The following is a 55,705-nucleotide window of genomic DNA, read 5'->3' as shown; positions in this document are numbered from 1 at the left end:
TCAGGGAGATCAAGCCCCACATCGGCTCTGTGCTTAGTGCAGAGTCTGTTTGGGACTCTCTCTTCCTTTCCCTCTGTGCCTCCCCTCCTCAAATAAAAAATAAATACATACATTAAAAAAAAGAAACTATTCTATTTAGTTGCTCACATGCTGCAGTTTGGAGCAGTGACAACTGGTCTCTGTGTGGCAATCACCTGAGGCAGCTTGACCAGTCCTGAATGATCTACTTCCAAGATGGCCTTACTCAAATGGGGGGCAAGTGGGACTCAGCTGGGATATTGGCGAGAGTCCTAGGTTCTTCTCCACATGGTATCTCCATGAGGGGTACGGTGGGTTTGTCACAGTATGTGTGTCTCAAGATAATTGGACCTTTACATGATGACTGGTTTCCTCTAAAGAGCAAATTTGGAAGCTGCCAGCCCTTCTAAGGTTTAGATCTGGAACCAACAGTGTCATTTCCACCATGTTATGTTGGTGAAAGCAGGTCACCGGCCACCAGGTTCAAGGGGAAGGAACTAATAATGATGTGAGTACAGATATATGGTTTACTGGAAGTCACTAAAATAATAATCTATCAGTCTTCCCTCTGTCTCCTAATGTTTCACGTCTTCCCCATGCAAAACAGACTCACCACCCCTTTAGACCACCCCCCCACCACAAGAAATCTCACCTCATAGCTCTACCAGTATTGGAGGTTTGAGGTCCATAATTTCATGATCTGAATCAAATCTAGGTATGAATGAGATTTCTCAAGTGATCCTCCTCTGTTTCTGACAACCTTTGAGACTAAAGAGACAAGTTATCTGCTCCCCATAGGAAAACCCCTAAATATATTCCTCTTTAAAAAAGGAGGAACTGGAGATGCCTGGGAGGCTCAGTCAGTTAAGCGGCTGCCTTCAGCTCAGGTCATGATCCTAGCGTCCCGGGATGGAGTCCTGCATCGGGCTCCTCTCTCGGCAGGGAGCCTACTTCTCCCTCTGCCTGCTCTGCCTGCTGTTCCCCCTCTCTCTATTAAATAAATAAAAAATCTTTTTAAAAATTTTTTTTTAAAAATTAAAAGGGGTACTGGCAGAAACACAGCAGCCACAAGTCCATAGCAGTTCTGAAATCCAGCTGGGTACACATCACCATTCCTTAGTTAGCTCCCATTTCTTATGGTAGTTGGACTTACTACATGGCAACTTGCTTCCCCCAGAGCCAAAATATGGAAGCCGCCTTCTTAAGGCTTCAACAAGACCAGGTACAACATTGCTTCCATCACATTCTATTGGGTAAAATGGGTCACAGAGCCCGCCCAGAGTTAAGGGGGGTACGCGGAAGATGAATACCCATACCCATGGTTCACCGGGGATTATCAAAGTAATAGTCTACCACAGGGGTGGTTTATCAGAGTCTCCAACCTTGGTAGGCTCTGCATTCCAACTTTGTACCCTTAATCCTAATAAGCTTTTGAAAGCACTGCTCAACCTCTCTGATGACTCAAATTGGCAAATGCCCCTGAACAAAAGCAGCCCCAAGTGCTGGACTCACTTCTCTGCTTGGGTTGCCAACTTTAATAAATAAAAATACAGGACATCCAGTTAAATTTGAATTTTGAATAAACAACCAGAAGTATGGCATGGGCACACTTATGCTAAAAAATAATTTGTTGTTTATCTGAAATTCAAATTTGACTGGGACATACACTAAAAAAAAAAAATTGTTGGTTATCTGAAATTCAAATATACCTGGAAGTCCTGCATTTTATCTGGCAGCTCTGATCTCCCTGGATTCCTATCTTTTCATGTATCTTGGTTCAGTAATTCCTCACTATCTTCTTATTTTAAGATTTTAAAAAAGATTTTCTTTATTTAATTGACAGAAAGAGACAGCTAGAGAGGGAACACAAGCAGGGGCAGTGGGAGAGGGAGAAGCAGGCTTCCCACTGAGCAGGGAGCCAGATGGGGGGATCGATCCTAGAACCCTGGGACCATGACCCAAGCTGAAGGCAGATGCTTAACGACTGAGCCACCCAGGTGCCCCAATGCTTTTAAATTTTAAAATATTTGGGGATGCCTGGGTGGCTCAGTCAGTTAAGTGTCTGCCTTCTGGGCAGGTCATGATCTCGGGGATGAGAGATGAGTTTGCTTCTCCCTCTGCCTGCTGCTCCCCTGCTTGTGTGCTCTCTCTCTCTCTCTCTCTCTGACAAATAAATAAAATCTTTTTAAAAAAAGATTTTAGGGGCGCCTGGATGGCTCAGTGGGTTAAAGCCTCTGCCTTCGGTTCAGGTCATGATCCCAGGGTCCTGGGATCGAGCCCCGCATCGGGCTCTCTGCTCAGCGGGGAGCCTGCTTCCCCCTCTCTCTCTCTGCCGGCCTCTCTGCCTACTTGTAATCTCTCTCTCTCTCTGTCAAATAAATAAATAAAATCTTTAAAAAAAAAAAAGATTTTAAAATATTTTAAGATTTAATGTAGTTGTCTCTGACAGGAGAATTGGTCCATATTCTAAGTGGCTTTTCTATATTTGGAAGAATTCCCCTATTATGAGGTTTTTTTTTTTTAAGATTTTGTTTATTCATTTGACAGACAGAGATCACAGGCAGGCAGAGAGGAAGGGAAGCAGGCTCCCTGCTGAGCAGAGAGCCTGATGTGGGGCTCGATCCCAGGACCCTGAGATCATGACCTGAGCCGAAGGCAGAGACTTTAACCCACTGAGCCATCCAGGTACCCCTCCCCTATTATGAGTCTTGTCCTCAACCTGTAAGTCAGAACTCAAATTCCCAGCCTCCCTGGTAACTAGAATATGGACATGTGACCTAACTCTACCAATCACACACCCAAGGGAGACTTCAGTTTGGAAGGGCAGAACATGAGGCTTGGTGAAGGATTCCCACTTTTTCTTAGACGGCTGGCTATAAAAACATTCAGTTTCTTAAAATGAGACAAATCTATGTATACTGTAGCATAGATTGTTGGTTATTCCCCTATATCCATTCTTCTCAGGGCACCTGGGTGGCTCAGTCAGTACAGCCTCTGCTTTTGGCTCAGGTTGTAATCTCAGGGTCTTGGGATCGAGCCCCCCATCGGGCTCCCTGCTCAGTAGAGAATCTGCTTATCCCTCTGCCTCTGTGCTCTCTCTTAAATAAATAAAATCTTAAAAAAAAAAATCTATTCCCCTCATCTCCTGATTTTCAACATGGTACATAGTTACCTGGAATAAAGAATATTTCCCAGGGGCACCTGGCTGGCTCATTTGGTAGAATATGTGAGTCTTGATCTCAGGGGCATGAGTTCAAGCCCCACATTGAGCATGGAGGCTACTTAAAAGAAAAAAAAAATGTTTCCCAGCCTCCCTTACAGCTAGGTGTGTCCCTATGTTCCAGCCAATGAGAGTTAAGCAGAAAACTCATGGGAAGTATCACTAATGGGAGGAAACGTTCCTCTCTTTCCTTTTCTCTTTCTGTTGGCTAGATGCAGATGTAATGGGTGGAGCTCAGACAGCCATTTTGGACCATGAAGTAGGGCCCTATGCTGAGGATGTCACAGCAAAAGGCAGAAGGAATCTGATAATTGTCAGGTCCTAGTGTTGCCTGGCTACTTACTTCTAGATTTTATCAGTAAGAGATAAATCAATGTCCAATCTTACAAGGCACTGGTATTTTGAATTTTCTGTCACTCACAGCTGAATATAGTCTTAAATGATACACCTGTAGATATGGAATGATTTCTAAGATAAATTGTTAAGTGAAAAAAGCAAGGTCAGAACAATGTATGCAGTACGGTGCTTTTTTGGGGAAAAATGCAAATAGATAGATCTATGTTTGTATATGAGCAACCTTTTCCAAAAGGATATACTGTTTGAATATTTACTATGCGCAAATATTACCTATTCAAAAGCTAACTTAAAAAAAATAAAAAATCTAAAACTAGTTAATAGGGTCCCCTGGGTGGCTCAGTCGGTTAAGCATCTGCCTTCAGCTCAGGTCATGATCCCAGGGTCCTGGGATCAAGTCCAGCATCGGGCCCCCTGCTCACTGGGGAGCCTACTTCTCCCTCTGCCGCTGGCTTGCTCTCCCTCTGTCTCTCATGAATAAATAAAGGGAATCAAAAGAAAATTAAAATTAGAATTAAAGAAAAATAAAACTAATTAATAACGTGAAATGTTTTACACTTTCAAACCACAGTAATTTGGTGAAACGATGGTCAATTTTCCTCTTCTTTCTATTTTTGTATATTTTTAGATTTCTAAAGCATATTTACATGCAAAATTGAATAGGCCCAGACAATACAAATAATTTGTTTTAAATATTTGTATTTTGTTGATGTGAATAGCCTTCCATTCCCAGGACCTGAAAGGCCAATATGCTGAATGCATCCTTGGGACTGCAAAGCCTTTCAGCCATATAGATTAAACATCTATCTATCAGTCACTGTTCTAGGTAAATAAAACAGACAAGATGCCTCTGTTCATGGACTTAAGGTTCTCATGAGGCAGAGAACAAGTAGACAAAAAAATAAGATTCTATCCGATAGGGCTCACTGCTACAAAGAACACAAAGAGGGTAAGTGGGATAAAAAGTGCTGAGGCCACCATTAGAGGAGAATGAAAGTCTTCAAGGAGGTGACATTTGTGCTGAGGCCTGAATGATGAGAAGGGGTCAGTTATGGAAATTTCAAGAGGATGAGAAATCCGGGCAAGGGGCCTAGAGCATGGGAGAAACAGAGAAATGGTTGGAGAGCTGGGGAGAAGTGTGTGGGCAGGAGGAATGGTTTCAGAAGATCTTGGGGGGTGGGCGTACGTGTACCGTGGTGAGAGACCATTACACACCTAACCAGAATTACTAAAATTGCAAAAGACCAACAACACCAAGAGCTGGCAAAATGTAGAACAACTGGAATTCTCACACTTTGCTGGTGGGAACATAACAAATTCACTTCAAAACACGGTTTGGCGGTTTCTTTTGAAGTTAAACCTCCGATTACTGGGGTGCCTGGGTGGCTCAGTCGGTTAAGCAGCAGACTTGATCTCAGCTCAGGTCTTGATAGCAAGATCGTGAGTTCAAGCTCTACACTGAGTTCCATGATGGGTGTGGAGTCTATTTAAACGAAAAACAAAAACATAAACATAAACTTACCATATAACTCACCAATTCTGCTCCCAAGCAAAATAGAAACATGTTCACAAAAAGAGTCGTGGAAGAATGTTCACAGCAACTTTTTTCACAATAGCCCCGAGCTACAACCTCAATCTTCAACAGGAGAATGAGTGAACGGATTGTGGTGTAGCCATACAGCGGAACACAAAACAGCAATGAAAAGGAACAGATTATTAATAGGAGCAAAACCACAGACAACCCTCACAAACATTATGTGGAGAAAAGAAGCTGGCAGGGAAAAGAGTCCATACCGGGTGATTCCTTGTATCTGAAATTCTAGGAAACGCCAATCTAACCCAAAGCAGCAGAGGGCAGATTAGGGGCTCCTGGGGCCAGGTGGGGATAGATTGATTACAAAATGGAACACGGAAACTTTTAGAGTGACGGAAACGATCTGTATTGTGATAGAGGTTACACAAGTAAACACGTTTGTCGAAACTCATAAAACGATGCTCCTACATGAGTACACTGCATTATATGTAAATTCCGCCTCCGTAAAGTTGACCCAACCCACACACACAAGGTGTGTGCCTACTTATTAGCCTGGTACATTATCTATCTGTTTCTCTCTGTATTTTCTAGGCAATAGCTGGCAAGTAATAATTTCTCACCTGCTCCCTTGTTTTTTCCCCTACCCCTAACCCCAGAGAGAAGTGTGACACCCAGAACTTCTAACTTTTGAGGCTGACTTCATCACCTCAGCCCTCACCACAGAAATGTTCATCTACATTTTGCAGAGAACACAGGCCTCCCTGCAGGCCTCTTTGGTGAATTGAGGGGAGTCCCTCAAAGCCCCTGAAGAGTTTCTATCCTCTGCCAGCTAGTGCCTGAAATTCTTGGTCTGAGTATCATCCTTTTGGTGTCAGGACTTTAGGAGCCTGGGAAGGGAGGTAGCCCCAGTTTTGTTGAGTTCAGTCCCCAGCGAATGTTCCATGCAACAAACGGACCCCACAGAGACTGGGGACAGAGGTGAGTGACATCCGGGCCCTGCCACTGAAGCACCCACAGCCTTGGCTGAGTGGTCTTGGTACAATGGGCCTGAGATAGCCAAGAACTTGCTGGAAACACAGACTTCTGAGTCCCTAAGAGATTCTTCTTTGGGTGGGGCGTTGTTAGTCTGATGCAGACCATCTTTGAGAAACGGTGGCTGGGACGGAAGAAATACTGAAACCATTTAGAATAAAATATGGCTGAAATTGTCCCAAATTTGATGAATGCACCACAAGCAGGATAAATACACAAGAAATCTCACCACGGCACAACATGCTAAGAAACAAAAGCCAAAAAAACAAAAACAGTGATCTAGAAAAACTTGGTTTCTGGGATTTAAGAGAAAGCTTTTGCAGGGTGGAAGGTGTTGGCAGAAAGTCCCAGAAGTGGGTGAGAAGGGCAAAATAGGAGGGAAGGTGAACCTGAGAGTTTAAAGAGAACTGTCAAGGTCTTCTCAGTTTGCAACCAGTTGGTTGGCATGGGGAAGGGCCCAGGCTCGGTGGGTTTTTTTTTTTTTTTAAGATTTTATTTATTTATTTGACAGAGAGAGAGATCACAAGTAGGCAGAGAGGCAGGCAGAGGGAGAGGGGGAAGCAGGCTTCCTGATGAGCAGAGAGCCCGGTGTGGGGCTCAATTCCAGGACTCTGAGATCAAGACCTAGGCCAGAAGGCAGAGGCTCAACCCACTGAGCCACCCAGGTGCCCCAGGCTCTGTGTTACAAGATAATTCCCTCTCCACTTTCCCCTTTGCTGGGAAGAGCCAGATTGTTATCCTGCCCCAACCTTGTTCTTAGAGATCTTCGGGCTGTCACAGCACAGCTAGATGCTGCTCTGACCCTGTCCTGCAAACAGCCAGGGGTATTTCCCAAGCCTGGGTGCATGCAGGAATAGGAGCTGGCTACCCCTGAGGAGACGCAGAGGCACCAACGCCTACTCTCTGGGGACCTAGCTCTGATGTCTGGAACCTGGCTGACCCTCAAACTGAAATTGGCCTTGTGCCCCATGAACTCCCAGAAAGCATTTACTCAGGTTTCTTTGCAGCTTTGCTTCCCTGTCCAGGCCCAACAAGCACAGATCAGAATTAATCATATCCCAAGAAGCCAGCGTATCAGCCTAGGGCCCTACGTGGACAGGCGAGAAAGAGGGGAGACTGACTTAAGCATTTGGTGGGTGAAGAGGGCATGGCTTAGGTCAACAGGAACCACATCCTGGGGGAGAACTCTGTACTAGAGGCAGGTAGCATCGAAGGCCAAATCTTGTGGCCTAAGAGAGGGATAACCCAGTGAAGTTGGCATTCTTAGGAAGACCCTTGGCTACAATATTCATATTAGCTAATGTCCACCAGGCACTTACTGGAAGTTGGGCCATGTTCTAGATACTTTATATGTCTTCAGTAATTCAGTCTTCAAAAACAGACTAAGGAAATTATAGCACAGAGAAGGTAAATGATCTGCCAAGCCAGCAAGTGGCAGAGCTGTGTCTCTTCCCCTAAGCTCCTCCACCTTTCAGAAGTGAGCATAGGGAGACTGAAAATGTTGGTTGGTGATGGTTACCTACCTGCCTGGTGGTCTCACCTCCCACCACATCTCTCTTGCCCCTGCTTGGCTGCCCAACTCTTCCTACCACCAAACCTGGGGGGCCAAGCATGTCCTTCTCCTTTTTCTCCAGTTATCAAAATCTTTCAAGACTCAGTCCAAATCTCACCTCTTCCAGAAAACCCTCACAGACATCCCTGGTTGGAACAACTCTGTCCCTGGCTGGTGTGCTGAGATAGGATGTTCTTTCAGCATCGGCCATAATTCACTTGGCATTAGGTCACTTCTCAGTGGATCTGGCTTCCTGGCAGCTTAAGCACAGAGATCGCTCAGTATGAGCCAACACCTGCCTGTGTCATGGGCAGGAGGTCATGGTAAGTGGGTCATTAGAAGGTCTCGAGGACCCCTCTCTTCACTGACTTGAAAAAACTTAGGCTTGGAAATCCATATAAATTCCATGTAAAAGGCAAGAAGATAAAATGAAAATAGGATGTATGGGATTTTACTCTCAAAATCTATTTTTAAGGGGTGCCTGGGTGGTTCAGTTGGTTAAGCCTCTGCCTTCAGCTCAGGTCATGATCCCGGGGTTTTGGGATAGAGCCCCGCTTCGGGCTCCATATTCAGCAAGGAGCCTGCTTCTTTCTTTCCCTCTGCCGCCCCCCCCCCCCACCCGGCTTGTGCTCTCTTTCTCTCTCTGCCAGGTGAATAAAAATTTTAAAAAAATCTTTTTAAAAATCTATTTTTAAAATTTTTTTTCTGGGGCGCCTTGGTGGCTCAGATGTTAAACGTCTACTCAGGTCATGATGCCAGGGTCCTGCGATCGAGCCCCACTTCAGGCTCCCTGCTCAGAGAGGAGCCTGCTTCTCCCTCTCCCACTACCCCTGCTTGTGTTCTCTCTCTCACTGTGTCTCTCTCTGTCAAATAAATAAATAATCTTAAAAAAAATTTTTTTCTATATCCTCTGAAATAAAATAGCTTTGGCATAGCAGACATCTTACATGAATGAAGATGAGCCCTACTTCTTCACTGCATTAAATTTTAATGAGTTCATTCATTCATTCATCAAACATTAAATGAATCTGGTTGCTCAAAGCTACATAAGTTGGCAAATATGTAAGACAGGGAATGAGGCAGCATAGTGCAGGGCTGAACTATACAGACTCTTTGGCTGAAATGGCTGTGTGTAAATCTCACTTTACCACTTATTAGACATACCACTTTATTATTTTTTTAATTTTTAAAGATTTTATTTATTTTTGCAAGAGAGCAAGCGAGCACACGCACACGAGTGAGGGGGGAGGGGCAGAAGGAGAAGCAGGTTCCCCACCCAGCAGAAAGCCAAACGTGGGACTTCATCACAGGACCCCAGGATCATGACTTGAGCCAAAGACAGACACTTCATGCTTTACCTAAAGCATGCCACTTTAGGTAAAGAGGTCACTTAAACTCTCTGTGTATCCGCTTTCCCACCTATAAGATGGAAATTATAATTACAGTACCTGTCAAGGTTGTGAGGATTAAATGATCTAATGTGTACTAATAAATATAATTATCTGCTTATATGTAATATATAAATCAATCAAAAGTGTGCCTGCTATGTAGAAATGTTGGCTTTTAAGTCATTATTTGTCAGCATTATGTTAAAGTGTGTTTTTTTTTTGTTTTACTTTATTTTATTTTATTTTTTTAGAAAGGGGGGTGAGGGGCAGAGGGCAGAGAGAGAGAATCTCAAGAAGGCTCCATGCCTAGTGCATAGCCTGACACAGGGCTTGATCCCACAACCTTGAGATCATGGCCTGAGCCGAAATCAAGAGTTGGATGTTTCACCAACTGAGTTATCCAGGTGCCCCTAAAATGTGTTCTAAGAGAGAATAAGAAAGGACCCCTTAGTTTAGAAAGATAAGGTCCTTGCTAGGTCAAGGAGGGGACAGGCATTCCAGGCAATAGGAACAGCACATACAAAGGCTCAGATGTGTACACCAGCATGGCCAGATAGGGGAACAGGGAGGCTGGGACCTAGTGTGTAGTTGAGGGCAGGCTGAGATGGGCAGGGGTCACACGTGCTGTGCACAAAGGTCTGGCTCTCCCATGTCAGGCATTTGGACCTCTGTTCTCATGGTGATGGTGAGCCAGTGAAGGGCTCTCAGTTACAGATCAGTTGTGTGTTTGAGGCAGCTGGTTCTGGCAGCAGAGTGAGGGATGATACAAGGCTGGAGGTGAGACCCCCTCCCCCAATTAGAAGCCCCCGGAGGGAGGTGGTAAGAGATACTGAAACCGTGGCAGTAAGCGCTGAAAGGAGAGAATGCATGAGAAGGATGGAACAAGAATCACCCAGGGGATGGGGTAGGTGAGGACAGACCTGGGGCGGCCCCTCAGCTCCACTCTCCAGGCTGTTCCGCCCATGTGGTAGTTCCATGAGACCCAGGCACACACGCACTCTTAGAAGATAGTTGCTGTGTCTTATTCATTTCTGTATCTACCCCCTCACCGTCCCTAGCCATCCCAGCACCTTGCTAGGCCCATGCTGTGTGCCCAGTGACTCCAGCTGAATTGGGTTTCATGGAATCCAAGCTTGCTCCCTGCCCAACCCCTAGGTTGGGTAATTGTGTCAAATGCAACCACTCTGCCTCACCATTCTCTGGATTGCTGCTGTGCTGCCCTGGAAGTGGGAAGAGACTATGAGCCTAAGACCCCTGCAGCAACAGGAAGAATGGGTGGAATGGAGGCAAGGGCCTGGCAGTGAAAGCAATGAGATCAGCCTCACATCTTCCGGTCGGTCCCGCAAAACGATGGCTACTTGGAGACATCTGTTCACAGAAGTGATGGAAACCTTACCCACCCCACCCCACCCCCGCCCCGCCCCGCCCCTCCCCACCCCGGGCCCCCATTTCTGTCAGCCAGCCAAACAAGGTGCTGCCCATAGAGAACCCACCACGCTTCAGCTACCCATAGAGTCATTCATCAGTAAGAGAAATTAAGACAAAAGAGCCTAATTTGGGAGAAGTCCAGAGGCAGCCAGAAGCCAACAATGGAGCACTGTCCTCACCCAACATTGCCCCGGAGGATCCTCCGTTGGCAAGTATGAGCTGGCTCACCTGAGAGAGGAAGGTGGCGAGGAGCCCATGTGGGCACCACGGCCTGCCCACGCATTCACTCATATTACCCATGTATACACCCACGTGTACGCACGGGCTGTGTGTGTGTGTGTGTGTGTGTGTGTGTCCACGTCCCGTCCATGTGCGCATGCGTAATAAATCTAAGCGCATGCGCCCTGCGGCCCAGGGCTGGGGCAGGGGAGCAGAGGGTTGCATCTTTGCAAAGTTGCTAGTCTGTCTGTGGGCAGGTAGGTAGGAGTGGGTTTGGGTGTGGTTGTGGGAACAGGAGCGGTATGTTTGTTGTGAGGGAGGATTTCTTCCCAGGTGTTTGTGAAGGAGGACGGGACAGATGAGGTGGGGCAGCCGTTCTTCCGGCAGAGGCCCTGGTTGTCCTCGTGCTTCCTGGGGTCGTGCCCCAGTATGATGTCCCAGGTGGGGCTATCTGCCTAGCAGGAAGGTACAATCTCTTAGAGGCTCTGAGGAAGGATGAGCTCCACCTTGGGAAGTTGAAAGAGGTGCATTGGAAGGGGGGTTTGTGGGGGGGAGCAGAATTCACCCCACTCTTCCAGGGGTGGCTGACAAAAACAGCAGCCTTCCTGGCGGAGAGGCCCTGTCCTAGGGCGGGAGGGTTGCAGCATGAGGGAGGCTCTGTCTGTTCTGATAGCAGAGACATAGGGCCACTGCTCAATAGATGCCAAATGCTGTGGGGGCCTCAGGGAGCAGCATGTGAATTAGGTCACAGATGACTGGGAGAATATCAGAGGAAGGGGGGAAGGGACATTCCAAGAGGCAGAGAAACCCGAGCAAGCGCAAGCGAAGCCACTGAGGCGGGGAAATGCTGGGTACATTCGAGAAAGCAAGGAAACAGGAGCTGAAGGAAATGTAAATCTTTTCTGGAGACTGCCTTCCTCCTGGATATGGGAGAAAACTGGGGCCCAGAGAAAGGAAGTGCTTCTAAGACCTAGAAGCAGAAATGAGGTCTCCTGACTTCCAGGTCAGTGCTCTTTCTGCTACTCCAGAAAGCCTGCTGGGAAGAAAACCAGGGAGTGTCAGGCTGCTGATTTTGCTTCCTTTGCTTTCTCATCCCCAGTAGGGAGGCCCTGTTCTCCGCCTCCCTCTGTTAGCAGCTTGCTGTGTGATACAGCACAAGTCACTTTGCCTCTCTGAGCCCTTGATCTCCAACGTCAAGGGGGTGAAAGGACTTGCCTCAGCTGGGAATGCTACCTGTCACTCGCTGTGGACTGACGTTTATCTTAGTCATCCTCCTTTCTTCAGTGCTGAGCAGAAGCTCAAATAAGTGTTTGTTTTTGTGTGTGTGTGTGTGTGTGTGTGTGTGTGTGTGTGTGTTTTAATTTTACTTATTTATTTGACAGAGAGAGACACAGCGAGAGAGGGAACACAAGCAGGGGGAGTGGGAGAGGGAGAAGCAGGCTCCTCTCTGAGCAGGGAGCCTGAAGTGGGGCTCGATTGCAGGACCCTGGGATCATGACCTGAGCCAAAGGCAGATGCTTAACAATGGAGCCACCTAGGCATCCCTCAAATCAGTGTTTTTAAATGAAGGAAGGAAAGAATGATGAGCTCCATGACTCTGGTACCACCCTACCTTGAGAGCCTCAGCCTCTCCCTGGGCAGGACATAGAGTGAAGGAGGCAAAAGTCTGTGGAAGGGAGAACAAGAGAGATAAGTAATCTGGCCACACGGAGGCCCTGATTTCTCCCTGTCCCTGGGCAGATGCCCTTGAGAGCGCCCTTCCTTGCAGCCTTGGCCTTGCCGAAAACTGCTGTAGTGAGGGGGCTGGGGGAGGAGCAAGGACCTCATACAGAATAAGGGGCTGGATGGACCCAGGAGGAGCCCTGGCAGGCCTCTCCCTCACTCCTGCTCTCCCGACTCCTTCTGCTCTGAGACGTGTCCCCAGACCTCCTGTTCCAATCCTGAGAAGTTGGGCTGGCCCTGGAATCTACAGTTTCCCATGCCAGTGATTCCTTGGTTTTTTCAAATAGAAATAACCCTTCTATTTTGAGGCCCCCTTTTCATGTTAAAGATTGTATTGCCCACTTCCCTCTTCTATGACAGCAGCTGTATTTCTTACAACTTTCTAAAACACAAATATGCGCGCATACACAAAACCAACCTGTGGTGTAGAAATCAGATAGAACTTGCCCCCCGGGGGGTGGGGACTGGCTAGGAGGGGGACCGAGAGAATACAAGGGTATGGAAAATGTTCAAAATCTTGATTTAGATGATGGTTGCTCAGGTCTATACACTTGTCAAAATTCATTAAGCTGTAAACTTAAGATTTGTACTCTTACTGTATGTAGATTATTCCTCAATAAAGTAATGCTAGCATCTAAAGGACACATATTCTGACTGGTCAGTAGATCATGGAACTCATGATTTCAGGGTGTTGAGTTCAAGCCCCACATTGGGTGTGAAGCCTACTTAAAAAAAATTTTTTTTAATTAAAAGACACAGATACAGAGAAATATATAAAACAGACATGCTCAGTTTAATGAATTATAAAGCAAGCACCCGTGTGAACACCACCCAGAATGCTTGGAACCCCCATGTAGTCCACAGTGCTGACTGGAACCAAGTGGATCCCCTTGGGCCCCAGCACCCACAGATTGGGCATCTTGGCTGCACACACTGTGCACTTCCTGCTCCCCAGATGCAGGGGAACACAGAGACAGAGTTGGGGTGGAACCCATGGGTTTTGGAACCTAGAATTTCCCATCAGTGCAACCCCAAGCTTGACTGCAGCTCCTGTTCTGGTGAGCTGAAGGAACAGAAAACACACCCATTTCCCCTTTCTGGGAGGGGGGTTTCCGCACTGGCCTCCCCAGGCCAAGTCTTGGCTGGGGGATGGGGGATGTCCCCAGTGAAAGTCAAGGAGAAATGTGCCTTCCCTGCATCCATGCTAAAAATAATCCCAGGCGGTGCTGCTGCCACCGAGCAGCAGGAAGGACAGAATCATGTTTTGCTTTAAACCTAGAAGCAGCTCAGCAGTTGGGGGCGAGGGAGGGGTGGGAGAAGGAGGCTGGGGATCTGAGAACCCTGGCAGTGCTCTCCCCACCCCCACCTCCCAGCTGCAGCTGGTCCTCTCAGGGGTGCCTGGGAGGGGGTTGTGAGTGTGAATTGTGTGAGAGAGTGTGTGTGTGTGTGTGTGTGTGTGTGTGGCGACAGGGCCTCTCAGCAGAGCAGGAAGCTGGGGAAGGTTGGAGATGGGTGGGGAGGGGTCTCTCTCCTGCTAACTGGAACATGTGTAGGCTGGAAGGGCAGGAGTCACGTACTCCACGGGGTCCCAACCTCCTCTGAGAAGAGCTCTGTCCCAGCAGCCCACACCCCGCTCCCTCTGCGGGGGGTGGGGTGGGCCTGTCCTCCTGCCTGTGTGGCGCCTGCCCCTTGGGGGCTCCTGGCACACACAGGGCTGAAGACTGTCACTTCCCAGTCCCCGGCTCTGTCTGGCTTCTGCTCTGCCCAAAGAGATGGGGAGGTCCTCAAAGGCGGGTGCGGTCCAGTGGCAAGGAATTTCCCTGGAAACGGGAAGTACAAGACGTGTCAGTGCGGGATCCCAGCTCAAGGAATAAGCGGCTGAGCACAGGCAAAGGGCACCCCTGGCCGCCCTCTCCTGCTCTCCCACTGACCACAGCTCCCCTGGCTGTCTGAGGCATCAGAGGTCACATGGCCACAGGACCATTCGACAGGTGACCTCGGTTTCCAAAAGTAACAATAAAATACTATCATGAATTGAATGAAATGAATGTGTGTCATGTTCCAGGCATTGTACTGCCTTACATGGATTATCTTATTTAATCCTCTCAGCACGCCTGTGTTACTGAAATTATTACTCTGCCTATTTACAGATGATGACACTGAAGCTTATGGTGATGAAGTGCTTGTCCTAGGATCCCACTGGTAGTACATGACAGAGACAGGGCTCGAAGTCGTGATTTGGAACAGAGAATGCCCATGATGAATGTCCAGAGAACAATGAGACAAATTTTTGGAAATTGGACTTTCCCAAATATTTTAGGACACATGGTTACTGTACTTGATACTTTGGTTAAAACACACGCACACACACACACACACACACACGCACACACACACACACACAGTGGCTTTAGAGACAAAATTTTTACTACCAGTTATGCCTTGGCCAAGAAATGTAACCATTCTGAGCCTCAGTCTCAATCTCTACAAAATGGGTACAATAATCCTTGCATAGAATTGCTGTAGAGTAATAAAGTTGAACCCAGCATTTTTTCTAAACCTGGAAAACTCTAAGCTCCTTTCTGCCTCAGGGTTAGAATCTTCAGCCCCAGATGTTCACATACCAGTTTGTTCTTGTCATCTCAGTCTCAGCTCAAATGTAACCTTCTTTAGTGCAGCCTTCCCTGACTACCCAAACTACCCCATTACCCTCAACTGCAGCACTCTGTTTTTACAATCTAAAATTATCTTGCTAATTTATTTGTTTCATTTGTTTTTCTGTTTATGGCCTATCCTCCCTTTCCAACTGCCAAGGATGTAAGTTTCTTGAGAGCTGGGATCTCTGTAGGGTTGAAGGACCCATTCCCAATGCTCAAAGCAGCACCTGGCAAACATCAGAGCTTCCTAAATATTTATGAATGAATGAATGAATGATTGTACTTTAAAACCAACATTATTCTGTCTGTCAAATAAATAAAATAAAATAAAATTTAAAAACCAGCATTATTTTCCAATGTCTGACTCTCTCACAGGCCTCACTAAGCCAAAGGGCAGTAAGTGTGGTGTGTGTGTTTTTTTTTTTAAGGTTTTATTTATTTATTTGACAGAGACAGACACAGTGAGAGAGGGAACATAAGCAGGGGGAGTAGGAGAGGGAGAAGCAGCCTTCTCACTGAGCAGGGAGCCTGATGCAGGGCTTGATCTCAGGACCCTGGGATCATGACCTGAGGCGAAGGCAGACGCTTAACGACTGAGCCACCCAGGCTCCCCAGTAAATGTGGATTACTGAGGACTCAAGAGAGGGTTTTGGGCCTGGCCCAGGCCCAGCTCTGGAGCTCCCAGGCTACAGGGAGCCATGAGGCTGCTTGGGCTTCTGGCTGCTCCAGGATAAAGGTCAACCCTTTTACTGGAACATGAGGTTCTGCACCATCTGGGCCTGCCTCTCTCTGGCCTCGTCTCCCTGGGTTCCCCAACCTGGGCTCCATGTCCAGGCCAGACCAAACAACTCAAAGTGCCCACTGGAAAACACAGGCTGCTTCATGCCAGTGTACCTTTATAGACACTACTTCTACCTGGAACACCCTGCACCCTGGTTCTGCCTGGCTAGCTCCTCTCAGACTTGAAGACTAGCCTCCTCAGAGGGATCCTTCCTGACCCCTCTGGTCACACCCAGTCCCCAACTTCCCAGGCAGTGTAATGATCTATTTTTGTTCAGCTTCCCAAGTAGCCCAGAGATCTCTTGAGGGCAGTGACTAGGTTTGGTGCACCCCAGGATGAAGCACGGTGCCCGGTGCATACAGTAGGCGATTAATAGATGCTCAGACACAGCTTTTAGACTTCGGGTCCTGAGGAATTAACACAATTCCTGGAGCACACAGTAGGTGATCATTAAGTACCTCATTAATGCATGAAGCTCAGCAGTCTGACACTGGCAGAAGGTGGAGGAAAGGGGTAAGGTAGGGGTAGGAATGGCTTCCTTGGAAACAAGTCGGTGTCAGAGGGGACCCTAGGACACTTCCCGGAGAAAGAACGTAAACAAAACAAAAAAAACAACAAAAATGAAAAGCAAACACAGATGGATGGAGGCATATAAACAGGGCTCTCAGCAAAGACAGAGAGAAGGATGAAAGAGGAAGAACTGGGCTCCGAGGGGACAAAATGTGCCCATGAGAGCCGCAGAAGACAGGAAGCCAGAGACTGGGACAGGCCGACTCGCTACAGGATGTCTGGTGCCCTTGCTTCAGCCTCCAGGGGTAGATAAGGGTGGTGCGGGCAATGTGGTGCTCTGGTCCCTTCCTCCGGTGGTAGGGCTGGATGAAAGGACACATGTCACGAGATTTGGGGGACATCTTGAGAAACTCTTCCTCTCTTAGCTCAGAAGAGGCCCTGTGTTATGAAACACGGCACCCAAGATATCACAGTCACAAACCTAGCTTCTTGCCCTTGGGTGAGCAACTGAGCTGCTCTTGCCTCAGTTTGCCCATCAGGAAGGCAAGTACTATTCTTACTTTAGAGGAACGTTAAGATTACACTGAGTTAGGACATGTCATGAAATGTACACAGTCCAATACAAATGCCAGGGATTGACCTAACAGTGGTGATTTCTCCCGAAGTCCAGCTGTGCATGGGCCCTAAGGGAAGAACCTAAGTTCACATGCCCCTATGTCACCGAGTGCCACAGACAGACCCAAGTTCAGAGACTCAGCCTCTGGTTTTTTGGATTCGATACCAGATCAATACGACAAGGCAAAGTTTATTCCCAGGTGAGGGGATGAGTGGCGGTGGCATGCATGCCAGCTGGCTGAGAGACAACTAAGGATGCCCTCAGCCAGCAAACCTGACCATCCAGCTCCACCACTGAGTGTCCTCCGGGGCCTCTACACTTCAGCCTGTCAAATGGGCTGAAAACAGTTTTCTGGCTGTCAGATTATACCGCAAGGCGTGCATGAACTCCAAGGAGGCAGAGCTCCTGGAATCATTTGAGGACAAAGGGAATAAGACTCTGAGAAATGGAGGCCTGAGAAATGGAGGATTTACAATTTAGACACATGATCTAAGCAATCTGGCAGAACATTCAGAAATACTGGCACTGATGGTAGAATTAAACGTGAACCCCAGCTCTGTCACTTCTCTGAGCCTCAGTTTCCTTAAGTGTCATAGGAGGCTGACAATAGCGCCCACCTCCCAGAGCTGTTGCAAAGAGTAAATGAGCTTGTGTGTATAAAGCCCTGAGCCCAATGCTTGGTCCTCGGTAGCAATCAATATTCGCTATTATTGTGAATAATATTATCACAAGCTCCCAGGGAAGGAAGGCCAGATCAATCTCTGAACATTGAAGCCACTTTGAGGAAGTTAAACCGGTCATGACTCAGAAAATCATTAAGTCACCAAGTGTCAAATTCCATTTTGCAGCTTCTATTAGGAATGTGTGATTCCTGGCAGGGGGCGGGGGGGGGGATTCTGATCCCCCGCCCACCCCACCTCTGCCGTGTTCTCTATGACTGATGGGGGAGGATCATGGATTAAGAGGTCTGCCAAGCTTTTGGGGAGGCAACATAAATAGAGCCTGTTGCTCACTTGTCCAGCCAGGCTCAAGAATATTTCTGAAGTGCTTGGGTAAACAAGAGGGGCAAGGAGTGGAAGATCAACCTCAAGGCCCCAGAGAACCATCAGACCCAAACTGGAGGGTCCATGACCTCGGAGGCTGTTGCAGGGCTGGGTGATAAGAGAGAGAACAGGGACTGGGGCTTTTACCCTTTTGGAGTCCGACTTCTGTCCTCCAGGGTGTTCTCTGCACCCCACTCCACCCTCCCACAAGAGTTTAGAACCCAAGGACTGACTCATGAAGGGGTGCAGGGCCCAGGTGGGAGGTGGGCAGATGAGAGCAGGGGTGACTGACTGCCAGCAGGATGCCACAGCTGAAGAAGGAAGTATAAATATAAAGCAGCCGGTGTAGGACTGGACAGAGGCCATATGAAACACACGGTACATTCCGGCCCCAGTGTAACAAACTGTACCAGCCTTTTGGAGAGCTGGGAGCACTGTGGAGGGGAGGGAAGAGAAGCAGAGGTTCCTTCGAGGTTGGCCCTGCCTCCTCCTCCCCCACTTCTCCCACAGCTTGGGCACCACAGGGAAAGTCCCGATGTTCCTTTTGCAACCACAGGAAACCTACTATCCCGGCTCACACTCTGTACCCAGTGTTCCTCTCAGCAGCTCCAGACAGGGAGGGAGCCGTGAGTGGGGGAGGGAGAGAGGGCTGGCGGGGGGGGGGCGGGGGGGAATGTAGACAGCCACAGCAGCCCAGGTAACACGAGGGAGGTGGCCAGCATCACTGGGAACACTAACTCACAGAGTCCCAGCCTGTAAGCGTAAGCGCTGCAAGGAAGGTCCAGATGGCAGTGAGGTGTAGGCAAGGGAGTGTCTTGCCCAAGATCACACAGGCAGCTGTTCACCGGGGTGGGACCAGAGTGCATCCAGAGCTGGGCAGTGCTGGGCAGCTCTCTTGGGTGTACTGTGCAGGCGTGGCAGGCCAGGGAACAGGCAGTGCCCAGGAATGGAGGGTGGGGAGCCCAGATCCCAGGCTGCCTCTGTGCTCTGGTTAGCTCTGGGCAAGTCTGGCTTGGGCACCAGCCCCTCCACTCCTTCCAAACCTACCCTCCTCCCCCATCGAAATATTAGAGATAATGCATGGAAAGTGGCTAGCACGGAGGCTGGCTTATGGTGATGTCAACCAGCATGAGTCACCTCCACGCCTCGTCTCTCCTCCTCCGCACACGCAGCTCAAGGCCTAGAACCTCCTGGGATCTTTCTCCCATATCACCACCTCCTTCCTGAGTCCCTATAGCTCTTAACGTTTGGTACTCACCACCTGCTGCCTTGGGTTATTATTTAACCTCACAAGCTCTGTGTTTGTCTCTTCCACTGGTCTGCAATCTGCCCAAGGGCAGGAAATCATTTCAATACACCCAACATTTACTGAACATCAACTCCAGTGCCAAGCTTGGCCTGTGGGGGATGAGCTCAAGTGATGGGGGGAGGCCTCAAAGAGGCAGACTTTGTTTCTGCCTCAAGGACTTTTTAATCTGGTTAGAAGAACAGGATTAGTAAACAGATCACTAGAATATGAGGCCACAGGCTGTGCCGCGAGAAAGGTACAGACTGAATGTGCTGGGCATTCAGAGGGGAGAGGAATCAGATCTGGCTGGCGCTGTTTCAAGCAGGCTTTAAGAGTTGGAGCTTAAGGATGGGTAGACTAGGAGGATGGGCACTCAGGGCAGGAGAAACGGCACAGCACTCTGCGGAGGTGGGAAGGAGGGAGATGGAAGGGCTCTCGGAACTGTGTCTTCAACTTTCTAATGACGTCCTTAGCAGGATCCCACAGAGCCTTCCATATGGTAGGTGCTCGGGAGACAAGTCCTTTGTCCCCTGCTCGGTTTGGAGACGTGGAACCTTCAGGCACTGCACTCAATGACGTCCTTCTGTAGACCGACGGGTAAAGAGAAAACGTGACTCTGCGTAAATCCGGGTTTGGGGCTGGAACAAAGAGAGGGGTCAGGTTCCAGTTTGGGGTCCTCTCCTCCACCCCGGCGTCCACTCCCGGGCTCTTCGTACTCCTGGCATCCCGCCAGGGGTTTCCCAAGCTGTCCCAGAGGGCCGGGCTTGGTTTGCCAGCCCCTGGGAATCCCTGGAGTCTCCAGGCTGGTGTGAAGAGCGGTCGGGGAAGGGGAACCGAGGCACAAGGAAGCTCCTCCGGGGGATCGCGCGCATTGGCCCCCTCCAGCGGGCTTCCGTTGTCACGTGACCGCATCCCAGGTCTTCCAAGTGTGGGGCTGGCGCGTTCGCCGCTCTCCTCCAGACCGTACCGAGCGCTGGTGGCGCTCGGGCGGCGGCTCGGGCGGCTCCTTCTCCCTCGGGGAGCTACCAGCACCTGCCTACCCCCACAACTGCGCTACTTGGGCCCCGCACATGCCTGCGCTGCCACAGCGGGGTGCAAGTGGCGGATGGAGAGGTCTGAGTTCTGTAAGGCTGGAGGGCTCCCCCTACCCCCACCCCCGGCAGGGCTCGCCTCCCCAGGGCTCCGCACCGGCCCTCGGCCGCCCCTGGCCCGACCCCAGCGCGCACTCGCAGGGCTGCGGCGGCGGCGGCGGCGAGACCGCGGCGGCGGGGAGGCTGCGCGCCGAGCGCAAGCCGCGAGCACAAACAGGGCGAGGAGGCTGGTGTGAGCGCCTGGGCCCGGTGCCAGCGCGCCGGGGCTGGAACACAATGTCCCGAGCGGGCGGGCGAGCGGGGAGCGAGAACAGCCTGACTCAGCAGCTGGGTAAGTGGGTGTGCTCGCTCACCAGATCAACCGCTCTTGCAGCCTGCGGTCAGCGACGACCCGACTCTCGGAGGCTCCCTCGAGCGGGGGGTGGGGGTAGTGGGAGGGAGAAGGCGGGCGCACAGCCGGCTCCCCGGCTCCCGCCCCTGCCTGCCGCGCGGGACCTCCACGTGGCCCGTTTGCGCATCCCTCTGCCTGCTCGCCCCTGCGTTTCCAAGCATCGCAGGGCCCCCAGCCCGAGCGCAGCAGGCTCGGCTCCCTCCACCCCCAGCCCCGGGGAGAGGCGCTCTCCTCCTGCCACCGGGCAGGTGTGGCCTGGCCTACAGCTTCTGTGTCTCAAGTCCCTCCCGTTCCCCCAAAGCTCACCACTCTGGGAGACCTCTGGAGGTCTTGGTATGGGGGATGTAACTCATCAACCTGCAGGTGGGGGTAGATATTTGTCCTAGGGTGGTGGGGAGCACAAGAACAGGATGCTGAGAGAAATGGGATATATGGCAAGAAGATCTCCCCCACCTCTGTCCTTGGCTGACCCAGAATTTAGAGTCTCTTCCTGTCCCCTCCCCTCAAAACCACTAGGCCCCTGAAGATTTCCTCAGAGGGAGGGAGAAGCAGGTGGGGAGGTGCTTTGAAGCCTGAGACCCTGCTTCTCTGCCTTACCCACCCTCCCACCCAAAGCCACAACAAAGACCCATGAATCCTGCCACCCAGCCACAAAGCTACTCCTTCCTCTTCTGGGCCTGCTGTCCTGGTGGGGCCACTGTGAGGATGACAGCCCAGAACTGGACTTTTCCTGGAGGCATAGATCTGTCCCACACCCTAGCCTCCTGGGGTGTCTGCTAGGTGCCCCAGGGGACACGCTGTGCCTGGAGTGTGCCAGAGCTGGCAGGGAGGGGCTCCGTCCTCTGCTGAGTTCCAGGAAAGGCCCTGGCAGCCAGCACAGGCCTGGGCTCCAGGGCCTTGGAGGGTGGGGCTGGGGGAGGGACCCCAGGCAGCAGAAGCACCTCACCTGGGCCTCATGCCTCTGGGCCTTCTGAAGGCATCTCTGGCATCCTCTGAGGAGATGGATGCCAATGCAGGCCTGGGCCATGGACCCCCTTCCCACACAGACAGTCATTTTTCCCACATATGTGCTCATCCAGCCAGTGCTCACCGAATCTCCCAGCCAGAAGGTCCCTTAACTGTTATCAACTCCAACCTTCTACCTAATGTATGAAATCTGTCCATGATATCCCAGGTCAGTCATTGTTCTGAAGCTGTCTGCATACCTACGGTGACAGGGACAGTCTCACAAGGCAGCCCATTATCTCCGAGTTCAGTCACCTACGGGACACCTGTCCTCACATGACCTGGAAGTGGCTGAACTCATCCTCATATCGCTGACACCAGCTCTTCCCCATTACCCACGGTGACTTTCCCATCCCCCAAACTCACCATGAAGGTGGGTTAATTTTTTTTTTAAGATTTTATTTATTTATTTGACACACAGAGAGAGATCACAAGTAGAGAGGCAGGCAGGAGGAGAGCAGGAAGCAGGCTCCCTGCTGAGCAGAGAGCCCAATGTGGGGCTCAATCCCAGGACCCTGAGATCATGACCTGAGCTGAAGGCAGAGAGGCTTAACCCACTGAGCCACCCAGACTCCTGAAGGTGGGTTAATTTTTAACTATTTTTTCTCCTTCACCATCCTATACCTGATCTAGGCCCAAACTCCTCCCTTTGTTGCTTTTATTACAAGATGTATTGTTCCTTATTTTTCTCATCCACCTCTTCCTCTATCCCAGAGGTTCCACCTTTGGCTCAAATTCCCACAGCCTCTGCCACACCTTTCTGACCCACGTTTTTCCTTTCTCCTAACTAGCCTACTGGAAAACTGTATGTTTTCAACTTCAGACTCCTCAGCCAAGCACACTGGGTATACCAGCCTCTCGGCTGTGTGTTCCACATGAGGGGACCTGGGCTCATTTGTGGTGTGCCCAGATCACAGAGTCCAGCCCTGGGCCTAGTTCATAGCAGAAGGGCAGCAGATATTAGTCAAGTGACCAACCCACTTGATTGTGCTCCTCTCTCACTTTTCTCTCCTGACTTGGCCTCCTCATTCCCATTGAGCCTGCTGGTTCCTGGTACTTGCTCAGGCCTTCTGTTTTGAAAAGTCACAATTTTTTATCTACCCAATCTTCAGAGAGGGTGGGGAAGGGAGAAGAAGACATCCAAGTTAACGTCAAGGAGTCTGTGCCAAATGCCAACTGCAGAGCCCTTGAGTGCCCGTTGGGAGCAGAAAACCACTGAGGGGGGTGAAAGGCCGAAAGGGGAGTGGGCACAACCAGTGACTTTGGGTTTCTGGAGGGGTCTTTTCACAGTTGGAGAGTCCAGCCTGCCTAGCTCTGGGTCCCTGGTCTGATGCCCATGATCCTTCAAAATCCACCTCCTGCAGGAAGGCTCTGATAATTTCCACCCAATGTTGATCATTTTGTCAGCTTCCCTCAGAGCCTTATGAGCTGCCTTCAATCTCTTTACTTTATTGCTTATTTTGTCTTGTAATATTTTCAACCCCATAGATTATAAATTCCTTATAATCTATATAGTATCTCTCATTTACGTATTTAATATAATCTATTTATTTTGAGAAGGAAGCATAAGGTAGGACACTCCAACTTTGGAGGGCACATAAACCTGGATCTGGATTCTAATACTTGGTTGTTTGGCCTTGGGCGAGTCTCTCAACCTCTCTGAGCCAGTTTCTTCATCTAAAAAAGTCGCAAGTGATACCTACCTTGCAGACAAGGGACAAAGATGACACGGAGAATACAAAGGGCCAAGAAAGTGCCTGTTGCATAGTGATCAGACAATGGCTTGTCTTCCTTCCCTGTATGGCTGGAGTCTTTCCGGTATTGGGAGACAAAGTTCCGTAACTAGTCCCCTCCGTACTGGAACACTTTTAAGCGTGAAAAAGGACACTATTAATCATTACATCAGTTCCACAGACTTGACCCGGGGCGCAAGGCCATCCTACCCTAACTTACAAAGACGGGTGAGGGCAGGGTTCGGATCCCGAGGCACAGTAGCCCAGCGCCTAAGCATTAGGGCGCCAAGCAGAGCCCAAGCTCAATGAGCGCTTGTTGAATGAGCAGAACCGATCCTCCCTTCAGTTTCGTGCAGCAGCAGCGAGTGGTGAAGCAGATTGAAAAGCCCGCCCCCGCCGCCTCCCCACCCCCACCCGGGTCCCAAAGCCTCCGGCAGCCTCCTTTCTCGAAGGTCTGTCCAGCCCGCTTCCCCCCACCCCCCCCGCCCTCGGTTGCCGTGGAAACAGTGACGTGTACGTGAGGGGCGTGATCTCTCCATCGTCTCCCGGAGCCCTGGCCCCTACATATCCCGACCAGAGGAGAGGATGAGATTGGGGTCTTCGACCCTACCGTCCGCCTCCGGGCCTGGAGCTAGCCACGCCTACCAGGCCGCGCGCTCCCCACCCCCCCGGCCCTCACCGCGGACGCGTGGCTCGCTCGAGGGCGGCCCCCCACCCGCAGCCCTCCCGGCCCCGGTGAACTGGCGGGGGTCCGGAGAATGCCGGCTTCAGCCTCTGGGATCCGTTTCCACCCCTTCACCCTCACCGGGCCAATGGATCCTGAAAACGCGGGCGGGCGCTCAGCCCAGGTCCGCCCCTTCCCGGGCAGCCCTAGGCACGCTCCGCGTCCTGGGGGGTTGGCGGGAAGGGTGGGAGCCCAAGGGGCGCCGGGGCGCTGCGAAGCGCGGGAGGGAAGGGGTTAAACAAGGTACTGGCGCCGGGCGCAGCGGGAGTGGGGGGAAGGGAGCGAAGGGAAAGTGAGAGCGGGGGCTGGGGGCAGGAGGGGGGACGGGAGCGAAAGAACATCCTGTGCCCGCCGCCGGATGCGCGCCTGGGGAGGAGGTAGTCCGGGGGGGTGGGGGAGCTAGAGGAGGGGAGGCCCGGGGCGGGGAAAGGCTTGGCCTCCGCCCCCCCCCCGCCCGGCCCTTCTCCTCTGGGGGCGCCTCTCCCAGTGCTTTCGCTGCGTTTCTCCCGGTCTCCACGCCTTCGCTGGAGTAACGAGCTACCGAGAGGCCCCCGAATCTGGTTCCTGGGCCGGGGTAAGCGCCAGCTGGGGAGGGACGGTCTCGGAGAGTGTGGGTCTACGTCAGGGCGCGGGCGGCACCCCCAGTCTTTTCGCCTCTCCACTTTCTGGCTTTCTACCTGGGCGGGGCGGGGCGGGGGGGGCTCACACGTGTGAATTGCCCCGTGTTCACGGAGAGTTACAACATAGGTTCTCAAATTCAGTCTGACAGCGGCACTTCCCGTAGGTTTCAATAGACCCATATTCCGGAGGAGGAAACTGAGGCTCAGATTATGGAATTTGCCCAAACCCAAGCCCATCGGGACTCCAGTGAGCTTTTCATTATAGAATACGCTAGTTTCCCCTTGGCTTCAAGCGCCGGTCCCTTCCAGAGTCACCCATCATAATGGCCTAGCACTGGGTCTTGCACCGTAGGCCCCCAATAGCACATTAGGCTTTTCTAATTAACTAGGCTGAAACACTCATTACCAGAGCCTGGTAGTTTGAGGTTTCATAGTTGGGGAATGGGCTGATAAGTATTTGCGCAGAGGACTTTAAAGGGGGATCCAGAGTTGTTCAAGGCAATTAAATGGGTTAGGGTTGCTGGAACTGATTAGCCTGAAGAAGATCAGAGTGGGAGGGGTAGGTGGGATGAATAATGTGTCTTTCAGGTGTCATTGAGGCCCACCATCTGTGTACTCACTGCTTTCCCACACCCAACACTTTTGTCCAGGTGAAACCTGCTTGTAATGGTAATTATTACAGTTGACATTTGATGGGCTCTGCGTACTGGGTACGGTTTCAAGTACTTAATCCTCACAAACAACCTCATGAGACAGACATTATTCCCATTTTACAGGTAGGGAAAGTCAGGTACAAAGAAAGGACAAAACTAAGTGGCTGAACTGGTTTTGAACCCTGGTAATCTGGCTAGAGACCACACTCTCCTTCACTAAACTAAATGGCACCTGCCAGTGATGGGAACAACAGCTTTGAAAGTAGAAAACCAGGGGAGATGACAGAGAGGTGTGTCGTCAGGCAATCCAGGACTTTTTGCCTTGGTGAAGGCAGGTAAGAAACTTGGAGGCTGGGAATGTGTATATGGAATTTCAGACTTCTCTCTAGTCAGTGATTCCAGATCTTTGCATTTGACAGAAGAAACAAAGCAAGGAAACAAAAGCCACGTTCCTGCAAAGTTGCAGCTTTCATTTAGGCACCCTAAGAACATTCAAAGCACAACTACCATCTATTAGCATCATCATTTCATAAGAGCAAGTACATTTTAATTCCTAAAATAAGAAAGACTCATCTAAATAAAAAGCAGTCATTCCCAAGGAGGGACAGTCATTGACTTCACACCAAAAAATGGACTTCCCTCTTTTTTTTTTTTCCACTGTGCTGTAAACTAGTGAAAATGTCACTCTGGTCATGGCCTCTGCTTCTCCATCCCTCTGCATCATTTGAGAGCAGAACCAAAAGAAGTGGGCCTTAGGTGTAGCAGAAAAGTGTTAGTTTAAAGCCAAGAAGGAACTCCTTTTTCGGAAACCTTTAAAGAACAGGTAAGCACTGCATTTGCTTAGGAAACGAGGGTTGCAGAATCAAGTCCATGGACTGGAGAGGCCAGTAGCTCTGGGTGCTACCCCAGAGAAAGGCAGGAACCTTGTTCTGAAGGATCTATCCTCAGATCCACTAGGGTAGCCTTAGAACCTAAAGCTGTCCCATCAGGCAGCCATTTCCTGCCTGGAGTACATAGGGCATGACAGGTGGTTTTATGGCAGCTGGAGACCTCCAAGGACCTCTGTTACCCCTCCTTGCAGTAGTCACCCACCTTGGGGCTGGCTAGAGTGCTACGAATGACCTCGAGGAGGGCCAAGAACAGTAGAGAGGAAGGAAAGAGAACAGCCACCTGGTAGTGTTGCCTACATCCTGGGGTGTGAGGGGGGAAGGCTCTGGGCAGGCAGGGCTTGCTGGCTGCAGCAGCCTGAGGATGCTGTTTCCCTACTTCCCCACCTCCTTCAAGCCCAGGTAGCCCGGGGCCTAGAACCTTCCAACAGGAGCTCAAAGCCAGGCAGGTAAAGCCCTATTCTGGCACAACAGTGCTCCATGCTGGTTCTGGGCCTGAGCCTGGCTTGGGACTTGTTACCTCCCTGTATTGTATAAGGAGGAGAGGCTGCAGGGTATGGGGACAAGCAGGGAAGGGGAAAAGAGAGAAGGGTCTGCTCTCACCTGCCCCATCCTATCGAGAGAGACCAAGTCCTCCAAAGCCGATTCTCATATTTCTGGGATAGTGGCATTTTTCTGACTCCGCAGGGGGCCTCAAGCCTCATCGTCCTGTAGGGTTGAATGGGACAGCGTGCTGGGTGCTAGGGTGCGGGGCCCTGGACTGTGGTACTCCCAGATTTAGGTCCCCATCATGGAAAGGCATACACCTACCTAGATTGTAATCCTGGAGTTAGAGAATGATAAATGTGGATCCCTCCAGGTTGCAAACAGTCACAGACTGTGACCCAGGCAGGGGCAGTCCCTTCCTCCTCCAGGGTCACACTGGCCAAAAGGGCCTGGAGCCCCTGTACCCAGATTCTCTTGTCATGGTTCTGCCCTCAAGTCCTCAAAGAATGACAGAAGTCGTGATTTGAGCACCTACTAAGTGCAAGACTCTACCGGATGTTGGAGATGCAGAGAGGGCTGCCCTCAAGAGCTTCTGGCCAGATGGATAGATAATTACCTACTACAGGGGAACTACAGTTGCTGAAAGACGATGTGTTTGCCTGAGGACTGCAGAACTTTATGAAGTGCTCCCCTTGATGGAAGGGGGCCCTGCCTGCAAAGCACCTTGAGGCCCAGCAGTGGATTTATGGTGAGGAAATCAAAGATGGGAGGCCCGGCAGTGAGAGAAAGGTGTTGCCTATGGGCATATCCCAAATACCGCCCCCCCCCCCCAAACTTCAAAAAGAACCAGGCCAGAAATTGGGCCTCTGCTGCCCCCTAATGGAGGAAAGCAGCGTCTAGAGCTGCCTCCCGGGACCCAACCAACCTGGTTCCCCTAAAGAAAGGGGATGTGAAGGACCTTCCTGCCTCCCCACCCCAGACTTTTTATTCCCCTAGAGTCTTGAGCTTCATTTCTGACAGCCTATGAAGATGAATCTTCTCCCCTTTCAAGCACTCTTGGTTGCCCCGTTTCCTGATCACCGCCCTCCATCCCGTTTCCCCAGTTTCCTTTGTTGCCCAGGTTCTGATTCTGGTATCCTGGTTCCTGGCCCCGCCAGAGTTCTGGTTCCAGAAGGCCTTTGCCAGGTGCCTTGGGCCTCGATCCCGCCTGGGCGCAAGGCCACACTGAAGACATGGGTATGAGCATCCCCCAGTACCTGGGGCAAATGGACATCCGCAAAGGTGTAGTGGGCTTGGCCACAGGTGCTGGGTTCATCTACCTGCTCTACAAGGCCATCAAGGCCGGTATCAAATGCCAGCCGCCCCTCTGCACTGCCTCACCCATCTGCATCGCCCGTGAGTGTACGGGCCCTAGGGAGAGGGCTCTGCCCCAGGAGGCACCTGCTCCCGAGGCCTCCAGTGTGGGAGGGCCCAAAGGTGACTCTTCCAAGTTCCTCTGTCCTTCCTTCCTCTTCTCCATCTGCCTCCAACCCACCGTAGAGATGCTAGCTCCAAGCCCCCAGGGAATAGATGGCACTCTAAGTGTATCCTCGGGCCTCATCTGGTGGGTCTCCTGATTCTGCCTGCCCTCCAGCTCCCAGGATGCCCCTGCTTGGACACCTGGCATTAGCAGTACTCCCTAAGGGAAGGCTGGGCCACCTGCGTGCGCAGAGCCTCCACTAGTCTGCAGAAGCAGCACCCTTCTGCAAGACTTGTTCATTGCCATCTGTTGGGCTGTCACTGCTGTGCAGTGATTATGATGAAAGAGTGCACATGACTGCCGTAGGCCAGCAAATTGTTACAGTAAACATACAAACTAGGACACTTATGATCTGAACGACACAGCATTAGACATAGCGCCCCTCCCGCAACACACACGGCTCAGCTGTACATGGGGGGGTCCTGCGTAGAGCAAGAAGGCATCTTCAGAAAAGGCAAGGCAACCTCGTCCCCAGGTCCCTCTATCCCGCTTCCCAACCCCGTTCTTTGATCACTTCTGAGTTTGCAGCCTGAACTGGGCTGGGGTGGCTGTCTAGGCCTGGCAGTGGAGCGCGAGCGGCACGGGCGGGACTCGGGTGAGCTCCGGAGGCTGCTCAACTCCTTGGAGTACAAACAGGATGAGTACGCCAAGAGTATGATCCTGCACAGTATCACGCGCTGTGTGTACTTGCTGGAGGCCGAGGTGAGGGCACGGAAGCAGGAGGCCCCTCCCAGCCAGCCCAGCCCCCGGGGGCTAAGCCCGATCCCTACCCTCCTGGCTGGCCACACTGTGTCCTGGGACCTGTTTCTCTGGCCAATGGTGGGAGGGCTTGTGCTGAGGGGTCTTGGTGACGTGGGGGGGGGGGGTGTGCGGTGGGCCCAGGACACCCGCTTCTCCTGCCTCTTCTGTCTCTCCTGGCCCACTCCAGGCCTCCTCTTGTACTGCTGATGACATCAGCTTGGTGGGCTCCATGCTGGATGACAAGGACAACAGTGTCAAAATCCAAGCTCTGAACACACTTAAAGCTTTCTCTGGCATCAGAAAATTCAGGCTCAAAATCCAGGTGAGCCCAGAGGCAAGTGGTGGATTGGAGCACACAAGATGTCCATAGTCCGTAGGTTCTTTAGTGGGCATAGGGCAAATGGTCATTTTCCAGAAGTTGTTTGGGTCTGAGTCTGTGATCCAGAAATAAGCTTTTCCTTTGTAGTAAGTGAGACCCTCTGGGGTCATCAGCCTTTGACTCTCAGGCTGAAACTAAACTGGGGTGCTGGAGTGTCTCTGATCCCCAAACAGCAGAAAGCACCGAGGGTCTTTCTGATACCAACTAACTCTACAATGCCAGTGGGGGTGTCCGACAATTCAACTCAATTCTGACATTGTCTACCTGGGGTTAGTGCAGAGACCCCATGGGTAAAGGACAATGGACAGTCCCACAAGACACCCCTCGCCATTTCCCATGCCAGTCACAAGTGCCCGTACATTCGGCTATAAATTTAGACTTCCTCCTCTGGTTTGATAATTCACTAGAATGACTCACAGAACTCAGGAAAACACTTAACATTTACCTGTTTATTAGGAAAGATACAATCGAGGAGTGGTCAAATGGAGGAGTCATGTAGGGCAAAGTATGGGGGGAAAGGGTGCGAAGCTTCTGGACCTTCTCTAGGCAAGCCACTGTGTTAGCCCCTTGATGTGTTCACCAACCCAGAAGTTTGCTGAGCCCTGTCGTTTGGGGTATTTATCGAGGTTTCATTATGTAGGTGTGATTGATGAATCATTGGCCGTTGGTAAGTGAACTCAATCTCGAACCCCTCCATTCCTCCTTCAACCCCCTAATCATGGCTTGGCCTTTCTGGCCACGAGTGCCCCCATCCGGAAGCTGTCTACTATCCACCAAGAGTCACCCAATCAGCATAAGGTCTGGAGTAACTAAGAGAATAATAAAAGGATCTTCTATCGGGCAATTACGAGGATTCTTTAAAAAAGATATTTATTTTAGAGAGAGAGAGAGAGCACAGGGAGGGGCAGTGGGAGGGAGAGGCAGAATCTCAAGCAGACTGTGCTGAGCACGGAGCCTGACCCAGGGCTCCATCTCAGGACCCTAAGACCATGACCTGAGCCAAAACTGAGTTGGATGCCCAGATGACTGCCACCCAGGCACCCCCAAATGCAAGGAGTTTAGGAGCTCTGTGCCTAAAACCAGGGACGAGGATCGGATATACCAACCCCCACCCCTGTACTGTGTTAGTCTGATCCTGGTGACTAAGCCATGGATGCCTTCACTACCACCACATAGAGAAAATAGAAGCCACGAAATGTTCCCAGGCTTACCTGTTTCCCCATCCATCCTTTCCTCCTGATGCTATGAAAAAATGGCTTTCTTTCTGTCTAGGATCAGCGTCTGTCTCAGTCCTGGATCCCTTCCCCTTCTTTAATGGCCTCTCTCCTTAATTAGCCTCTTTGAAATGCACTCCCCCCTCCCTCCCATTAGGATTCAACATGCTCTCATTCTTCCAATCTTAAACAACCCCCTCCAAAAAAGAACCCCTCTTCCTTCTTTGACTTCCAAATTTCTCTCTAGCAATTGTTTTCTCCTGAATGAAAAATCAGTAAAATATTGAAGACTTAACATTTTATATATGTACCGTGGAAAGAACCATAAAACAAAATGCATGGCTGAGAACTAGAACTTGGCCAACAGGTTAGGTGTTCCAGAGACCCTCCCTGATCCCAAACTATACCTCCCAAACAGAGACAATTATTTCCTGCATGTTTTGTGCATCGATTCCTTGACTTTCTGTACAGTTTGGCTGTATATTCAGGTATCCTATTCTATCAGGGCAAGGCAAAATGTCAAGAATAGGCAAAATGCCATGTGGGATTTTTTAAGCTTCATAAAACTGGAAGTACACAGTTGGTAGTCTGTGGTTTGCCTTACCCCCCCACCCCCCAGCATTGAAGGATTGACCTTTCTTGGTGTGGATAGCTGTTTCCTCATCTTCCACTGCTATATAGTTCTAGTTCATGAATATCCTGCAATTATATTTATCCACTTGCCCGTGGGTGGGCCCTGAAATTGTTTCCACATTGTGTCATGAGGCTTCTTGTACACATCTCCCTCTAGGATAGAGGAGTTGCTCTAGGATCCGTATGCAGGAGTGGGATGGCTAGGTGACAATGTACGCCCAACTTCTCAAGAACAGTTGTATCAATTTTCACGCTCTACCAGCTCTGCCTGAGTCTTCCCATTGCATTATATTTCCTCCCCCAAATTTGATATTCTCACACTTTGATTTTTGGCAACAGGCTTTTTTGGAGAGGGGCGCCTGGCTGGCTCAGTCATTAGAGCATGCGACTCTTGATCTCGGGGTCATGAGTTCAATCCCCATGTTAAGGGTGAAGCCTACTTAAAAATATAAAGAAAGAAAAAACATGTTTGGGGGGGGAGGTCTCAGTCTCCACTTGCTGACCACCTCTACTTTATCCCCAAACCACCAGATCCAGGGCCAACCCCTCCACTTAGATATCCTAGGGACCCTCTGACCCAGCATGTCCAAAATGGACCTTGCCCCCGTTCCCTAAGTCAGACCACTCTGTCCCAAGGGATCTGATCCCATCAACCCCTCACTTGGTATTCCTCAGGGCTGTCAGCATAAAGAGCATGATCTCCACCTCCCTGCCGCAGTCCTAGCCGCTCATACTGTATGTCTCATGCTCTCCCACCCGCCAGGCCTTGCACCTGCTGTTTCCTCTGCCTGAAACACCACCCAGACGAACTCTTAACTGTCCTTCAGGTTTCAGCGGACAGCAAGGGGTTGGAGCAGGCAGAAACTGGTACTAATGGGAATACCGTGATCCTCACTCCAGGATTCTAGTCTTCCTTTTATGTGGCTCACAAAAACTAACAGCTTGTGGGGTTATCTGTCTTTCCTAAGCATCTTGTCCAAGCATCTTGCATCTCAGAAGCCAAGATCCCTTTTTTCATTGAACAAATGTATACTGAGCACTTACTTTTTGTTTAGGCGCTGGAGATGGAACAGCGAGGAGGAAAGATCTCTCCTCTGGGGGAACTTACATTCGAGAAGGGCAAGACAGGCAATACACAAATTAGTGAAATACACAGTATGTTTCATGTAACAATAAGGAGGCTGGTATGGGGGTGGTGGTACAGTTTCAAAAGAGAAGATGTGGGGGACTTAGAGCTTGATGCGTTCTTAGAAATAACACCAAAGCATAATCTAGAAGAGAAAAAAAATGGATACACTGGACTTCATCAAAACTAGAAACATATGCCTTGTGGGGGACCCTCTTGAGAGGATGAAAAGACAAGCTGTAGACAGGGAGGAAATATTTGCAAAGCATGTATCTGACAAAGGATTCCTATCTAGATCATATAAAGAGCTCTCAAAACTCAATATTAAAAAATCCAATTAGAAAGCGGGCAAAAAACGTGGAGATACTGCACTGAAGAAGATCTACGAGTTGCAAATAAGCCCATGAAAAAATGTTTAACATCAGTAGGCGTCAGGGAAATGCAGATTATCACCACAATGAGATAGCACCATACGCCTGTGAAATGGTCCAAACTCAAAATTTGTGGCAATACCAAGTGCTGGTGAAGATAGAAATGGGCTCTCTTGTACGTTGCTGGTGGGAATGTAAAATGGTACAGCACCCACTCTGGAAAATAGTCTGGCCATTTCTTTAAAAAAAAAACCGAACTGTCAGTGTGCCTGGGTGCCTGGGTCAGTTGAGCACCCGACTTTCTATCTCATTTCTGATCTTGACCTTAGGGTCGTAAGTTCAGGCCCCACACTGGACTCCTTGCTGGGCGTGGTGCCCACTTAAAAGCAAAAACAACAACGAGAAACAAATAGTTAATTTGCAGCGATCACAGTCCTGCAAGATAGGAATCTCCCAACTATCTTGATGTTAATGGCTTGCCAAAAGATAATATTGATTAAGTCTACCTCTGGTATCCCAGCACCTTATAGGCCCTTTTAGCATATGAAAGCTCCGTTGAAACCTCCCTTTCCCTCACCTTTCCCCAACTGCAGGGTACATAACCTGCCATCCCTCACAACCTGGGGCAGCAGCTCTTCCTGCCCACAGGTCCTGTCCCTGTGCTTTAATAAATCACCATTTTGCACCAAAAAAAAAAAAAAAAAGGCAAAAACAACAAAAAACAAATGATACATTCACCAAACAACTCAACAGTTGCACTCTGAGGCATTTATCCTAGAGAAATGAAAACTCATCCCCACAAAAGCCCATAAGCAATTATTTGTAGGCACTCCTCTTGTACCAGTCAAGAACTGGAAACAACCAAAGTGTCTCTCAATAGATAAATGGTTCAACTGTGCAAATGCACACCACGGAACACTCCTCAGAAATAAAGAGGAATGAACTATTGATACAACAACTTGGATCTCAAGGACATTCTACTGAGTGAAAAACCAATCTCAGGAGGTCACAAAGCAGGACTCAACATGTAACATTCTTGAAGGGACAAAATTATAGAGATGGAGAATGGATGAGTGGTTACCAATGGGTAGAGTTGGTTTTGGTGTGTGTGTTGGGGGAGGGATATGTGACTACAACAGAGTCCCATGAGGGAAATCTCTGGTGAGGGGACAACTCTGATGGAACAATCTGTTGATAGCCATGGTGGTTACATGAATCCCCATATGTGACAAAATGACAAAGACTGTACAGACACCTTGCGCCAGTACCGATATATACAGTGTTGATACTATATATAAGTACATAAGGTTAACCATTAAGGGAATCTGGGGGAAGAGCCCACAGGATGTCTCTATGCTATTTTGCAAGTTCCTGAGAATTTATAATTATTCAAAAACAAAAAGTTTCAAAATAAAACGTGTGTTGCCTGTGACAGTGCTGTGGAGAAGAATGAAATAAAGATGGAGGATAAGGAAGGCTGGGTGGGGAGTGGTTGCAGTCTTAAAAAGGGTAGTGGTTGGGGAAGGCCTGACTGGGAAGGTGACATTAAAGCAAAGTTGAAGGAGGTAAGAGAGTGAGCTCTAACTATCTGGAAGGGAGAGCATTCTAAGTAGAGAAAACAGCCTGTGCAAAAACAAGATAAGTGTGTACTTGGCATGCTCAAAGAATGACTAAGAGACCATTGTGATGGCAACCGTGGGAGCAAAGAAGAGAATAGGAGATGAGGTCAAAGACATTGTGAGGGGAGAGGGGCAGGGCATATTGGACCTCGTAAACCACTGGAAGGACTTTAGCTCTTACCTTGAATGAACTAGGGACATGAGCAGAAGAGTGACGTGTCTAACATGTCTGCTGTTCTGAAAATAGTTGGGGGAGGATGGAAGCCGGGAGACAGGAGGCTATTGGAGAAGCGCAGGTGAGAACTGATGGTGGCTTGGAACAGGTAGTAGACGCAGCTTGATAGACCTCAATGGATCTTGACAAAACCTGTTGACAGATTTCGAAGGTAGAGCTGACAGGATTTTCTGAAGGACTAGAAAAGCAGTGTGAAGAGAAACAAAGTCGTTAAAGAGGATTACAGACTTTTGACCTGAGTAGGGGGAAGGGAGTTGTGACCAAAAGCAGAGGCAGGGAAGGTGGTGGGAGAAGCAGGTTTGGGGGCTGGGTATGTGTTAACTCTGAGAGGTCGAGCAGGCGTTCTGGGAAGGGGAGTCGGCCTGGCTCAGTCAGTGGAGCTTGCAACTCTCAATCTTGGAATTGTGTGTTGGAGCCCCGCGTTGGGTATAGAGATTATGTGAGTATAAAATCTAAGAAAGAGAGAGAGAGAGAAAGGAAGGAAGGAAGGGAGAAAGAAAGAAGCATTCTGATAAGTAGTGGAATTGACACCAGAATATAAGTCTGAGTTTTCTCAGAAAGGTTTGGGTTAGAGACAGAAATTTGAAAGGCACCAGCATCAACAGTATTTAACACCGAGTCTGGATAATATCACTGAAAGAGTGAGGAAGATAGAGAAGGAAAGGCTGGGCAGAAGAATCAGGAAAGGAGTTTGTGGAAGAGAAGCCAGGTGCAGAAAGGACGCAGGTGTGGCCAACTAGGTCAAGTCATGTTGAGAGTTTAAGTTAAAGAGAGTTGTCTCCTGGGTTTGGGCTTGGGCATCATAGGTAGGGGTAGGGAAGAGTGAACACAGAAGCTGGGATAGTGTTGGGGATCACCACATAAAAGCAGACGCTTCCCTCCTCACCCCCTCTACCCCTCCCCCCACCCTTCCAGGAACACACCATCAAGGTACTGGAACTGATCTCTACCATCTGGGATTCGGAGCTCCATGTTGCAGGCCTCAGACTCCTCAACAGCCTCCCACTGCCTGACTATGTACATCCACAGCTGCGACGGGTGATGCCTGCCTTGATGGAGATCCTGCAGTCCAACTATATCCTGGCACAGGTGCCTAAGGACCATGGCCCTGGCCCCGCCCCTCCTGACCAGCCCTGCCTGGCCTAGCACCTAGAGGGAGGAGCAGAGATTTGTGCCTCCCCTGCTCGGGCCCACATTGACCTGCCTCTCATGCTTTACTCTTTCTTTTATTCAGGTGCAAGCCATACGATTGCTGAGCTACCTGGCACAGAAGAATGACCTTCTGTATGATATTCTCAACTGCCAGGTGAGAAAGGAACTGAAGAAAGGTTAATGGATATCAACTCACATCCTAGGGAAGGAAGAATCATGGATTCCCCAGGCAGACTCAGTCCTCACAAGATCATCTTGTTTCTCTTCCTGCCTTTGCACTAGATATATTGAAAACCATCCCCTCCTCCATTCTCCCAATAGAATGAGAGTTCATTTTGTTGAGAGGGGGATTCTCTTTAAGAGGCTTTCTGAACTCTGAGAGTCAGGAATCCAGGTGACAAAAGTAAATGTAGGTATTTTCATATTAGAGAAAAATCACTTATAACAAAAACCATTATTAGGATAGACAGGGTCACTGCATAATAATGGTTCAGAAGGATAAAGGAACTCTAAACTTATATGAACCCCATAACATAACCTCAAAATTTATATGGCAAAACATGATAGAATGACAAGGAAATATTTTCCTTTTTTTTTTTTCTGCTTTAGTGAGGTATAGTGAAGAGACAAAATGTAATATTTAAAATGTACATAGTGGCAATTTTATATATATACATACACAGACACATTGTGAAAGGATTCTCACCATCTAGTTGATGAACACATCTATCACTTCACATATGTATCTTTGAGAACATTTAAGTTCCACTCTCAGCAAATTTCAGTTATCTAATACAGTGTTATTAATTATAATCACTATGTTTTACATTAGATCTTCAGACTTTATTCAAAAAAATTTTTTAAAGAGAGTGAGAGCACAAGCCACAGGGGTAGGGGTAGAAGGAGAGAGAGAATCTCAAACGGGCTCCACAGCCAGCATGGCTCCCAACACAGGACTCAATCTCAGATGCTGAGATCATGACCTGAACCAAAATCGAGATTTGGATGCTCAACTGACTGGGCCACCTAGGTGCCCCCAGACCTTATTCAATTTATAGCTTGTACCAATGTCTCCCTCTTTCTTCTACATCACCAGCACCTAGTAACCACTTTCCTACTCTGTTTCCAAGTGTGAATATTTATTTATTTACTTATTTACTTATAGATTCCACCAATAAGTGACACCATGCAATATTTGCCTTTCTCTGTCTGGCTTATCTCACTCAGCATGATGTCCTCAGAGTTCACCCATGTTGTTACAAATGGCAGGATTTCCTTCTTTCTCATGGCTGAATAATTATAAGGAAAAATTGACACATCTACCATCACAATGGAAGATTTGGGAGATTAATTTTTTCAGCAGTTAAGAGATAAAAGCCTAAAACCAGTAAGGGTATATTTGCTGTGAATAATACAAATAAGCTTGAGCCATTAGACACACCTAGAACATTCTATAATTAGTAAGCATATATTCCTCTCGAGCACACAAAATATTTATAAAAATCAACCACATGCTAAGCTTTCATGTTGGACTCAACAGGTTTCCCAGAATCAATATTATGATCCTATTTCTCATGTTTTATGACCCCAGGGCCATTATGTTGGAGAATGACAATGAAAGGAAAACTAAAAAATTCCTATACAGTTGAAACTGAGACTTGGGTATACTGGGGAGTTGAGACAATAGGAAGATGGAAGAGGGAGAACTTCAGAACTTGTCTTGGATTTCTTTGCCATCGTCTCTCTACTCCCATCACAGGTGCACTCCAACTTTCTGAACCTGTTTCAGTCCACACAGCCAGGGAGCCTGCTGTTCGAGGTACTGGTGTTTGCTGAGCGGCTAAGTGAGGGCCGGAATTCACCCCACTACCGTGCCGTGAAGTGGCATTACAATGAACAATCTTTGCATGAAGCTCTCTTTGGGGATGAGTCACGACTGGCAGACCGGCTGCTCGCCCTGGTCATCCACCCTGAGGAGGAAGTTCAAATCCAGGCCTGCAAGGTCATAGTCAGCCTGCAGTGCTCCCAGGATGTGGGAGTCCGGCCCTCTTCCTGCAGGCCCAGTCATTCCTACTTTAATAGCGGGGAAAATAATTAAGGAGAGCCAATAAAGGACTATGGGAGAAAATCTTGGAGCAGTTTCTGTCTAGGGTCTTCCAAGGGCTGGCTGTAGATTTCATCCCTGAGCAGGTCAAAGCATGAGCACATCTCCCAAAACACATCCCCACATCCCTGTTTAGGGAACAGATTCCCTTCTCCCCTTGCTGCTTTTCCAATTTGAATGTGGAGCCAGTGCTTAGAGGGAATTTCAGAGAGAAGGCATGTTTGGGGACTGAGGCCAAAGATAATCAACAGGAGACAGTATTGCATTGGGTTCCTCCAGATGGGCTAGCCTGGGCCACAGCAGCCAACCACCTCCAAATCTTAGTGGCTTAAAAAATGACAAGGTTATTTCTTTATCACAGCCCCTAGCAGGGTGTGGGGTAGCAGGTATCTTTTTCGAATCATCTTCTCTCAGTGACCAAGGCTGAGAGGGGCTCTTATTGTGATCTACAACTCCTGGAGAAGGAAAAGGGAATGTGGCAGTGATCTCTGGCTCTTAAAAGTTAGACCAGAAATGATGCTCCCCACTTCTGCTCACATTTTGCTAGTCAAAGGGGGTAGGGAAGATCAGTCTTACCATGTGTCCAAGGAAGAAGTGAAAGTATTTGGTGACAGCATGAATTACAGCGACTGCAGGCAACTGAAGAGTGAGAGCTCTGGAATCAGACTCTCAGATTCAAATCCCAGCTCTGTCACTTACTAGCTGTGTGACCTTGGGCAAGCCATTTACCCTATTTGAGCCTCAGGCTTCTCCTCACCCAGAAAAAGAATATAATCACAGTACTTATCTCATGAGGCTGTTGGGAGGATTATATGGGGATTATAGGAATTAATGAATGTAAGACACAGTGTTCTGCGTGCAGAGTTATTCATCAAAGATCAAAGATTGAGAGAGTGAAAGATCGGCACTGAAAAGGTCCTTAGGGCATCACGTCTGAGGTTTCTCCAGTTTCTTTGGGTTACAGGCACTGGGGAGTCCCAGAACCCTCTATGAAGCCCCCTGAAATGCCACTGGAACTTAGTTTTAGAAACCAGAGTGACTGTGTGAGTCATATAAAAACCATAACCATGAAGCCTCCAGAAACAAGAAGACTGTCAAACCAAATATGGTCATCAATTTTCTGATTTTTCCTGATTTCACCTATTTTCATTGCATTTCCCACTTGTTCATTCATTGTGTGATCTTGAGCCCTTGCTGGAAAACAAGCAGTGGTGGTTGCTGATGGCTTAAGAAATCATTAGGAGAAAACCCTAAAATTGGCGCTGTTCCATCTGCTACTACTTGATTCAGGAGGAAGAACGTGTTGGCCCAGCTATGGAACACTGTTGTTCTTCGGAGGCAAGATTTAAAACCACAGTCTAGTCCAAGGCCAACCCTGGCATTTTGCAGAAGGAAAAAACAAACCCAAAGAGGGAAAGTGACGTGCTCAAGGTTACATGATTGGCCTGGGGCCGGAATAGGGTTAGAACCCCTTAGTCTTGGGCTTTTTGCTTTCCGGTTCCTTGGGCTGAACCCCATGGGAGTTCTAAACCAGAATCTGTGGCAGTTGAGAAGGACCGTGCTTCTGGCTTTTAGGGGTCCATTTTGGACTGAACTACTTAAGGACATTTGTCCCCACTGAATTCCTGACCCAGGACTTCATCCCTTGGGTGAATGGGGGGATGGTTGTTGATGAAGACGGGCTGAACAGAGAGCCAACCTCATCACCATCTCCCAACGTTTGATTTGTCACCCTGAGTGGCTATCACTACCAGATCTGAATCCTCAGCCCTTGTCTCTCTCCTGAGTTCAGGCCTGAGGCTGCCTCTTCCTGCTTCTTGGACACACTGCAGTCACCCTAGTGGAACTTGTCAAAAGCAAACATCATCCCATCTACCCTTCATCCCACTCCCCATGTTCCCATGTCACCAGCTAAGTATTGGGCATCACCTTCAACTTCTCTCCACCACATCCAACCAGCCATTCCAAACATCCCACATCTATCCAAGTTCTTCATTTCCCACTGCTGCTACCCTATGCCCTCCATCAGGACTTTTGGGTATCATTTTCTACTTCTGTTCTCCATACTCTCCAGCCCAACACACTCCAGGCTAATCTCAGAACCCCACATTACATCATCCTCAAAAACATTCAGGGGTTCCCTACTGTCATGATGAACTTTTTCTCAAACCCAAAGCTAAGTCTCATCATCTGACAAGTATAATTGTACTTACACCAAAAGTAGGTTGAGTTCTGTCCTCAAAGACTTGGCCACTGGCCCCCTTTTTTAACATGATGGCACCAAATGAATTAGCTTTGTATTTAAGGTCCTTCATGATCTGGTCCTATTGCTTGTCACTAGCCTACCATGTAAAATCTCTTCTTCTGCCAAACTGGAGGGAACTAGTAGTCACTGCTGACCTAATCCTACCAGGTGGGGGCTAGCCTCTAAGCTTTTGATACAATGCTCCCCGTGGCTACAATGCCCTTCTCTCTTTTCACAGCCCTATAGTGTCATCAGAGTTGAATGACATCCTACTGCAGCCTAGAGCTTTCCTCAACCAGCCTTTGCTGCTTCCTGTAGCACTCCCGTCTCTGAACCTTTCATTCAGCATTTGGCCAGTTAAATCTTTGATCTTATAAACTTTGTTCTTTTTGTAGAAGATCATATCTGACTCCTTATAAAGCCTTGAAGGAAGAGCCTGCTCTGCGTAGGCACAAGATAGCAATTGGCTGATGGTAATGAAAGGGGAGTTGGCAGCGGGCGATGAGGTCGGGATGCGTGATTTGGTTATTTGTGGCTGTGTAACAACTATGACCAAACTTTGCGTGTTAGTGTGGGTCCAATCAAAGGAGAGAAACCACACAGTGATCTGAACAGGGAAATTTAATATAATCATGACATCAGGGGATTAGAGTAACAAAAGACTTGGTTAGTAAGCAGTAAAGAATACATGAATTATAAATGGAGGAGCAGCCCTACCCCCAGGGCTGAGGCTTAGGATAGTGCAAGGAAGAGACACCCCCCACTCCCACTAAAGCTGAAACCCAGACCTTGGTGAGAACACAGCCTATGGCTCACCAGATGGCAGAAAAGTTGCTGTACTGTCATGAGAGTGGAACATGCCAGAAAGCTGCCCTCTAGGATGCCAGGGAAACTTCTTCACGGGGAAGTGGCAACTCAAAGGCTAGAAAACCAGGTGCCTGAGTGGCTCAGATGGTTGGGCGTCTGCCTTTGGCTCAAGTCATGATCCCAGGGTCCTGGGGTCAATCCCCGAATCAGGGTCCTTGCTCAGTGGGGAGCCTGCTTCTTCCTCTCCTTCCGCCCCTCCCCCTGCTCCTACTCTCTGGCTCACATGCGTGCTCTCTCTCTCTCTGAAATGAATAAATAAAAAAATCTTTAAAAAAAAAAAGAGTCAGGGGCGCCTGGGTGGCTCAGTGGGTTAAGCCTCTGCCTACGGTTTGGGTCGTGATCTCAGGGTCCTGAGATTGAGTCCCACATCCAGCTCTCTGCTCAGCGGGGAGCCTGCTTCCCCCTCTCTCTCTGCCTGCCTCTCTGCCTACTTGTGATCTCTCTCTCTGTGTGTCAAATAAATAAATAAATAAAATCTTTAAAAAAAAAAAAGAGTCAGAAAACTGCCCACTGGGCGCAGCTAGCCTCTGTGTACCACAGAAGCCTGGTGCTCGACACCCTGTGACTGCTACAGGAGCCTCATGCCGGAGAAGCCAAGTGTACACAGCAGGGGCTGGGTGCTAGAGAAGCTGCAAACACTGAAAGGGGAGGAGACACACCACTTACATTATTGCCCAAGGTGGGCAATGCCAGGAGAAGCTGCTAGCTGCTGGCACCAGGCACCGGGCACTGGTGAAGCTGGAGATTCCCAGTTGCACACACTAGAACCAGGAAGCAAAATCCTTTTCCTCCTGCAACCTCCCTCCAGCTCTCTCCTTCTTAACAATTTAAAACCTCAGTAAGCATTTGTTATCTCCCCAGGAATCCAGAATCATCTGAGCTGGGCAGTGCTGATTCAGTCAAGCTATGGTTGTGGTCAAACTTTTGGCTTGGGCTGCAGTTATCCAAAGGCTTGACTGGGGCTGGAGGATCCACTTCCAAGATGGCTCATTCATCTGGCTGGCAAGCAGATGCTAGCTCTTGGTAGGAGGCCTCAATTTCCGTACATGTGGGCTTCTCCACGGGGATGCTTGGGAGACCTCATGATGTAGCAGCTGGCTTCCCCAAGAGCGGTTCATCCAAGACAAAGCAGGCCAAAAGCTGCAATAATTTTTCTGACCTAACGTCAGAAGTCATACCTTACCACTCTGCTATATTCAACTCATTAGAAGTGATTTGCTGATTCACATTTAAGGCAGGGAGAATTAGGCTCTACTCTTTTCTTTACATTAAAAACATTTTTTTAATCTTTTTTTTTTTAAAGTAGATTCCATGCCCAATGTGGAGCCCAACATAGGACTTGAACTCAAGACCCTGACATCAAGACCTGAGCTGAGATCTAGAGTCGGACTCTTAACTGACTGAGCCACCCAGGCACCCCTAGGCTCTACCTTTTGAAGGGAAGAGCGGCAAGGAATTTGTGAATGTTGAAGAACCACAACAGGGGGCATCGATCAACCAGGACTAATGGAACACCTGCTGTGTGCTCAGAAGCTCAGTGGGTCTGTCTCCCCCTACAGAGGCTGGCTTTCAAGGAGAAGAGAAATTTCATAACTGAGAGTTGCCATCATCTCTCTTCCCTCAGGCTTCCTTTCAGAAGGTTAGCTGTTTCCTTACCTTCTTTTACCTTCAGGCAATTACATTTCCAAGGAAATTTCCATCTTTTCAGTTGATTCTGAGAAGGCTTCAGAGAAGAGAGGGGCTTGCACTGGATCTCTGAAGAGAAGCGGGGAGGAGAGGAAAGAAAGGGAGGAGCTCCTCAGGGTGGGAAACTTTTGGCACTTGCTACAGCTTCTCTGGCGATGAGTAACAGATTTCAAAATGAGTGAGCAAGAAGCAAACAAATAATAATAGAAAAACAGAAATGTGATTTCTTAAAATAGTTTAGGTATTGTTGTTTGAGATGCAGTGGCCTAGATACATACAATAGAGTGAGAAGAGGGAAGGAAGGCAGAGAATTTTACCAAAAGGGAAACCAGTCAGTTTCCCTCAGATGGGACTATGGTAGGGGCTGGCTTGCTGTTAGATGACAGTTAGCCAGAATGTCAGTTACAGGACAAGGGAACTTCAGCTGTGCCCACAAGATGACTTCCAGCAGGATCCCGGCACAACCTTCTCAAGCAAACGGGACCAGAGTCCCTAGCTTTGTGTAAGTCTTAAAGGAGAGCATCTCCTCCCCTCTCAACTCACATGTTACCACTAACTGCTCCCTGAGCCCAAAGCAATAAGGACTTCAGAGTTGCGGTTATGAGTGAAGAAACAAAGGAAAGGAGAGAGATTGATTTGTCTTTTGCAAAATAGGAATTTTTTTTATCATCAGCAAATATAACTTTTATCGCCCTCCAATAATAGTAGCTGGCAAGTGTGGTAGACAGCCTTCTAAAATGACCCCGATGACCCCCACGACCCCCACTTCCTAAATATGCCTTGTGTAATCTGCCCCCCTTGAATGTGACCTGGACCTAGTGACTTGCTTCTAACCAACAGAAGATGCCAAAGGAAGAGAATTCTAAAAAATTACAATTTTTAAAAAGATTTTTATTTATTTATTTGAGAGAGAGAGAGAGAGAGTGAGCACGAACAGGGGGAGGGGCAAAGGGTGAGGCAGAAGCAAAATTCCCACCGAGCAGGGAGCCCAATGCAGGGCTTGATCTTAGGACCCTGGGATCATGCCCTGAGTAGAAGGCAGACAACCAACTGAGCCATCCAGGCGCCCTGAGACTGTTACTTTTAAGATTAGAGTATAAAAGACTATGACTCCCATCTTGCTTCTACTCGCTCCTGCCTTTCACTTGTTCATGACCATGAAGACAGCTGCCGTGCTACAAGAGGTCCTAGGGAGACATCTACATGGCAAGGAACCCAGGCAAGACTCAGACCAAAGCCCGTGAAGAATAGAGACTGTCAGTCTAATACCCTGCAAGGAACCAAGACCTGCCAATCACAACTTGAGGGAGCTTGGAAACAGATCCACTCCCCGCAAGCCTGAAGGTTACCTTGACTGTAACCTTGTGAGAGACCCAGAGTCACGGGACCCAGCTATGCTGTGATTGGATTCCTGACACACAGAGACTGTAAAACAAGAAATGATGGGTCAAGCCACTAAGCTTTGCTTTTTTACACAACGATAGGTAACAAATACAAAAAACGATTGTTGCCTGGGTTCCGTCACTGGGTCGGTTCTCTTCTTTCAAAACGAGAATGAGAACAAAACATTCTGCAATGCTACACTCACTGTGGGAGATTAATGTCTGTGATCCCTGCCCACAAGAAACTAGAGCCGCTCGAACGTCCTGGAACATGATATGGTTTCCTTTGAGAGGAATAAAAAGCGAGTGGATAGAGAGCTTTCCTCCTCCATGACACCTGGCCCCACTAAGTCAAAAGATAAATCAACACCCCAGCCTGAGCAGTCCCCCTTCCTCTCTGCTGTCTTCCTCTCCTTTATCCGCCCCAGAGCTTCTCAGTTATTGCCACCTTAAAACACTTCTGGTCCTTGAGTTGGGCCAGGGAGTCCCATAGCCAAAACCCAGTGATGCCTGTCTTTCCTTAATTGGGAGGAAAAGTGAAGTGAATAGATATTTTTCTCCTAAATGTTTGGCACTTAGGACAGCTTATCTGCTGATGAGTAAGAGATTTCAAAATGAATGAGAACAGAGCAAACAAATAATAATAGAAAAACAGAAATGTGATTTCTTAAAATAGTTGATGTATTGTTGTCTGAGAAGCACTGGCCTAGATACATACAATAGAGTGAGAAGAGGGAAGGAAGGCAGAGAAAGAGAACGGAGTTCATGAACTTGGATTACATCTTTTGCCATTTCCTGGTGTTCTACAGGGAGCACCAGAAGGTCCAAGTGGCCAGAGCAAGTGTGAGAACGTCAGCTATTCCCAAGGGAGTGAACGGATTCCTCAGATTTGACCCCAGGTTGGAACTTCAGGGGAAATTCCCAGAGGCTTGAGGTACCCCAGGTCACATTATTGGAAGGTGGAGAAGAGACACTGTAATGAATCGTGTTTCCTAAGGCTGGAACCATTAAGGCTAACTGTGGGGTTCCAGTGACGTCTTCTGGTCACAAGGCTGGCAAATATTTTTTGTTTCCAAGGGGTGTAAGTGTGGGCACTGTGTTTGGGCCAGCCCCGTCAGTCTGAGATGACAATGACAAAAGCAAATGAATCCTCACTGTAGGGCCTCTCCGTTCTCTTATCAGCCTGGGTGCTTAGATTCTGGGGGTTGCTGGAGTCAACTGTGAGTCCAGGAGGCAGAGAGGGTGAGGTATGGAGATTGCATGATTGAGGAGATTAGAGCCAGGACTCTTGGGCATGAGTGGGAATGTACCTTGTGGAATCAGAAAGCACACCCCCGGCAAACACACACTCAACATAGACTACTAGACTGCCGCCATGCCTCATTTTCTGTGGGACGCTACATTTCCCAGCTACCTTTGCAGGTAGGTTTGGCCCTGTGAATATGAATGCAAGAGTCCTTAAAAGGAAGATTCAGGGGGCGCCTGGGTGGCTCAGTGGGTTGGGCCTCTGCCTTCGGCCCAGGTCATGATCTCGGGGTCCTAGTATCGAGCCCCATGTCAGGCTCTCTGCTCAGCAGGGAGCCTGCTTCCCCCTCTCTTTCTGCCTGCCTCTCTGCCTGCTTATGATCTCTCTCTCTGTCTCTCTCTCTGTCAAATAAATAAATAAAATCTTAAAAAAAAAAAAAAAAGGAGGATTCAGACCCTTTCTTCCCGCATCCTCCATTCTGCTGCCTGAAACAGGAACAGCTTGGTAAGCTGTCTTGGACCTTGCTTATTAAAGCAATACCTGTAGATGCAGAGCAGCCTGGGTCACGAGGCTTTGGAACTACCATATCAGCTCTGGACTATGTATGCTTGGAATGTTACAAGAAAGAGAAATAAGCCTCTGTCTTATATTAAGCCATTTATTTTGCAGTTTCTTTTACACCTAATTGTATATCCTAGAGCCCTGTCTTGGTAAATGAGATTACACTATGAGTGATTTGTTTCACAATTTGCTTATTAGACAGACATTTGTTGAGCATTGAGTCCTCTTATTGTATTCTCTTAAATAGAAGCTGGCAGGTGAGCACAGAGCCAGGACCAAAGGGGAGAATGAGTTTGGTCCATCAAGGGACACAGGGGAGGTGAGCTCATCTATCTGCCTGTTTTTCCCAGGACCATCTCTTGCCTTGGTTTCCGCAAGTGGCAGATACCCTATTTTGTCTATGAAGCCATTGTCACTTTTAGGGAAAGGAACTACGATTACCATGGGAGTCTACAGGGAAAGAGCAAGTTTAAGTTACTGTTAGCAAAGCTGATGATGGCGCAGAGCAGCGGGAGCATTCTCTCTTGATTGTTGCTAGAAGAAATGGACAAAGCAGCTTCCATTGACCTTCCAGAGAGTGGACCAGGATGGGCACATAAGAACAGCACCGTTGGGAAGGGGGCAGGCGGTGGGGCATGGGACTTCCCCACCAAATTGCCAGAGGAGAGGAAAAACCCTGATCATCAAATGTGTAATTTAAAAAAATCCAACATCTTAAATATACATGAAAGAGAAACATAGAAATAAAAGGCATGGGTTGGCATTCAAAGGGACATGCAGCTGCAAAAATTGAAAAGTTTTCAGATAGGGAGTAGAAACCTATCTCCACACAGGTAACCTGTACCACTTCGACATTTTGTCCCTGTGCTGTCGACTGGCTTGTTTAACTTCTGTTCCACCTCCTCCTGGTGTGCCTTCCCGTACAGCCGGGCTGGAAAGCGAAACATCAGACTATCACACCCAGGACTTCACATGTGATTTAGGTATAATGATCCCCCTGCAGCACCTAAGAACCGATGGGCATGGAGGTGAGTGGGGCAGAGGAATTTGTGGGGGGAGGCATTCTCTTTTTTGGCTAGGGCAGATATCACAGACACAGGCAATCATTTGACCACAGGTCCCTGATCGTGAAATCAAAGCTAAGGTGTGTGGTCCTGGTGCCAACGGTGGCAGTGATGGCTTCCTGATTCCTACCTTCCTGATGGTGACAGAGGTAGTGGCTTTCCTGGCAGCTCAGCACTGCAGTGGTTTGGGGGTTTCGTGCCTGGAGGCTCAGTCTGGTAAGCCCCCAGTTGTCTATCTTACATCTCTTTCTGCTTAGAATAGGCCCAGTGGTGCCTGTGATCTGCAACTGGAGCGTGATGCTAACGCGCCTAACATAAAGCGGGGCTCACTAAATGTCTGTTGAACGAATGAATCAGTGGGCAAATGGAGACTGATGTCCGCAGTCAAAACAGCTGCACTCAGTAGAGCGCTGAAATCAATTTGGTGGATTCTAACCCACATTTCTGAAGATTTTGTTTCTTTTAGGGAGAGGGAGAGAGAGCCCGAGAGGAGGAAGGGGCAGAGAGTGAAGGACAAGGAGAGAGAATCCCAAGCACAGCCTGCACTGAGTAGAAAGCCTCCATCTCACAAGCCTGAGCTGAAACCAAGAGTCAGACACAGCGGATTGAGCCACCCAGGCGCCCTCCAACCAACATTTTTTCAAAAGGTGGAATAGAATAAAGAATCTCGGGGTGCCTGGGTGGCTCAGTGGGTTAAAGCCTCTGCCTTCGGCTCAGGTCATGATCCCAGGGTTCTGGGATCGAGCCCCGCATCGGGCTCTCTGCTCCGTGGGGAGCCTGTTTTCTCTTCTCTCTCTGCCTGCCTCTCTGCCTTCTTGTGATCTCTGCCTGTCAAATAAATAAATAAAATCTTAAAAAAAAAAACAAGAATAAAGAATCTCAGAACAGATCACATACAGTAAATGTAAGTATTACTTTGTGAAACTTCAGTTGCATGCACAGACACACACACATTTGCAGTGGCAACAATCCAAATATTCAACCAGCAGCATGACACAGACATCAACTGATTGGAGTGGATGCTAACAGTAGCTACTGGTGTCTGAATACCAGTATAAAATGTACCTCCTTTAGGGGTGCCTGGGTGGCTCGGTGGGTTAAAGCCTCTGCCTTCAGCTTTAGGTCATGATCCCAGGGTCCCAGGATCGAGCTCTGCATTGGGCTCTCTGCTCAGCAAGGAGCCTGCTTCCTCCTCTCTCTCTGCCTGCCTCTCTGCCTACTTGTGATCTCTGTCTGTCAAGTAAATAGATAAAATCTTTAAAAAAAAAAAATGTATCTCCTGGGGCACCTGGGAGGCTCAGTGGGTTAAAGCCTCTGCCTTCGGCTCAGGTCATGATCCCAGAGTCCTGGGATCGAGCCCCGCATCGGGCTCTCTGCTCAGTGGGGAGCCTGCTTCTCCCTCTCTCCCTCTCTCTCTGCCTGCCTCTCTGCCTACTTGTAATCTCTGTCTGTCAAAAAAATAAATAAAATCTTTAAAAAAATGTATGTGCTTTAGTTAAAAAAAAAAAAGTGAAATTCATTGGTCTGTGGATTGTAGCCTAACGCTTTTGGGGAATAGGAGGCAGTGGGCCCATGTTTCTAAGCACCCGTCCTTTGGCATTATCCCTGGCCAAAGGAACATGTCCATGATCCACTCCTGCCCCTGCGGGAAACTTTCCTGGATCTAGAGCAGTCCTCACATGGCATGGCTTGGGATATTCTAGATATCTGTGTTTCTGCCGGCCAACATCCATCCCCATTTGTCAGGAACCAGCAATCCCCCATCTCCCCGCTGCCACCCCTAGCCCAGGTGTCAACTGCTGTTAGTCTCAGGGCCCTGCAGGTTTCCCAAACTTGACTGACTCCTGACTCCACCATGCCCTTGCACAAGCAGACAGCCTGTCCTCACTGTGCTCTGCTCCTTCTCACCTCCAAATCTTTGCTTATTCTGGATCCTTGCTTGGAAGCCCTCTAATCTCAGCTTGACTGAATCCTAGTTTCTCTTCAAGGCTTTGAAAAAGAACACCCCCCCTCTTTTTCTGCTGACATCTGAGACTGTCCTGGGCATTCTACATAGAACCTTGGTGTCTCCACCCTTTCACCTCCAAATACTTCCCACTCCCCATCTTCTCTAGGAAGCTTTGGCTGGGCTGACCCCACATCTCAAACTCTTTTGAGTGCCTCCTTATTCATCATTCTCCCTAGATTACCTTGAGAGTTCCTTCAGGAATGAACTGAGTAATAGACAATTTCCATTACATCAGTTTTCTCCAGAGTTTTATTTTGGAATTTCCCAGACTGATAAAACTTCTGGGGCCCCGGGTGGCTCAGTCAGTTGAGCCTCCGATTCTTGGTTTCAGCTCAAGTCATTACCTCTTGGTCGTGAGATCAGCCACGCATCAGGTTCTGCACTCAGCCCAGAGTCTGCTTCAGATTCTCTCTCCCCCTCCAGCTCTCTCTCTCTCAAATAAATAAAATAAATAAGTAAAATCTTAAAAAAAAAAAAAAGCCCTTCCAGAAAACTCTGGGAACTGACAGAATTTGCATATTAACCACGTGTATATAACAACCATGTAACAACAACAGGAAAAACCAAAAGAAACTACCATTGTGTTATTGCCAGTGTTTCATGAAAACACATTTGAACACCAAGAAAGTAGGAAGGGCATAATTTCAGAACATAGAATCATTCTTTAAGTTTATCTTTAACAAAAAACCCTACATCACCCCCATTTTCTCCATTTTGCTGAGGACCAGTGAAAACATTGCCACGGAAACCGCCAGAAAGGTGCTGGAAGGAAGAGAGAGACAGTGGAGAATGTCAGAAGAGGGAGGGAAGGTGAAGAGACAGAGAGTCGGGGGTAGGAGGAGATCACAGAGGTCCCCCAGTGAGGTGTCCCCCTGCCCTGGACTGACTCCCATTCTCCTCATACAAGACTGGAGCAGCCATGTTTGGACCCTGGCCAATGGGCCACACTGTGGCCACACTCACAGGTCGGGTGGCTCAGTGACCACTCCTACACCCCTGGCCCTGGACACCCTGGTGATCTGGCTCCCACACCCCGCTTCATGCTGCAGAGGTGTCCTGGACTTGTGCCTGTGACCAGACCAGCTAGACTGGGGAGACAAGCCATTGGTACAGGAGAAGGAGTGCAGGACTTGGAGACGAGAGCCCAGGGTCTAGGACAAACTCTGCTGCTTTGCTTGTGGAAGTCCCTCCTTCTCTGGGTGTCCGTTTCCTCACCTTAAAATGAAGGTTCTAAACCAGTCTTGAGTCATTTCTGAGGAAAACTGCAGACGCTTGTCTTTAAAAAAATTGTTTTAAGCCACACACATAGAATTTCAGGGGCTCCGCCATCCCCTCAGAGCCTTCAGTGAACTTCCCAGGGGCCCTGGGACCCCAGATCAAGAATCCCAGCTTGCCAATCCTGACACACAGTGGCTGGTTTCTTACCTCCAAATGTGTCCTTTTTGGAGCAGTTAACAGTATTTTCCAGTTTCCTAACACACACAAGGGCATGACCAAACACCTCGGGGAAGGAGAGAACTCTGTACAAAGAATTGAGTGCTTGGGGATCCCCTCTAGTTCACAGTGGGGCTGGGAGAGACAGTGAGCTTCATGGTGGGTAACTAGCTGCCCAAAGCAGCAGACCACGGGTCTGGAGAGCTGTAGATCACGACTGCTGGAGGGAGAGGACACTGTGATAACAAAATCCCTTTACTGGGAACAAGGCCTTATGGTCACCCACTGCAGTGTGGGACAGGGGTAAGAGCTTGGGCTCCATAGCTAGAATGCCCTGCGTTTGTATCAAGGCTCTGTGACTTAATGTGCTATTTGGGCAAGTTATTATGCCTTGAACTTTTGGGTTCCTCATCTATAAAATGGGGCTAAGAGTTATGCAGCAGAAATGATAGAATACACTGAATTCTCTGAGACTTCCTTTAGTTTCCCATCCTCCCTTGCAGAAGCTGAGGTCATGTGACTAGTTTTGGCCAATGGTCTGTGAGTGGAAGAGGCGTGTGTCACTCCAGGCTGAGGCATTGAAGTGTCTGTATCCTTTCTCCATCTCTTTCTTCCACCTTCCAGCATGACCCTGGAGGCCAGTCTTCCAGATGGTGTAGCTACAAGACAGAAGAAAGATCTTCTGTTCCATACCAGATTTTACATGAGTGGTAAATAGGACATTATTGTACCAAGCCACTGAAATTTCAGGAGCTCTCTGTTGTGGCAGATAGTGTTAATTACCCTGACTAATACAGGGAGATCTAAATGGGTTGATGCATCCCAAACCCTCTGAGTACAGTGGAGGCTCTTATTCTCAGATGAAAGCCTTAAGGCCCCTATTTTAGTCAGCCCATAACAAAACATCACAGACTAGGGAGCTTAAATGACAGAGATGTATTTCTCACAGTTCTGAAAACTGGAGCCCCAAAATCAGGGTGTCAGCATGGTCAGGTTCTGGTGAGAGCCCTCTTCTTGGTTTGCAGATGGCTGCATTTTGTGCTGTGTCCTCATATAGCAGACAGAAAGAGACATCAAGCTCTCTGGTGTCTTTTTTTTTTTTTTAAAGTAATTTTTACAACCAATGTGGGGCTCGAACTTGTGATCCCGGATCAAGAGTAGAGATGCTCTATCAAGTGAACCAGCCAGGTGCCCCTCTGGTGTCTCTTCCTATGAGGGCACTAAACCCCTTAGGGGGGAACCCTCATGACCTCATCTAAACCTAATCACTTCCCGAAGTCCCAACACATTGTGGGGGCAGGGCTTCAATGTATGAATTTGGGAGGGGGCATAAGTGGGTCTGTAGCTCCCCATACTAAGCCAGACCTTCTCACATCTCTTCTTAAAAGCAATTTTTTTTTCAAGATTGATTGATTGATTGATTGATTTTAGAGAGAGGGAGAGAGAGAGAAAGCAGGCAGGGGGAGGGGCAGAGAGAGAGGGAGAGAGAGAATCTCAGGCAGACTCCCCATGGAGTGCAGAGTCCGACACAGGGCTCGATCTCATGACCCTGAGATCATGACCTGAGCCAAACTCAAGAGTGGGACGCCTAACCCACTGAGCCACCCAGGTGCCCCCCAAAGCAGATTTTTAAAAGCAGAAGCAGGCAACCCCCAAAGCAGATTTTTAAAAGCAGAAGCAGGCAAGTGTGAGGTGAGGTGGGGGTTTCATGAAGAGGGATGTCCTGAGGAAGGTGCCTCTCCCACAATTCCACTGATCACTATATGCTGCTGTCCCTTAAACCCCCTTTCCTTCTGAGTCTTCCTCTCTCCTCCCCTCCCTTTTGTCCCCACGCCCTGACTTTTCATACAATTCAGAGACAAAATCTTAGACAATTAATCATCTAACCCAGACCAGACACATCCTAGGTCTTGGAGGCCACCTTGTCTTACCTCCTGTTTCTTACCGACAGCAAGACTGGACCTCGAGAGGGGGTGAGAAGCTCCAGAAGTCGGCGCTGGCTTCTCCAAAAGATACGGGGCGGGGGGCCGCTGGGGGCACCAAGGACAAAGAGAATGAGAGAGTCAGACTATTAGGAAGGAAGCTTGTTTCATTTTGGTATATCGACTTTGCATCATTTTTCAAAGCTAAATTTTCCTTCACAGATGGGTTTTTTCTTCATTTTGGAAGTCATGCCTAGGGAGGCCCCTAGGGCCCCTAAAATGTGCGCTCCGGTCTGTCCAAGGCTTGACTCAGGGTGTCACGGGAGCTCTTTTCCTTATTCCATTAGCTTCCCAGGGCCCGGGGGGAGTCCTCAGCGGTGCCGGAAAGGACTTCTGTCTGCCTCTGCTCCTGAGCAGCCTGTGACCATTAAATTCTTCACCCTCTACCTCCAGCCCAGGGAGGGCCCCTGGGGCACCAGGTCACATGCCAGGCAGGGGGTTTATCCCTGTGGCCCCTCCAGCCCCAGCAGAGCCTCGAACCTCAGCACCCAGGCCCATGGCCACAGCCTTCATGCTCCTTGTGGGGGTCCTTCTCCCTTGCTGGGGCGATTTCCGGCTCTTTAAAAAGAGGTTCATGAAGGTGAGCCAAAAGAGCGTTTTGAACTTTCTACTACAGTGGGCGTGGGGGTGGGGGTGGGGTGTCTGGCATCACAGACCAGCCAGGAGGCCCCAGTCGGGTTTGAAGAGTGAAGTAGGGGGTGGTTGTGGGTACCACCCCAAAATGGGGACTTGTTCCCGGGGCTGGAAGCTTAATGTGTCCCTCCCCACCCCCAAAGAGCTTCAAAGCCCTGCTTCACCTCCCCGGTGGGTCTGGAGGTGAAAGAAAGTGGTCTTGTGACCAGCACCACTCCCTCCCTCCCCTGAGCCAGTGCCCACCCCCACCGTCTGAGACCTGGTCCCCCAGCCACACCTTACCAACCTGCCCGCACTCCCTCTTCTCCCTCTCCTGAGCACAATCACTGTTCCTTCCCTTCCCTGTCTTTCTCCCCCTCCCTTTGTTTCCACGCAACCCCCACCCCCCAAACCAGAGTGTGATCTCGGAGTATTTGCTCCCCTAGCACCAGGGAGATGGAGGCCCAGGAAAGGAGAGGCAGAAAGGGAAGTACTAACCCCCTCTTCTTCTGCTTCTCTGAGCACTGCTGGGGCGGGTATGGGGTAGGGGTGGCACCTGGTGGTCACCACCTCATGGCTTCTCTTCCTGGACCCCTGGGGCCTTGACGATGCCCCCCATCCCTCCCACTCCTTGGCATGTCGCCAGAGAACTGGTGACATTTGTCCCCACAGGTGAATGGGGCTGAGTGCTCCCACCACTCTGAGTGTGCCAGTGACTGCTGCCTGATGGACCTGGACCGTGCTGGTGCCTTCTGTGCTCCCAGGGCCAGAATGGCCATGTTGTGCTTGTTCCAGGTGACGCTCCGGGCTGGTGCAGCTGACTCTGCCTTGAGGGGTGGGGGAGGCTACAGAAGCCCACGTGGCTGTCCCTGCTTTCCCACCCTCTGCTTGGGGTACCCTCACCCTTTCCTCCTCCCGGCAAGCTCCTACTCGTCCTGCAGGACAACTCCAGTCACCTCTCGGGGAAGCCTTCCCTCCTTGGAGCTCCTGGGAGCTCCAAGGGGAGCTCCTCATGGGAGGGTATGGAGCTCATACCCTCAGCGCAGTGTGGCTCCCGCCAATTTGCCTTGTGTTCCCATCGCCTCCACCACTGGCGGGAACCCTTCCGGGGTGGGCTTACAGCAGGTTCACCTCTGAACCCCCTCCCTCCCAACTTAGTACCTGCACATATTAGGGGTTCAACGAATGTTCGTTGAATGAACATCTCTCCCCTGACTCACTGAGACAAAGTCGATGGGAAGAGACTTTTCCCTACCCATTCCCCACTTCCCTAATTTTTTTTTAAAGATTTTATTTATTTATTTGTCAGAAAGAGAGCGCGCACAAGCAGGCAGAGTGGCAGGCAGAGGCAGAGAGAGAAGCAGGCTCCCCGCTGAGCAAGGAGCCTGATGTGGGACTTGATCCCAGGACCCTGGGATCATGACCTGAACCAAAGGCAGACGCCTTGGCAGATTGGGAGTGGGACCTGAGTTTGTTTCTTTGTTTAAGAGTTTATTTCTTTATTTGACAGAGAGAAAGAGAGAGAGAGAGAGAGCACATAAACAGGGGGAGCGGCAGAGGCAGAGGGAGAAGCAACCTTCTGCTGAGGAGGGAGCCTGATGCAGGGCTGGATCCCAGCACACTGGGATCACGATCTGAGCCAAAGGCAGACGATTAACCATCTGAGCCACCCAGGGGCCCTGGACCTGAGCTTTTCCACTTCCTGTCTATGTGACCTCAACCAGGTCACTTCTGCTCTCTGAGCCTCAGTTTCCTCCTCTGTAAAATGGGGCTAAAGGCACAACCTCACTGGGTTGTCCTGGCAACAACGGTGCTCATTGGAGCTTGGTTATGAGCCGGCAGAAATGCGGAACGCAGCGTACATGTTGTTACTACTCTCATTTCTTATCTGGCCCTGGGCCCACGCCTTTCTAGAAGAATGGGCTCGGCCTCCATGTCCCTGTCTGGGGAGCTGCCAGTGCCCTAGGGATGGAGCCAGTCCTTTGACTCTACAGCTGGGGTGGCCAGAGGGTCTTTTCATTATGGCCCCTTGCTCTATTTTATCCAGTCCTCATGATCACCCTGTGGGGCAAGTTACTATTACTATCCCCATTTGACAGATGAGGAAACTGAGACCAAGAAGCTCATTAACTTGCCTAAAGTCATAAAGCTATCCTCGGCAGAGCTGACACCCCTTTACTCATGCTTGTGTTCCTCCTCTCCGAGATGTTTAAGCCTCCTTCTTCCCTTCACCTCAGTGACCCCCAACTCTTGTTCGCATTTCCCACAGACCAAGGGAGCTCTCAACATCATATGCCCCTGCCAAAGCGGCTTGAGTTGCATATCCAGGGACCCACTCTGTTCCCGCCGGTGCCATTTGATTTAGAGGAGGACATAGGCTGATTGCTGACCACCCCCCGCCCTGGGGCCAGAGGCCTGAAGAGCCCCCGTATTGCTCACGATCCAGCTCCTGAGACATTAAATTCACTTCCTGACCCTGGCTTCTGTCTGCACTTCCTGGGAGAGGGAACCTGCTAGGTATTATTCCAGTCCAGGGGCGGGAAAGTTCATCCCTGTCTGTGGTGGTCTCAGGC

The 55,705-nt window shown here is 49.3% G+C and overlaps 2 protein-coding genes across 2 annotated transcripts; both read left to right on the top strand.

The window, feature by feature from the left end:
• The first annotated feature begins 27,041 nt into the window (after nucleotides 1-27,041).
• On the top strand, nucleotides 27,042-38,069 carry ARMC12 (armadillo repeat containing 12). The gene is made up of 7 exons (XM_080806583.1): nucleotides 27,042-27,700; nucleotides 28,056-28,428; nucleotides 29,028-29,173; nucleotides 29,400-29,534; nucleotides 35,705-35,878; nucleotides 36,024-36,095; nucleotides 37,701-38,069. The coding sequence occupies exons 2-7, from the start codon at nucleotides 28,185-28,187 to the stop codon at nucleotides 38,037-38,039; spliced, it is 1,110 nt and encodes a 369-aa protein (XP_080662709.1). The 5' UTR covers nucleotides 27,042-27,700; nucleotides 28,056-28,184; the 3' UTR covers nucleotides 38,040-38,069.
• A 14,947-nt stretch (nucleotides 38,070-53,016) lies between these two features.
• Nucleotides 53,017-55,497, top strand: CLPSL2 (colipase like 2; the record flags this gene model as incomplete). Its single annotated transcript, XM_080806422.1, has 3 exons — nucleotides 53,017-53,100; nucleotides 53,805-53,927; nucleotides 55,402-55,497. The coding sequence occupies 3 exons, from the start codon at nucleotides 53,017-53,019 to the stop codon at nucleotides 55,495-55,497; spliced, it is 303 nt and encodes a 100-aa protein (XP_080662548.1).
• Nucleotides 55,498-55,705: the final 208 nt, after the last annotated feature.

This window comes from Martes martes (assembly GCF_963455335.1).
Source record: "Martes martes genome assembly, chromosome: 6".
Lineage (NCBI taxonomy): Eukaryota > Metazoa > Chordata > Mammalia > Carnivora > Mustelidae > Martes > Martes martes.
This window is presented reverse-complemented; position numbering and strand designations above follow the sequence as displayed.

Coding starts and splice junctions, on each gene's coding strand:
- ARMC12 (XM_080806583.1), top strand. CDS start 28,185: ATGGGTATGAGCATCCCCCAGTACCTGGGGCAAATGGACATCCGCAAA. Junction 28,429..29,027: donor CAGTGTGGGAGGGCCCAAAG/GTGACTCTTCCA, acceptor GTGGCTGTCTAG/GCCTGGCAGTGGAGCGCGAG. Junction 29,535..35,704: donor AATTCAGGCTCAAAATCCAG/GTGAGCCCAGAG, acceptor CCACCCTTCCAG/GAACACACCATCAAGGTACT.